Raw genomic sequence first — 72,089 nt, forward strand, 5'->3', positions numbered from 1 at the left:
TAGTCAGTCACCTAGAGCAGAGCCTGGTGCAGAACAAACATTGAGTAAACATGAGCTGTCATCACTCCTCTTTACACGTGTTATAATCTCTGTCACCCATGACACCCCTGCCTTACCCTCTGGCGTGTGTATTATCACAGTGTAGAATGTGTACACTTCGTACAAAATAACAAATTCCCCTGCCTCCACGTGCCCCAGGCCCCTTCCTGGCCTGCCCCCTCGAGAGGCACTGGGTCACCACACACTCTCCTCTGGAAAATTGCACCCTCCTCAGTCTCCCCCTATCTCAGGCTGACAGAGGGGACTGGGCCACCACCTCAGCATCCCAGGGGCACCATCTTTTTTTTTTTTAATTTATTTTGTTGTTGAGAATATACACAGCAACAAAACATATACCAATTCAACCATTTCTAAATGCACAATTCAGTGACTTTGATTACATTCTTTGAGTTGTGCAACCATTCTCACTCTCCTTTTCTGAGTTGTTCCTCCCCCATTAACATAAACTCACTGTTCCTTAAGGTTTCTGTCTAATTTTTCGAGTTGCTATTGTCACTTTGATGTTTGAGGCAGACCTTTTTAACTAGTAAAGCTAAACTATTGTTTGGTTTTAAGAAGACTTCAGGGGATATTTTTGGTTTAAGTTTTAAAGATTATCTGAGGGGAATAAGTTCAGGGGTTCATCCGCCCTCCATGGCTCCAGAAAGTCTGGAGTCCATGAGAATTTGAAATTCTGTTCTGCATTTTTCCCTTCTTGATCAGGATTCTTCTATAGAGTATTTAATCAAACGTTCAGTAATGGTTGCCTGGCATCATCCAGTTCTTCTGGTCTCATGGCAAAGGAGGCAGTTGTTCCTGGAGGCAATTAGCCATACATTCCATATCCTTTTATTCCTGATTCTCCTTCCTCTGTTGCTCCAGGTGAATAGAGACCAATCGTCATGCCTTGGATGGCTGCTTGAAAGCTCTTAAGATCCCCCCAGGCACTACACAATGAACTAGAAGTTAGAACAGAAGCACTAAACATGTTATTAGGTCAATTAGCTGGGATGTCCCAAGAAACCAAGACCCTAAACCTCCAAACTGGGGAACAAAATCCATGAGGTTTTTGGTTGTATATAAGCAGCCTCAGCAGCCAATCTTTTTCTGTCATTGTTGTAAATATATCTATCACACAACTTTCGCCAATTCAACTTTTTATAGGCATACAACTTATTGACAGCAGTTACAATAATCGGTTGCCAGGGGCACCACCTTGTAGGGGCTGCAGGGCCTTTCTGAAAAAATGGGGGCTGGGAAGGGAGGGGAGGAAGGAAGGATGTGTGTTCCCACCTGTAGTAGTTTCCTATTGCTATTACAACAAATTTATGACAAATTTAGTAGCTTAAAACAACACAAAGGTATTATCTTACAGTTCTGGGGGTCAGAAGTCTGACATGGGCTCACTGGGCTAAAACTAAGCTGTTGGACAGGGCTGCATTCCTTCTGGAGGCTCTAGGAGAAAATTTGTTCTCTTGCCTTTCACAGCTTCTAGAGGCCACCTACATTCCTCAACTTGTGACCCCTTCCTCCATCTTCAAAGTCAGCAATGGCCAGTTGAGTCTTTCTTACATCAAATCACTCTGACACTGACTCCCCTGTCTCCTTTTATGAGGACCCTTGTGATTGTACTGGGTCCACCTGGATAATCTTCTCATCTCAAAATGTTTAATCAAATTTGCAAAATCCCTTTTGCCACATAAGGAATGTATTCACAGGTTCTGGGGATTAGAACGTGGACATTGTTGGGGGCCATTATTCTGCCTAGCACACATCCCCTCCTTCCCCAGGCCTTTGAGGTGACTGCCACTGTCCCCACACTGGGACCACAGAGGTGGAAAGATGGGGCCTAAACTCGAAGGGAGTGAGTTCCCCATCCCGTTGGGGAGAACAACAGGTCAACAGCCAATTAACATAGAGTGATTCCTGTAGTAATAACTAACAGTACTCTCAGTATTTACTTCACTGTTTCTCTGGGACAGACACTGGCTGGTGACTTCACATGAATCATGCTTTTCTCACAACAACCCCATAAGTACAAATTTTTATCACCAGCTTACAGATGAGGAAACTGAGGCCCTGAAGGCCTCCTGTGTTCTCATCACTCCTAAATACAATCTTTTGCAGGGGTCCTTCCTGATCTTCTCGACCTCCTCCACTTCCTTGCTACTAGGCTCAGTATCTTAATCTCATGGTGGCCCCTGCTGTCTGTCCTCAGCCTTCAGCCAGGACCTGTCACCTACCTAATACTACAACCCCTCCAACTCCTGGTCCAAACCTGAGCTCTGCTAAGTCAAAACGACCCTTTCCTTTCAGTCAGGGAAGAAGAGCCCTGAGTGACTCATATGACTCTGTGGGTGGCTAGGGTCCTCTGGTGAGAGCTGGGTGTTACCAAGTATAGCTCAGCCATGGACTGTCCATGTTACAGCCATGCCTGCCTTTGCTAATGGGTGGCTTCTCACCTCCCAGACAGGATAGAATATTCACACCTGGTGGGGTCAGAGGTCTCTGGGTGTGTGGGCCCCAGGCCAGGGTGTCCCGCGAAGCCTCTCTCTCTGAATGTGGACAGCTGGGGGCAGCCTAGAGCTGGCTCTGCCCCTTCTTTCTGAAGGGCCTGGTTTTAGGCAGTGCTCTTCAGGGTCTTCTGCAGACAGCCTTCCTCCCCCTCCTCTTTTTTTTCCTCCTACCAGAAGCTCATTTCCATGGTTAAAGGGAAGTTCTCATATTTTTATCTCATATGATTATTTGAGATTTCTATTTTCTTGAAGAGATTGTGTATAATTGGTGTTATTTTTTCTTAATGTTTGGTAGAATTTGCCAGTGAAACCATCTGGGCATGGAGATTTCTTTTTTGAATGGTTTTCAACTATGAATTCAATTTTTAATAGGAATAGATTTTTTCAGATTACCTGTTTATTTGGGTGAGCTTTGGTAGTTTGTGTCTTTCAAGGAATTTCTTCCATTACATCTAAGTTTCTGAACATATATTTGTAGTATTTTCCTATTATTCTTTTAATTTCTGTGAGGTCTGTAACCTACTTCATTCCTGATATTGGTTATTTGCCTTTCTTCCCCTCCCCTTCCTTTCCTCCCTCACTTTTTCCTTCCTTCCTTCCCTCCCTCCCTTCCTTCCTTTCTGTTAGTCTGGCTAGTTTTTCAATTTTATTGATCATTTCAAAGAACTAGCTTTTGGTTTCATTGATTTTCTCTATTCTTTTCCTGTTTTCAACCCCACTGATTTCTGTTCCAATTTTTATTGTTTCCCTCCTTCTGCTTGCTTTGCTATTATTTTGCTCTTCTTTTTTTAGTTTCTTAAAATGGAAGCTTTGATTATTGATTTGAGACCTTTATTTTCTAATGTAAGCATGGAAACCCTGGTGGCATAGTGGTTAAGTGCTACGGCTGCTAACCAAAAAGTCGGCGGTTCAGATCCACCAGGCGCTCCTTGGAAACTCTATGGGGCAGTTCTACTCTGTCCTATAGGGTCGCTATGAGTTGGAATCGACTCGACGGAAGTGGGTTTGATTTCTTGGTTTAATATGAGCATTCAATGCTATACATTTCCCTGTAATCACTGATTTAGCTGTATTTAAATTTTGATTTCTTTTTTTTAATAATTTTTATTGTGCTTTAAGTGAAAGTTTACAAATCAAGTCAGTCTCTCACACAAAAACCCATATATACCTTGCTACACAAATTTTGATTTCTTGTATTTTCATTTTTATTCAGTTGCAAAAATTTTCAAATTTTCCTTGAAACTTGCTCTTTGACCCATGATAATTTAGAAATATATTTTTTAATTTCCAAATGTTTATTGATTTCTGGTTTATTTCTATTATGGTCAGAGAACATTCTTTGTATGATTTCAGTTATTTTCCATTTGTTAAGATTTGTTTCATGATCCTGGATATAGTCTATTGTCATAGCTATCCAGTGCTACTATAATAGAAATACCACAAGTGGATGGCTTTAACAAAGGGAAATTTATTCTCTCACAGTCCAAGAGGCTAGAAGTCTGAATTCAGGGTGTCAGCTCCAGGGCAAGTCTTTCTCTCTCTGTTGGCTCTGGGGGAAAGTCCTTGTCACCAAGGACTAGGAGTTTGTCACCTGGACTAGGAGCTTCTCAGCACAGAGACCCCAGGTCCAAAGGACACGCTATTCTCCTGGCTCTTGTTTCTGGTGGTACGAGTTCCCTGTCTCTCTGCTTGCTTCTCTCTCTTATATCTCAAAAGAGATTGACTTAAGACACAACCTAATTTTGTAGATTGAGTCCTGCCTCATCAACATAACTGCCTCTAATCCTGCCTCATTAACATCATAGAGGTAGGATTTACAACCCAAAGGAAAATCACATCAGATGACAAAATGGTGGACAATCACACAATACTGAGAATCATGGCCTAGCCAAGTTGACACACATTTTTTGGGGACACAATTCAATCCATGACATTCTAGCCTTTGGCCCCCAAAAAGTCATGTCATTGCCACATGTAAAACACATTCACCCCATCATATAGCAAAAATCCAAGTCCCAAATCCAAAAATTCCGCTTCATTGGTGAAATCTAGACTACAAGTTATCTGCTTCCAAAGTACAATGGTGGAACAGGTACAAGGTAGACATTTCCATTACAAATGGGAGAAATTGGAGGGAAAGAAGGGATAACAGGCACCAAGCAAGTCAGCAGAACACATTACATTAGCCCTCAAGCCTTGAAAATAATCCTCTGTTCTCTGAGACCATTTACATAATGGCCCTGCCCTCCAGACTCTAGGTATCGGCCACACTCTCCAGATTCTGAGTGGAGGCCCCTCGGCCCTGGGCTTCAGTTCCACCTTCCAGGCCCACTGGAATGGCAACTGGGCTCCCTCATGTTTGAGCGGCCTCATTTCTCCTTGTCTATCTGAGTTGCAACTCCACCCTTTGAGACCCCAGAGGTCTTGGCCCTACCCCTGGAGACCGAGGCAGCTCTGCAGTCTCTGTCAGACCAGTAAGTCTGGTCTTGTCTTTTTTTTTTTGTGAATTTGAATTTTGTTCTATGTTTTTCTCCTGCTCTGTCCAGAATCCTTTATTGTGATCCCTGTCAGAGTGGTTGGTGGTGATAGCTGGGCATCATCTAGTTCTTCTGGGCTCAGGCTGGTGGAGGCTGTGGTTAATGTGGTCCATTAGTCCTTTAGGCTAATATTTTCCTTGTATCTTGGGTTTTCTTCATTTTCCTTTGCTCTGGACTAGATGGGACCAATAGATGTATCTTAGATGGCTGGTCTCAAGCTTTTAAGACCCCATAATCTTTGACTTTTAATTGACATGTTTAGACCACTTACATTTAAGTTACATAGGAATCCCTGGGTGGTGCACACCGTCAAGCTCTTGACTACTAACCAAAAGTTAGTAGACCAATTACACTAAAAATGTAATTGCTGATGTGTTTGGATTTATGTGTACCATTTTATCATTTGTTTTCTGTTTCTTCCCTCTGTTTTTTTTTTCTCTTTCCTCTTTCTTCCCTTCCTTTGGGTTATTTGAACATTTTTTAGTATTTCTTTTTATTTTATCTGTTGTATTTTTGACTTATCTCTTTGTATACTTTCAAAAATGATTCATTTAGGAATGAAAATATGCTTACTTAACTCTTCATAGACTACTTAGAATTAATATTTTACCACTTCACATGAAATGTAGAAACCTTACAACTATAGAGGTCCCTTTAGTCAACCCCTGTTTATATTATAGTTATCTTATATATTATATCCAAATACACTGAAACCCCATCAGATAGTGTTCTAGTTTTTGCTTTCAGTTCTCAGATATGTTTTAATTAATTCAAAAGGAGAACAGTTTATTATAGTGGCCAAATATTTACAATTTCTACTGCTCTTCTTTCATTCCTGGTGTTCCAAGTTTCCTTCTAGTATTATTTCCCTTCTGCCTGAAGAACTTCTGTTGCAATTATTTTAGGTTGCTAACAGCATATTTTCTTAGTTTTCCTTCATCTGTGAATGTCTTTTTTGTACCTTCATTCCTAAAAGATATTTTTTCTGGATGTAGAATCCTGGGTTGACAGTTCCCAATCCCAAAATGTTACATATGGTATGATTCCATTTATATGACATTCTCAAAATGACGAAATTAGAGAAATGGAGAACAGATTAGTGGTTGCAGGGGTTAGAGAGTGTGGGACAGGAGGGAAGTGCATGTGACTATAAAAAGACAACTGAAGGATCTTTGTGATGGTGAAGCAAATGTTCTGTATCTTGACTTTATCAAAGCCAATATTCTGGTTGTGATATTGTACTATAGATTTTTAGGAAGTTACCATTGGGGGAAACTAGGTAACGTGTATATGGGATCTTTCTGTATTATTTCTATAAGGGCATATGAATCTATAATTACCTCAAAATAAGAAGTTTAATTAAAAAAATGTTGAAATACTTCCTTCTGGCCACTATAGTTTCTGATGAAAATTAACAGTCATTTCAATCATTGTTCCCCTATGAGTAAAGCATCCTTTTTCTCTAGCTGCTTTCAAGATTTTTTCTTTGTCTTTAGTTTTCAGCAGTTTGATTATAGTCAGTTTTGTCTTAACAGATTGTTTGGCTGACATTTGGGGAATACAGTATACAGTGAGGATAGTCACCACTGCTGTACACCAGTTGACAGTACAATGACTCTAGATCCTAGGACCACTAAATATTTCTGAACCATACACTGAGTGAATGACCACTGGCATATTCAGGAAAATCAATTACCAGTCCAGAGACTTAAATGTATAATAATGCATGTATGGGCATGGATTTTTTAGGTCTGTTTGGGGTTTGTTGAGCTTCTTAATCCTGTAGTTTTGTGTCTTTTGCTGAGTTTGGAAGTTCTCAGCAATTATTTATTTATTTATTTATTTTCATAACTATACTCTTTTTCCTATCCTTCTGGGATTCCAGTGACATGAATGGTAAATGTTTTGGTATTTGAGGTCCTTTGGTATTTGAAGTCTTTGAGTTTTCCTCAAGCTCTTTTTCTGTTTGTCAGATTGGCCTACTTTCTGTTCATCTACATTCATGTTCATTGATTGTTTTCTCATCTCCATTCTGCTACTGAACCCATCCAGTGGGATTTTTATTTTGTTATTGTATTTTTTTACTTCTAAAATTTTCATTTTGTTCTTGAAATCTCTCTTTTTTGTGCTTAAATGGTTACATTTTTAAAGAAATGTTCATAATTGTTTGTTGGAGGATTTTACAATAGTGGCTTTAAAGACTTTGTCAGATAACCCCAACATCTCTGTCTTCTACCTACTGGTGTCCAAATATGGTCATGTGAACTCATCTAGCTGGCCAGGTGTTAAATCACAAAGGAGTGGAAGAAAGCAGATAACGATTGGCATCAAGTTGAGGCCTGCTCTTTGAAGCTGGAGTGGAGCCATTCAGGAATTATCAAAGCCCAGGTCTTTACGACCCATAGCTGTCCAGCCATCTCAGAGCATGTGTTTGGCCATCTGCTGCTTAAGTGATCACAGAAGGACTAATCCAGAAATTGCTATTTCCCATTCTTTGAGCATTTCTTGAGTGTACTGCACCAGGAACTGATATTAAGAGACAAAAACAAAGCAAGTAAAATTTGGTAAAAATGAAGATGGGAAGAATTGAGGCCTTTGAATCATGGTGTTGGTGAAGAATATTAAATACACCATGGACTGCCAGAAGAACGAACAAATCTGTCTTGAAAGAAGTACAGCCAGAATGCTCCTTAGAAACAAGGATGATGAGACTTCATCTCACATACTTTGGACATGTTATCAGGAGGGACCAATCTCTGGAGAAGGATATCAATGAGATGGACTGACACAGTGGCTGCAACAATGGGCTCAAGCGTAACAACAATTGTGAGGATGGTGTAGGACCGGGCAGTGTTTCGTTCTGTTGTACATAGGGTTGCTATGAGTCGGAACCGACTCAACAGCACCTAACGACAACCACAAAATTTGGTAGTGGTAGTGTCTTTGGTGAGAAGGAACAAAAAAGATAAAAGAAACAGAAGATCAGGGTTTATGACTGTTCTCACTCTTAAAAAAAATTGAAAAAAACCACAACTCCCTTTCAAGCTGCGTTTTAGAAAGACACAGAGAGAGAGAGATTGAGAAACCGCCTTTCCCTCCACTCACTTTCCTTAAAAGAAGCTCAGCTGGATGGAATATAGAAAATATATTCTAATTATTTATCAAAAGCTACTTTCTAAACAGGGCCCCCTTTCTCTCTTTCCCTTCTATACACTACCTCCCAAACTAAACTGAGGTTGTCCCTGAGTGGCCCAAACAATTAAGCATTGGACTACTAGCCCAAAGGTGGGCGGTTTGAACCCACCCAGGGGAGCCTTGAAAGACAGGCCTGGAGATCTGCTTCTGAAAGGAAGCTGACTCTATGGAACAGTTCTACTCTACATACATAGGGTTGCCATGAGTTGGAATGAACTTAATGGCAACTAACAGCAACAAACAAGAAACTGAACTGATGAGAAATGTAAAATTAAGTAGGGAGAACAGAAACCATCCATACAGTTTACTGTCTACATTAGCAAGAGTTTACCATTCCACCATCTTCATCAACATAACTTTCCTATTTCAGATAACCCTTGCCCAGGAAGATAAATGTTACAAATAACTTTTTCACTCTAGGAACTTCCTGAAAGTTTGATAAAAAGCATCAACCAATGCCCTTTGAACCCCTTGTCTCAACATCCTTGCCTTGCTGTGTTCACTAATCCTAACCCATTATATCATGATCCTTAGTCAATCCTAATCACATTCTCCCCACCCCCCCCATTGAAAGACCTGCTTTACACCAGACTTCACAATCTGAATAAATATTCCTCCTGTCCTTCCATCTCCAGACTCTACTAAAGCTCTGCTGTGTTATGTAATACTTAAGTTTTGCCTTATCAACAGGTTGCTTGGCTGATATTTCAGGAATACAGTATACAATGAGCAAAGTCACCACTGATGTACAATACTTGGCAGTAGGGCCATATCCTAGGACCGATATGTATGGATATTTCTGAACCGTACACTGACTGAATGACTGCAGGCATATTCAGTGAAATCAGTTACCAGCCCACAGATTTAAATATACAATAATGTAACCAAGAGAGTACCAGAGAAAACAGTTGTGTGTTTATTCTCTGGGAGTAGACAAGGTAATGGCAAAAATGACAGAAAACTCAGAAGCAGGGAAGAAAATGATTGATTAAAGCATGTATAAAAATAGATATTAAAATCCTTTATGTCTATTCCTGCTACAGCAGTTCTGGGTCTCTGCGGCTGCAGGGAAACTACACATGCCCTACTCAGTATGCACATCCACTGCGTGCACGTGCCTTGCCGTCAGCATTCTGAGCGCAGAGCTGGGTAGGGGGAAGTCGCGTTCCTACCATCTTTATTCTTTCTGGCTAAGACTTCTCCGATAGGTGTGCACATCAGTCCTCCCAGGAGCTTCATTGTGAAGAAATATGAGGGGAGAGCGGGCGCGCTTCGGACCGGTCTAGCTGCACGGTCAGTAGCATCTGGTCGTCTTTCTCACAGCTGGCGGCGGCTGCAGAGGAGATTGGGGACAGTTAAAGAAAAGGAGAATATTGGGGGCTCTAAAGAGCTTTCTGAGTCCCAGGGGCTCGTGTCCCAGAGTTTCTGGAATCCTTGAAATAGGGGGAGGCGGCCTGGCAGCGCATAGCCTACTCTGTGTGCATGCCCACTGCCATGCACGCGCCTTGTTGTCCACATGCTGTGCAGCTCTGTGCAGGCGGCAGAGGTTGGTTCCGACCACCTTCCTTCTCTCACTGGCTGAGACTTAACTGGTAGGCCTGCAGACCAGTCCTTCCACGAGTTTCTGTGTGAGCAAGTGTGAGGGAGAGCCCACGGGCTTTGGGCAGGTTCGTGAGGTGCATCCCTTGGCCTCCAAGGAGGAAGGCCTCGAGGTCGTTGTCCTTCTGCTGCCATAGTCTTTTCCTCACGATGGGGCTAAGGCAGGAGAGGAAGGTGGGCCACAGAGGGGATGGGGTTAGTTGAAGATACAGCGAGTCTTGGGTGCGCTATTTGAATTTTCTGAGTCCTGGAGGCACCTGGAACTGCCCACAGATCACATTTTCTGGATTCTTCAGTGGGTACTTGGGGAGGAGGATGGGGTGGAGCAACCTAATCCCGCAGGGCACATGCCCTACCAGTGCAGGCCCACTGCTGCTCTGCATGTGCATAACCTGTGTTCTGAGCACAGACCTGGGCAGGCAGAGGTTGAGTTCCTACCACATTCTTTCTGGCAATAACTCATAAGGTAGGCGTGCAGATGAGTCCTCCCAAGAGTTTCAGTGTGAAGGAGTGTGAGGGGGAGCCTCAGGCTTCAGGTGGTCCATAGCCACTGAGGGGGAATGTCCTCGAGTTGTCCTTCTTCCAGGCAGCACCACCTCCATGGCCCTTGTGATGGGGCCATGCCCAGGAAGAAGGCATGCCACGAGGGAAGAGGGTTAGTGGAAATGGGCAAATCTTGGAGACACATTTTGAGACATCTGAGTCCAGGAGGCACCTGGAAATGCAGACAGAGCACAGATTTCAGAGTCCTCATGGGCATCTGGGGAGGGTCTGTAAAGAAGGGGCCTAGTAATGCTGAATGCTGTCAAGCTGTAAATACTTCATTGAGATTTGTAGTGCACCAAGCAGCAGTGTGAAGTGATGAGAGCACTACAAATGGTCTTTATTGCAACTACTTAACTCTGCCATTGTATTGCAAAAATAACCATAGATAATATGTAAATGAGCAAGGGTGGCTATGTGTGTTAGTCATCTAGTGCTGCCCTAACAGAAATACCACAAGCGGACAGCTTAAAAAAAGAGAGATTTATTTTCTCACAGTCTAGTACAAGTCCAAATTCAGGATGTCAGTTCCAGGGAAAGGCTTTCTCTCTGTCAGCTCTGGAGGAAGATTCCTTGTCATCAATTTTCCCCTGGTCGAGAAGCTCCTCAGGCACAGGGACCCTGTGTCCAAAGGACACACTCTGCTCCTGGTGCTGCTTTCTTGGTGGTGTGAAGTCCCCCACTCTCTGCTTGCTTCCCTTTCCTTTTACCTCTTGAGAGATAAAAGGTGGTGCACGCCACACCCCAGGGAAACTCCCTTTACCTTGGATGTGGGAGGTGACCTCAGTAAGGATGGTTGTTACAATCCCACCCTAATCCTCTCGACATACAATTACAGTCACAAAATGGAGGACAACCACTCAATACTGGGAATCATGGCCTAGCCAACTGATACACACATTTTTGGGGGGACACAATTCAATCCATGACATTGCACCCTTTGCCCCCCCAAAATACATCCTTGCAACATGCAAAACATATTCATCCCATCATATCATAGCAAAAGTCTTAAGTCCAAGTCCAAAATCCAAAAATTTCTCTTCATCTGTGAAATCTAGAATACAAGTTACCTGCTTCCAAAGTACAAGGGCAGAACAGGCACAAGCTAGACATTTCCATTACAAATGGGAGACACTGGGAGGAAAAGAAGGCATAACAGGCACCAAGCAAGTCAACAGAACACATTACATTAGCCCTCAAAGCTGTGAAAATAATCCTCTGTTCTATGAGACAGTTTACACAATAACCCTGCCCTCCAGACTCTAAGTATTGGCCACACTCTGGATTCTGAGTGGAGGCCTCTTGGCCCTGGGCTTCAGCTCCGCCTTCCAGGCCCACTGGGACAGCAGCTCTGCTCTCTCAGCTTTAGGTGCACAATTCTCCTAGTCCATCTGAGTGGCAGCTCCACCCTTAGAAACACCAGAGGCCATGGCTCCACCCTTTGAAACCCCTGAGGTCATGGCCATACCTTTTGAGACTGAGGCAGCTCAGCTTCTTGTGTTCCTTGTCTCTTCAGCTTCTGTTTCCTGGTTTCTTGGCCTCTTGGCTCTTTGGACCTCATGCCTGCACCTGCCCTGCTGTGGCAAGTGTTCCAAAGCTCAGTAGCTCCGCCGATAATACCTGGAGGCACCCCACTCCACCAGGAAGCCTCCTTCACGCAGGCACTCAGCTCTCTGGCTCCATGTGTCAGCAAGCCTAGCTCCACTGATAAGTGCCTGGAGGCACCCCACTCTGCCAGGAAGCCTCCTGCGCACAGGCACTCAGCTCTGTCGCTCTGTGGGTCAACTCCGGTGCTGTTTTGCACTGGGCCCCTGGTTCTGCTGCCACTGGTTCTCTACTGTTGCTGCTTCTCTCCTGCTGCAGGTTCTCTGCCGTGCTGGTCCTCTGCCACTGTTGCAAATCTATCCATTCACTGTTTCAAAACCACTTCCAGAGGCAGGGCCAAGATGGTGGAGTAGTCAGATGCTTCTGGTGATCCCTCTTACAACAAAGACCCGAAAAAACAAGTGAATTGGTTTTATATATGACAAGCTAGGAACCATGATCATCAAAGGCAAAGTTAAGAAATTGGCCTGAGTGATGCGGGAGGAAGAGTAGGTGTAGAAGCAGCAAGGATTTGCCAAGCCTGCAGCAGCACCTCAGACCTGATTCCTTGGCATGACTGTGGCGGGGCTGATGGTAGTTTTCGGGGACACGGCTGCTTCAGTGAAAGAAGGCAAGCAAAGTGGCACACCCCTGACCCTGTGGTGTGTCTGCAGCAGAGCAGGCTGCAAAAGAAGGCTAGCTAGCAGCGCTAACCCCCTGGGTGATCTCAGCGGGGACCCAGTCAGCACATACAGGCTACACATGCCTATGGCGCGCTGGGTGCAAGATAAGTGATTTGGTCTAATTTACCATGCGGATCTAAGAGCTTCTCCTTTTGAAAGAACTCTCTCCTATTTATCTGATCCCTTCTCCCTCTGCCCCAGCCTGCTTCATTAACAGTTGATTTCCCTGGGCCTGAGATAGGTCCTGCTGCACTCCTTGAGCCATTCTCCTGGCCTTGGAGAAGGAACAAATTAGCAAAAGGGGGAAAAATACTCTGCTGACTCCCCTAATCTGGAAACTCAGAGCAGAAGCGGCTCCAGTCCAGGCACAAGTGATCCACAGACTTTGTCTTTCACCCCTGTGTAGATCCAGGTGGCTCCACTATACCAAATAGGATCTGGCTATTATATTGCAAGGGCAAATCTATTTGAGGCCTGACTGTATCTGTTTCAGCTGTGCAGTGGAGAGGCAGGTTTTGGATGTTTGATACCACTGTGCCTATTAAACAAGGCCTTCACCTACCCACAGCAGGGGCCTGGGGACTGGAGGCTCCATCCACACCACCTAGCCACCCACGAAAGGGCCCCAAGGATAAGTGGTGCCTACCAGTCCTTACAGGTAAAAGCATTGGGTGCCTAGGGTATGGCTGCAGAGCCCACCCACCAGAGCACTCTAGAGAATTGGCACATGCCTTCCTCACAGATACTCGGGGGAAGGTTGTCAGCCCTCTGCCACCCTCAGAGTATGATGCCATGCTGCTACCAGAAACCTGTTTATACACCAATCACCACTGCTCCTCTAAGATAGTAGATGAGAGCCTATACCACACACTAGGTGACGGACAATCAGGGCACCTGAGCTGAATCTATACAAGAATAGTGAATGGACTCCTGGGCTCATATACCTGGTAACAGCTCTAGTCATCTGGTAACAGGACATTAGTGCTTCAAAGGCTCCAGTAATCAGGTTAGCTCACTCTAGTAGCCTATTTGGGCATATCAAAACAAAACAAAGCAAGAAACTAGGACATAGTGAGCAAACATAAAGTAAATTAATACAATAACTTATAGATGGCTCAGAGACAACAGTTGAAATCAAATCACATAAAGAAGCAGACCATGATTTCTTCAAAAAACTCCCAAATCAAAGAATCAAGGGCTCTCCCAGATGAAGATGTATTCCTGGAATTACCAGATATATAATACAAAAGATTAATTTACAGAACTCTTCAAGACATCAGGAACAAGACCAGGCAAAATGCAGAACAAGCCAAGGAACACACAGTTAAAGCAGTTGAAGAAATTAAAAAGATTATTCAAGAACATAATGAAAAATTTAATAAGCTGAAAGAATCCATAGAGACAGCAATCAGAAATTCAGAAGGTTAACAATAAAATTACAGAATTAGACAACTCAATAGAAAGTCAGGAGAACTGAGCAAGTGGAAGGCAGAATTAGTGAGACTGAAGATAAAACACTTGGTAACAATATATTTGAGGAAAAATCAGATAAAAGAATTAAAAAAAATGAAGAAACCCTAAGAATCATGTGGGACTCTATCAAAAAGAATAATTTGTGAGTCATTGGAATACCAGAACAGGGAGGAATAACAGAAAATACAGAGAGAATTGTTGAAGATTTGTTGGCAGAAAACTTCCCTGACATCGTGAAAGATGAAAGGATATCTATCCAAGATGCCCATCGAACCCCACACAAGGTAGATCCTAAAAGAAAGTCACCAAGACATATTATAATCAAACATGCCAAAACCAAAGATAAAGAGAAAATTTTAAGAGCCGCCAGGGATAAGCAAAAAGCCACCTAAAAAGGAGAATCAATAAGAATAAGTTCAGACTCCTAGGCAGAAACTGTGCAGACAAGAAGGCAATGTGATAACATATTGAAGGAGAAAAATTGCCAACCAAGAATCATATATCCAGCAAAACTGTCTCTCAAATATGAAGGCAAAATTAAGACATTTACAGAGAAACAGAAGCTTAGGGAATTTGCAAAAACCAAACCAAAACAACAAGAAATACTAAAGGGAATTCTCTGGCTAGAAAATCAATAATATCAGATATCAACCAAACACTAGAACACAGGACAGAACAACCAGATATCAACCCAGATAGGAAAATCATAAAAACAGACCAAGATAAAAAAATGCTCAAAACAGGGAATCAGTGCTGTTATTATGTAAAAGATGACAACATTAAATCAATAAAGAGGGACTAAATAAAGTTTTTATATTTGGGTTTAAATAAAGTAGGCATAGATCTTCCACATAGAGAGGAAATCAATGCGATATAGAGAGATACAAGTTAGGTTTAAACTTAGAAAAATGGGGTTATTATTAAGGTAACCACAAAGAAGACTAACAATCCTACACATCAAAATAAAAAAGGAAAAACATAAAGACTCAGCACAAACAAAATCAACTACAAAGAAAAAAAGGAACACACAATTTACAAAGAACTACTCAGCACAAAAAAGTAAGTGGAAAGATGAAACTGTCAACAACACACAAAAAAAGGCATCAAAATGACAGCACTAAACTCATACCTATCTATAATCACACTGAATGTAAACAGACTAAATGCACCAATAAAGAGACAGAGAGTTGCAGAATGGATAAAAAATACACGATCCATCTATATGCTGCCTACAAGAGACACACCTTATACTTAAAGACACAAACAAAGTGAAACTCAAAGGACAGAAAAAATATATCAAGCAAACAACAATCCAAAAAGAGGAAGAGTGGCTATACTAATTTATGATGAAACAGACTTGAAACTTAAATCTACCTCAAGGGATAAGGAAGGACACTATATAATGATTAAAGGGACAATATACCAGGAGGATATTACCATATGAAATATTTATGCACCCAACGGCAGGGCTTCAAGATACATAAAACAAACTGTAACAGCATTGAAAAGTGAGATAGATAGCTCCACAATAATAGTAGGAGACTTCAACACTCCACTTTCAGCGCAGGACAGAACATTAAGAAGCTCAATAAAGACACGGAAGAGCTAAATGCCACAATCAACCAACTTGACCTCATAGACATATACAGAACAGTCCACTCAACAGCAGCCAAGTATACTTTCTTTTCCAATGCACATGCAATATTCTCTAGAATAGACCACATATTAGGCCATAAAGCAAGCCTTAACAGAATCCAAAACACTGAGATATTACAAAGCATTTTCTCTGACCATAAAGCCATAAAACTAGAATTCAATAACAGAAAAACCAGGGGAAAAAAAAATCAAACACATGGAAATGGAATAACACTTTGCTCAAAAACAATTGGATTATAGAACAAATTAAGGATGGAATAAAGAAATTCATAGACTCCAAGGAGAATGAAGACACTTCCTATCAGAACCTTTGGGACACAGTGAAAGTGGTGCTCAGAGGTAACTTTATAACAATAAATGCACACATACAAAAAGAAGAAAGGGCCAAAATAAAAGAATTATCCCTATAACTTGAACAAATGGAGAGCAACAAAAGAAACCCTCAGGTACCAGAAGAAAGCAAACAATAAAAATTAGAGCAGAATTAAATGAAATAGAGTACAGAAAAACAATTGAGTTAACAAGACCAAAACCTGGTTCTTTGAAAAAATTAACAAAATTGATAAACCATTGGCCAAACTGACAAAAGAAAAACAGGAGAGGAAGCAAATAACCCAAATAAGAAATGAGATGGGCGATATTACAACAGACCCAACTGAAATTAAAAGAATCACATCAGATTACTATGAAAAATTGTACTCTAACAAATTTGAAAACCTAGAAGAAATGGATGAATTCCTAGAAACACACTACCTACCGAAACTAACACAGAGGTAGAACAACTAAATAAACTGATAACAAAAGAAGAGTTTGAAAAGGTAATCAAAAAACTCCCAACAACAACAACAACAAAAAGGCCTGGCCCGGCTGGCTTCACTGGAGAATTCTACCAAACTTGTAGAGAAGAGTTATCACCACGACTACTAAAGGTATTTCAGAGCATAGAAGAGGACGGAATACTCCCAAACTCATTCTATGAAGCTAGCATATCCCTGACACCAAAACCAGGTAAAGACACCACAAAAAAAGAAAATTACAGACCTATATCCCTCATGAACTTAGATGCAAAAATCCTCAACAAAATTCTAGCCAATAGAATTCAACACCAAATCAAAAAAATACTTCACCGTGACCAAGTGGGATTCATACCAGGTATGCAGGGATAATTCAACATTAGAAAAACAATTAATGTAATCCATCATATAAATAAAAGACAAGAACCACATGATCTTTTCAACTGATGCAGAAGAGGCATTTGACAAAGTTCAACACCCATTTATGATAAAAACTCTAAGCAAAATAGGAATAGAAGGGAAATTCCTCAAAAAAATAAAGGGCGTTTATACAAAGCCAGCAGCCAACATCAACCTGAATGGAGAGAGTCTGAAAGCATTCCCCTTGAGATCAGGAACCAGACAAGGATGTCCTTTATTGCCACTCTTACTCAGCATTGCGCTGGAGGTCCTAGCCAAAGCAGTTAGGCTAGATAAAGAAATAAAGGGCATCCAGACAAATGACATGATCTTATATACAGAAAATCCTAAAGAATCCTCAAGAAAATTGAAACTAATAGAAGAGTTCAGCAGAGTATGAGGATACAAGATAAACATACAAAAATCAGTTGGATTCCTATACACCAACAAAAAGAACAGGAAGAGGAAATCACCAAATCAATACCATTTACAGTAGCCCTGAAGAAGATAAAATAGTTAGGAATAAATCTTACCAGAGACATAAAAGACCTATACAAATAAAACTGCAAGACACTACAGCAAGAAACCAAAAGAGACCTACATAAGTGGAAAAACATACCTTGCTCATGAATAGGAAGACTTAACATTGTAAAAATGTCTATTCTACCAAAAGCCTTCTATAGATACAATGCAATTCCGATCCAAGTTCCAACAACATTTTTTTAATGAGATGGAGAAACAAATTACCAACTTCATATGGAAGGGAAAGAGGCCCTGGATAAGTAAAGAATTACTGAAAAGAAGAACAAAGTGTGAGGCCTCATACTACCTGATTTTAGAACCTATTATACTGCCACGGTAGTCAAAACAGCCTGGTACTGGTACAACGCATACATAGACCAATGGAACAGAAATGAGAATTCAGATATAAATCTATGCACATATGAGCAGCTGATATTTTACAAAGGCCCAAAGTCAGTTAAATGGGGAAAAGACAGTCTCTTTAACAAATGGTGCTGGCATAACTGGATATCCATCTGCAAAAAGATGAAACAAGACCCTTACCTCACAGCATGTGGAAAAACTAACTCAAAATGGATCAAAGACCAAAATATAAAATCTAAAACGATAAAGATCATGGGAAAAAAAATAGGGACAGCACTAGGAGCCCTAATACATGGCATAAACAGTATTCGAAACATTACTAACAATGCAGAAGAGAAACTAGATAACTGGGAAAAAAATTAAAAATCAAACACGTATGCTCATCCAAAGACTTCACCAAAAGAGTAAAAAGATTACCTACTGACTGGGAAAAAGTTTTTAGCTATGACATTTCTGATCAGTGGCTGATCTCTAAAATCTACATGATACTGCAAAAACTCAACTACAAAGAGACAAATAATGCAATTAAAAAATAGGCAAAGGGTATGAACAGGTACTTCACTACACAGGACATTCAGGTAGCTAACAAATACATGAGGAAATGCTCATGATCAGTAGCCATTAGAGAAATGCAAATCAAAACTACAATGAGATTACATATCGCTCCAACCAGGCTGGCATTAACCCGAAAAACAAAAAATAATAAATGCTGGAGAGGTTGTGGAGAGACTGGAACACTTATACACTGCTGGTGAGAATATAAAATGGTGTAACCACTTTGGAAATCGATTTGACACTTCCTTAAAAACCTAGAAATAGAACTACCATACGATCCAGCAATCCCACTCCTTGGAATATATCCTAGAGAAATAAGAGCCTTTACACGAACAGATATATGCACACACAGGTTTACTGCGGCATTGTTCACAATAGCAAAAAGATGGAAGCAACCAAGGTGCCCATCAATGGATGAATGAATAAATAAATTATGTAATATTCACACAATTGAATACCATGCATCGGTAAAGAACAGTGGTGAATCCATGAAACATTTCAGAACGTGGAGGAATCTGGAAGGCATTATGTTGAGTGAAATTAGTCAGTTGCAAAAGGACAAATATTGTATGAGACCAGTATGATAAGAACTTGAGAAATTGTTTAAACAGAGAAGAAATATTCTTTGATGATTACGAGAGCAGGGAGAGAGGGAGGTAGGGGGCTTTCACTAATTAGATACTAGATAAGAAGTACTTTAGGTGAAGGGAAAGACAACTCACAACACAGGAGAGGTCAGCACACCTGAACTAAACTAAAACCAAAGAAGTTTCCTGAATAAACTGAATGCTTCAACGTCCAGCGTAGCAGGACAGACATTTGGGGACCATGGTTTCAGGGAACATTTAAGTCAATTGGCATAATAAAATCTGTTAAGAAAACATTCTGCATCCCACTTTGAAGAATGGCATCTGGAGTCTTAAAAGCTAGCAAGCAGCCATCTAAGATGCATCAATTGGTCTCAACCCACCTGGATCAAAGGACAATGAAGAACACCAAAGACATAAGGTAATTATGAGCCCCAGAGAAAGAAAGGACCACATAAACCAGACACTTCATCAGCCTGAGACCAGAAGAAATGTATGGTGCCTGGCTACAGCCCATGACTGCCCTGACAGGGAACACAACAGAGAATCCCTGAGACAGCAGGAAAGCAGTGGGATGCAGACCCCAAAATCTTGTAAAAAGGCCAGACTTAATGATCTGACTGAGACTAGAAGGATTCCAGATGTCATGATCCCCAGACCTTCTGTTAGCCCAAGAGAGAAATCATTCCCAAAGCCAACTCTTCAGACAGGGATTGGACTGGACTATGGGACAGAAAATGATACTGGTGAAGAGTGAGTTTCTTGGATCAAGTAGACACATGAGACTATGTGGGCAGCTCCTGTTTGGGGAAGAGATGGGAGGGCAGAGGGGGTCAGAAGCTGGCAGAATGGACACGATAATAGAGAGTGGAGGGAAGGAGTGTGCTGTCTCATTAGAGGGAGAGCAACTAGGAGTATATAGAAAGATATATATAAGTTTTTGTATGAGAGCCTGACTTGGTTTGTAAACTTTCACTTAAAGCACAATAAAAGAAAAAAAAAAAAAAACAACTACCAAATATTTTTTGAAAGAAAAAAAAACTTAAAAAAAATACTTAGGAGTAAATCTAACCAAAGATGTAAAATACCTATACAGGGAGCCACGATGGTGGACTAGACAGATGCTTCCAGCAAGCCCTCTTTACAACAAAGACCCGAAAAAACAAGTGAAACGAATATATTTATGACAAGCTAGGAGCCCCGAGGATCAAGGCAAGCTTAGAAAACGAACTGAGGGGCAGGCAGAGGAAGAGACGGTTTCAGAAGTGGAGAGGGGTTACTGGACCTGAATTGCAGGGAGCCCTTAGGCACCATTCCCAGAGTGGTGGCGGTGGGCTAGTACTAATGTTTGGCCCCAGTTTCCTCAGAGAGAAGCAGCCAGTCACACAGCCTTCTCACACCTTCGGAACAGGAGAAGAACAGCTGTCTCGGCAAAAACTAAGTACTTGTGTATATTTTACCGTGCCCCCCCCGGCCCCCAAGCCGGCTTCTGCAGCTGAATTCCTGGGCCTGAGATAGGCCCTGTTGAGCGCCTAGAGCCATCCTCCCGTCCTTGAAAAAGGAAAAAAATTGCAATTGAGGGAAAAGATAAGTTGCCAGCTCCACTAACTGGGGGAGCTCAGGACAGAAGCGACTCCTTTCCAGGCATAAAAGGTCCATGGATTTTGAGTACCTTTCCCCTCTGCATGGACCTGTGTGGGCCTATTTGAGGAGAATAGGCCCTTTTTGGCAGACTCCAACTGTTTCAGCTGTGTGGCGGAGAGTTTGGTGTCTGATGTTTGTCATTGCTTTGCCTATTAAACAGGGTCCTCACCTACCCACATCAGGGGGCTAAGGACTGGTAGCTTCACTCAGGTCACCCAGCGACCTGAGAAAGTGGTCCAGGGATAACTGGTACCTCCCAGTCCTTACAACCAAAAACATTGGGTGCCCATGGTCTGTGTGCAGAACCCACCCACGTGTACACTCTAGGGATCAGGGACATGCTTTCCTCAGAGACACATGGGGAAAGATTTTCAGCCCCCTGCCTTGTTCAGAATGTGACCCCCTGCTGCAACCAGATACAGGTACCTATACGAATCACCCCTGCCCCTCTAAGACTGTAGGACAGAGCTGGTACCACACACTTGATGACCAGCTACCTGGACACCTGAGCTGAATTCATACAAAAAATGTGAATGGACTCCTAGACTGATATACCTGAAAACAGCTCTAGCCATCTGGGGACAGGACGTCAGAGCTCCAAAGGTGAAAATAATCAAGCTAGCTCACTCAAGCAACCCATGTGGGCATATCAAAACAAAACAAAGCAAGAAGCTATGACACAGTAAGCAAACATAAAATAAACTAATACAATAACTTACAGATGGCTCAGAGACAACAGTCAATATCAAGTCACGTAAAGAAACAGACCCTGATCACCTCAACAAGCTCTCAAAACAAAGAATCAAGGGATCTTCTAGATGAAATTGCCTTCCTGGAATTACCAGAGGCAGAATACAGAAGATTAACATACAGAAATCTTCAAGACATCAGGAAGGAAATCAGGCAATATGCAGAACAAGCCAAGGAACACACAGATAAAGCAATTGAAGAAATTAGATTATTCAGGAATATAATGAAAAATTTAATAAGCTGGAAAAATCCATAGACTGCAATCATAAATACAGAAGATCAACAATAAAATCACAGAAGTAGACAACTCAATAGAAAGTCAGAGAAGCAGAATTGAGCAAGTGGAAGGCAGAATTTGTGAACTTGAAGATAAATCACTTGGCACTAATACATTTGAAGAAAAATCAGATAAAAGAATTAAAAAAAAATGAAAAACCTTAAGAATCATGTGGGGATCTATCAAGAGACATAATCTGTGAGTGACTGGAGTACCAGAACAGGGAGGGAGAACAGAAAATACAGAGAGAATTGTTGAAGATTTGTTAGCAGAAAACTTCCTTGATATTGTGAAAGATCTCTATCCAAGATGCTCGTCAAACTCCACATAAGGTAGATATTAAAAGAAATTCACCAAGACATATTATAATCAAACTTGGCAAAACCAAGGGTAAAGAGAGAATTTTAAGGGCAGCTAGAGATAAACAAAAAGTCACCTACAAAGGAGAGCCAATAAGAATAAGCTTGGACTACTCGGCAGAAACCATGCAGACAAGAAGTCAATGGGATGACTTATTTAAAAAATTGAAGGTAAAAAATTGCCAGCGAAGAATCATATATCCAGCACTGTCTCTTAAATATGAAAGTGAAATTCGGACATTTCCAGATAAAGACAAGTTTACGGAATTTGTAAAAACCAAACCAAAACTACAGGAAATACTAAAGGGAGTTCTTTGGTTAGAAAATCAATAATATCTGGTATCGACCCAATATTAGAACACTGGGCAGAGCAATCAGAAGTCAACACAGACAGGGAAAAAAAAAAGCTCAAAACAGGGTAACAGTGATGTTATTATGTAAAAGAAGACAACATTAAAACAATAAAGAGGGACTAAGAAATGTAGTCATAGATCTTCCATATGGAGAGGAAGATAAGGCGATACAAAGAAATAAAAGTTAGATTTAAATTTAGAAAAATGGGGCTAAATAATAAGGTAACCACAAAGGAGACAAACAATCCTACACATCTAAATAAAATACAAGAAAAAAATAGAGATTCAGCAGAAATAAAATCAACAACAAAGAATATGAGGAAAGGACAATATATAAAGAAAATCTACTCAGCACATAAAATCAAGTGGGAAAAAGGAACTGTCAACAACACACAAAAAAAGACATCAAAATGATAACACTAAACTCATACCTATCCATAATTGTGCTGAATGTAAATGCACTAAATGCACCAATAGACAGAGTGTGGCAGAATGGATTAACAAACATGATCCATCTATATGCTACCTACAAGAGACACACCTTAGACTTAGAGACACAAACTAAAACTGAAAGGTGGAAAAAATATATCAAACAAACAACAATCAAAAAAGAACAGGATTGGAATTATTAATTTCTGACAAAATAGACTTTAAAGTGAAATCCATCATAAAGGATAAGGAAGGACACTATATAATGATTAAAGGGACAATACACCAAGAAGATACGGCCATATTAAATATTTATGCACCCAATGACAGGGCTAGAAGATACATAAAACAAATTCTATCAGCATTGAAAAGTGAGATAGACAGCTCCACAATTATAGAAGGAGACTTCAACACACCACTTTCGCTGAAAGACAGAACATCCAGAAAGAAGCTCAGTAAAGACATGGAAGATCTAAACGCCACAATCAACCAACTTGACCTCATAGATGTATACAGACCACTCCACCCAACAGCAGCCAAGTATACTTTCTTTTCTCGTGCACATGGAACATTCTCTAGAGTAGACCACATATTAGGCCATAAAACAAGCCTTAGCAGAATCCAAAACATTGAAATATTACAAAGCATCTTCTGTGACCATAAGGCCATAAAAGTGGAAATCAATGACAGGAAAAGGAGGAAAAGAAATCAAACACTTGGAAACTGAACAATACTCTGCTCAAAAAAGACTGGATTATAGAAGACATTAAGGATGGAATAAAGAAATTCATAGAATCCAAGGAAAATGAAGACACCTCCTATCAGAACCTTTGGGACACAGCAAAAGCAGTGCTCAGAGGCCAATTTATATCAATAAATGCACACATCCAAAAAGAAGAAAGGGCCAAAATCAAAGAATTATCCCTACAACTTGAACAAATAGAAAGAGTAACAAAAGAAACCCTCAGGGACCAGAAGAAAACAAATAATAAAAATTAGAGCTGAACTAAATGAAATGGAAAATGGAAAGACAATTGAAAGAATTAACAAGACCAAAAGCTGGTTCTTTGGAAAAATCAGCAAAATTGATAAACCACTGGCCAAACTGACAAAAGGAAACCCGGAGAGGAAGCAAATAACCTGAATAAGAAATGAGATGGGTGATATTACAACAGACCCAACTGAAATTGAAGGAATCATATCAGATTACTATGAAAAATTGTACTCTAACAAATTTGAAGAACCTATAAGAAATGGATGAATTCCTAGGAACACACTACCTACCGAAACTAACACAAACAGAGGTAGAACAAATAAATAGACCCATAACAAAAGAAGAGATTGAAAGATGATTAAACCCCCCCCCCCAAAAAAAAAGCCTTGGCCCGGTCAGCTTCAGTTCAGAGTTTTACCAAACTTTCAGAGAAGAGTTAACACCACGACTACTAAAGGTATTTCAGAGAGTAGAAAAGGACGGAATACTCCCAAACTCATTCTATGAAGCCACCATATCTGTGTTACCAAAACCAGGTAAGGACACCACTAAAAAAGAAAATTACAGACCTGTATCCCACATGAACGTAGATGCAAAAATCCTCAACAAAATTCTAGACAATAGAATTCAACAACATATCAAAAAAATAATTCGAAGAGGAGCCAAGATGGCGGAATAGACAGACGCTTCCGGCGAGCCCTCTTTACAACAAAGACCCAAGAAAACTAGTGAAACGAGTATATTTGTGACAAGCTGGAGCCCTGAGCATCAAAGGCAAGCTTACACAGTGAACTGAGGGGCAGGGGGAGGAAGAGACGGTTTCAGAAGTGGAGAGGAGTTACTGGACCTGAATCGTGGGGAGCCCTTAGGCACCATTCCCAGAGCAGCAGCGGCGGCGGCGGCGGCGGCAGCGGCAGCCAGTCCTAGCGTTCTGCTGCGGTTTCCTCAGGGAGAAGCAGCCAGCCACACAGCCCACTCACACCTCCGGAACCTGAGCAGAAGGGCGCTCTCGGCAAAAGCTAAGTACTTGTGTATATTTTACTGCACCCCCCCGCCCAAGCTGGCTTCAGCGGCTGAATCCCTGGGCCTGAGATAGACCCTGGTGAGCACCTAGAGCCATCCTCTTGGCCTTGGGGAAGGAAAAAATTTGCAACTGGGGGAAGAGATAATTTGCTAGCTCCATTAACCGGGGGGAGCTCAGGACAGAAGCGGCTCCTGTCTAGGCATAAACCGTCCATGGACCTTGAGCACGTTTCCCTTCTGCATGGACCTGTGTGAGCCTATTTCAGGAGAATAGGCCCTTGGTGGCAAACTCCAACCATTTCAGTGGTGCAGTGGAGAGGTGGGTGTTTGATGTTTGACATTGTTTTGCCTGTTAAACAAGGTCCTCAAGTACCCACATCAGGGACCTAAGGACTGGTAGCTCCACTCAGGTCATCCAGCCACCCGTGACAGTGGTCCAAAGATAACTGGTACCTCCCAGTCCTTAAAACCAAAAACTTTGGGTGTCCATGGTCCCTCTGCAGAACCCACCCACCGGCACGCTCTAGGGAACAGAGATGCGTTTTCCTCAGGGACACTTGGGGGTTGGTTCTCAGCCCCCTGCCTTGTTCAGAGCGTGACCCCCCCTGCTGCAATCAGATACCGGTATATATGCCAATCACCCCTGCCCCTCTATGACTGTAGGACAGAGCCTGTACCACATACTTGATGATCAGCTACCTGGAAACCTGAGCTGAATTCATACAAGAAAACTGAATTGTCTCCTAGACTGATATACTGGATAACAGCTCTAGCCATCTGAGGACAGAACGTCAGAGCTCCAAAGGCGAAAATAATCAAGCTAGCTCACTGTAGTAACCCACAGGGGTATACCAAAACAAAGCAAAGCAAGCAGCTGCGACACAGTAAGCAAGCATAAACTAATACAATAACTTATAGATGGCTTGGAGACAACAGTCAATATCAAGTCACATAAAGAAACAGAACATGATCACCTCAACAGGCTCTCAAAAGAAAGAATCCAGGGATCTTTTAGATGAAAGTGCATTCCTGGAATTACCAGATGCAGAATACAAAAGTTTAATATACAGAACCCTTCAAGATATCAGGAAGGAAATGAGGCAATATGCAGAACATCCCAGGGAACACACAGATAAAGCAACTGAAGAAATTAGAAAGATTATTCAGGAACATAATGAAAAATTTAATAAGCTGGAAAAATCCAGAGACAGCAATCAGAAATTCAGAAGATTAGCAGTAAAATTACAGAATTAGATAACTCAGTAGAAAGTCAGAGGAGCAGAATTGAACAAGTAGAAGCTAGAATTTCTGAATCCAAAGATAAATCACTTGGCACTAATATATTTGAAGAAAAATCAGATAAAAGAATTAAAAAAAAATGAAGAAACCTTAGGAGTCATGTGGGAAGAGAGAGTCTGTCAAGAGAAATAACCTATGAGGGTACCAGAACAGGGAGGGATAACAGAAAATACAGAGAAAATTGTTGAAGATTTGTTGGCAGAAAACATCCCTGATATAGTGAAAGATGAGAAGATATCTATCCAAGATGCTCATCAAACTCCACATAAGGTAGATGTTAAAAGAAAGTCACCAAGACATAATCAAAATTGCCAAAACTGAAGATAAAGAGAGAATTATAAGAGCAGTGAGGGATAAATGAAAAGCCACCTAAAAAGGAGAGCCAATAACAATAAGCTCGGACTACTCGGCAGAAACCATGCAGGCAAGAAGGCAATGGGATGACATATTTAAAAAATTGAAGGAAAAAAATTGCCTGCCAAGAATCATATATCTGGCAAAACTGTCTCTTAAATATGAAGGTCAAATTAAGACATTTCCAGGTAAACACAAGTTTATGGAATTTGTAAAAACCAAACCAAAACTACAAGAAATACTAAAGAGAGTTCTTTGGTTAGAAAATCAATAATATCAGGTATCAACCCAAGACTAGAACACTGGGCAGAGCAACCAAAAGTCGACCCGGACAGAGAAATGCAAAAAAAAAACAAAGCAAGATTATATATATATATATATATAGCTCAAAACAGGGTAACAGTGATGTTATTATATAAAAGAAGACAACATTAAAATAATAAAGAGAGACTAAGAAATATAATCATACACCTTCCATATGGAGAGGAAGATACGGTGATACAATGGAATAAAAGTTAGTTTAAAGTTTAGAAAAATAGGGTTAAATAATAAGGTAACCACAAAGGAGACAAACTACCCAACTCATCAAAATAAAATAAAATACAAGGGAAAAATACAGACTGAACAGAAACAAAATCAACAACAAAGAATATGAGGAAAGGGCAATATATAAAGAAAATCTACTCAGCACATAAAATCAAGTGGGAAAAAGGAACTGTCAACAACACACAAAAAAAGACATCAAAATGATAGCACTAAATTCACGCCTATCTATTACTACCATGAATGTAAAATGAACTAAATGCACCAATAAAGAGACAGAGAGTGGCAGGATGGATTAAAAAACAAGATCTGTCTATATGCTGCCTACAAGAGACACACTTTAGACTTAGAGACACAAACTAAAACTGAAAGGGTGGAAAAAAATATATCAAACAAACAACAATCAAAAAAGAACAGGATTGGCAATATTAATTTCTGACAAAATAGACTTTAAAGTGAAATCCATCATAAAGGATAAGGAAGGACACTATGTAATGATTAAAGGAACAATACACCAAGAAGATGCAACCATATTAAATATTTATGCACCCAATGACAGGGCTAGAAGATACATAAAACAAACTCTATCAGCATTGAAAAGTGAGATAGACAGCTCCACAATAATAGTAGGAGACTTCAACACACCACTTTCGCTGAAAGACAGGACATCCAGAAAGAAGCTCAATAAAGACATGGAAGATCTAAATGTCACAATCAACCAATCTGGCGTCATAGACGTATACAGAACACTCCACCCAACGGCAGCCAAGTATACTTTCTTTTCTAGTGTACATGGAACATTCTCTAGAATAGACTACATATTAGGTCATAAAGCAATCCTTAGCAGAATCCAAAACATTGAAATATTACAAAGCATCTTCACTGACCATAAGGCCATAAAAGTGGAAATCAATGACAGAAAAAGCAGGGAAAAGAAATCAAACACTTGGAAACTGAACAATACTCTGCTCAAAAAAGACTGGATTATAGAAGACATTAAGGATGGAATAAAGAATTCAGAGAATCCAATGAGAATGAAAACACTTCCTTTCAGAACCTTTGGGACACAGCAAAAGCAGTGCTCAGAGGCCAATTTATATCAATAAATGCACACATCCAAAAAGAAGAAAGGGCCAAAATCAAAGAATTATCCCTACAACTTGAACAAATAGAAAGAGAGCAACAAAAGAAACCCACAGGCACCAGAAGAAAACAAATAATAAAAATTAGAGCAGAATTAAATGAAATAGAAAACAGAAAAACAATTGAAAGCATTAAGAAGACCAAAAAGTGGTTTATTTTATTTTATTGAGCTTCAAGTGAACGTTTACAAATCAAGTCAGACTGTCACATATAAGTTTATACACACCTTACTCCGTACTCCCACTTGCTCTCCCCCTAATGAGTCAGCCCTTCCAGTCTCTCCTTTTGTGACAATTTTGCCAGCTTCCAACTCTCTCTATCCTCCCATCCCCCCTCCAGACAGGAGATGCCAACACAGTCTCAAGTGTCCACCTGATATAATTAGCTCACTCTTCATCAGCATCTCTCTCCTACCCACTGTCCAGTCCCAAAAGGTGGTTTTTTGAAAAAATCAACAAAATTGATAAGCCATTGGCCAAACTGACAAAAGAAAAACAGGAGAGGAAGCAAATAACCTGAATAAGAAATAAGAGCGGCGATATTACAACAGACCCAACTGAAATTAAAAGAATCATATCAGATTACTATGAAAAACTATACTCAAACAAATTTGAAAACCCAGAGGAAATGCATGAATTCCTAGAAACACATTACCTACCTAAACTAACACAAAACAGAGGTAGAACAACTAAATAGACCCATAGCAAAAGAAGAGATTGAAAAGGTAATCGAAAAATTCCCAACAAAAAAAAGCCCTGGTCCGAATGGCTTCACTGCAGAGTTCTACCAAACTTTCAAAGAAGAGTTAACACCACTACTACTAAAGGTGTTTCAGAACATAGAATAGGACGGAATACTACCAAACTCATTCTATGAAGCCACCATATCCCTGATACCAAAACCAGGTAAAGACACCAAAAGAAAAGAAAATTATAGACATATATCCCTCATGAATGTAGATGCAAAAATCCTCAACAAAATTCTAGACAATAGAATTCAACAACATATCAAAGAAATAATTCACCATGACCATGTGGGATTCATACCAGCTATGCAGGGATGGTTCAACATTAGAAAAACAATTAATGTAGTCCACCACATAAATAAAACAAAAGACAAGAATCACATGATTTTTTCAATTGATGCAGAAAAGGCATTTGACAAAGTTCAACACTCATTCATGATAAAAACTCTCAGCAAAATAGGAATAGAAGGAAAATTCCTGAACTAATAAAGGGCATTTATACAAAAACAAAAAACAAAAAACAGCCAACATCACCCTAAATGGAGAGATCCTGAAAACATTCCCATTGAGATCGGGAACCAGACAAGGATGCCCTTTATCACTACTCTTATTCAATATTGTGCTGGAAGTCCTAGCCAGAGCAATTAGACTGGATAAAGAAACAAAGGGCATCCAGATTGGCAAGGAAGAAGTAAAAGCATCTCTATTTGCAGATGACATGATCTTATACACAAAAAACTCTAAGGAATCCTCCAGGAAACTATTGAAAATAATAGGAGAGTTCAGCAGGGTATCGGGATACAAGATAAACATACAAAATCAGTTGGCTTCCTCTACACCAACAAAAAGAATATGGAAGAGGAAATCACCAAATCAATGCCATTTACTGTAGCCCCCAAGAAGATAAAATACTTAGGACTAAACCTTACCAGAGATGTAAAAGACTTATACAAAGAAAACTACAGTACACTTTTGCAAGAAACCAAAAGAGCCTTACATAAGTGGAAGAACATACCTTGCTCGTGGATAGGAAGACTTACCATTATAAAAATGTCTATTCTACCAAAAGTGATCTATACATTTAATGCAATTCTGATCCAAATCCCAATGACATTCTTAGATGGAGAAACAAATCACCAACTTCATATGGAAGGGAAAGAGGCCCTGGATAAATAAGGCATTAATAAAAAAGAAGAACAAAGTGGGAGGCCTTACTTTACCTGGTTGTAGAACCTATTATCCCACTACAGTAGTCAAAACAGCCTGGTACTGGTACAACAACAGATACAGGGACCAATGGAACAGAATTGAGAATCCAGACATAAATCCATCCACATATGAGCAGTTGATATTTGACAAAGGCCCCAAAACAGTTGAATGAGGAAAAGACAGCCTTTTTAACAAATGGTGCAGGCATAACTGGATATCCATCTGCAAAAAAATGAAATAAGACCCATACCTCACTCCATGCTCAAAAACGAGCTCAAGATGGATCAAAGACCTAAATATACAATCTAAAACGATAAAGATCATGGAAGAAAAAATAGGGACAATGTTAGGAGCCCTAATACATGGCATAAACAGCATACAAAAGATTATAAAGAATGAAGAAGAAAAACTAGATAACTGGGAGCTCCTAAAAATCAAACACCTATGCTCATCCAAAGACTTCACCAAAAGAATAAAAAGACTACCTACAGAGTGGGAAAAAGTTTTTAACTATGACATTTCTGATCCGAGCCTGATCTCTAATATCTACATGACACTGCAAAAACTCACCTGCAAAGAGACAAATAACCCAATTAAAAAATGGGCAAAAGATATGAATAGACACTTCACTAAAGAAGACCTTCAGGTAGCTAACAGATACATGAGGAAATGTTCACGATCATTAGCCATTAGAGAAATGCAGGTCAAAACTACAATGGGATTTCATCTCACTCCAACAAGGCTGGCATTAATCCAAAAAACACAAAATAATAAATGTTTGAGAGGCTGTGGAGAGATTGGAACACTTAGACATTGCTGGTGGGAATGTAAAATGGTACAACTACTTTGGAAATCGATTTGGCGCTTCCTTAAAAAGCTAGAAATAGAACTACCATACAATCCAGCAATCCCACTCCTTGGAATATATCCTAGAGAAATAAGAGCCTTTACACGAACAGATATATGCACAGCCATGTTTATTGCAGCACTGTTTACAATAGCAAAAAGATGGAAGCAACCAAGGTGCCTGTCAATGGATGAATGGATAAATAAATTATGGTATATTCACAGAATGGAATACTATGCATCGATAAAGAACAGTGGGGAATCTGTGAAACATTTCATAACATGGACGAATCTGGAAGGCATTATACTGAGTGAAATTAGTCAGTTGCAAAAGGACAAATATTGTGTAAGACCACTATTATAAGAACTTGAGAAATAGTTTAAAGTGAGAAGAAAACATTCTTTTGTGGTTATGGGGGGGGAGGAAGGGTGGGAGAGGGGCATTCACTAATTAGACAGTAGATGAGAACTACTTTAGGTGAAGGGAAAGACAGCACAATACAGGGAGGTCAGCACAATTGGACTAAACCAAAAGCAAAGAAGTTTCCTGAATAAACTGAATGCTTTGAAGGCCAGCGTAGCAGGGGCAGGGTTCTGGGGACTATGGTTTCAGGGGAGAGCTAAGTCAATTGGCATAATAAAATCTATTAAGAAAATGGTCTGCATCCCACTTTGAAGAGTGGCATCTGGGGTCTTAAATGCTAGCAAGCAGCCATCTAAGATACATCAATTGCTCTCAACCCACCTGGATCAAAGGAGAATGAAGAACACCAAGGTCACAAGGCAATTACGAGCAGAAGAGACAGAAGGGGCCACATGAACCAGAGACTACATCATCCTGAGACCAGAAGAGCTAGATGGTGCCCGGCTACAACCGATGACTGCCCTGACAGGGAGCACAACAGAGAACCCCTGAGGGAGCAGGAGAGCAGTGGGATGCAGATCCCAAATTCTCGTAAAGAGACCAGACTTAATGGTCTGACTGAGACTGGAAGGACCCCGGTGGTCATGGCCCCCGGACCTTATGTTGGCCCCGGACAGGAACCATTCCTGATGCAAACTCTTCTGACATGGATTGCACTAGACAATGTGTTGGAGAGGGATGCTGGTGAGGAGTGAGCTTTTTGGATTAGGAAGACACTTCAGACTAAGTTGTCATCTCCTGCCTGAAGGGGAGATGAGAGGGTAGAGTTGGTTAGAAGCTGGCAAAATGGACAGGGAAAGAGAGAGTGGAGGGAGAGAGTGGGCTGTCTCATTAGGGGGAGAGTAATTGGGAGTGTGTAGCAAGGTGTATATGGGTTTTTGTGTGAGAGACTGACTTGATTTGTAAACTTTTACTTATAGCGCAATAAAAATTATGCAAAAAAAAAGGACAGGAAAGACAGAAGAGACCAAAATGAATGTGAGAAAAGACTCTGAAACTTGCTCTTGGATATAGAGTAGTTCAAGTGAACAGAAGAAATGATGAAGTAAAAGAGCTGAACAGAAGATTTCAAAGGGTGGCTGGAGAAGACAAAGTAAAGTATTACAAAGACATGTGCAAAGATCTGGAGATGGAGAACCAAAAGGGGAGAACATACTCTGCATTTCTTAAGCTGAAAGAACTGAAGAAAAAATTCAAGCCTCGAGTTGCAATACTGAAGGATTCTATGGGCAAAATACTGAACGATGCAGAAAGCGTCAAAAGCAAATAGAAGGAATACACAGAGTCACTGTGCCAATAATAATTGGTCGACGTTCAGTCATTTCAAGAGGTAACATGTGATCAAGAACTGATGGTACTGAATGAAGTAGTCCAAGCTGCACTGAAGACACTGGTGAAAAACAAGGCTCCAGGAATTGACGGAATACCAATTGAGATGTTTCAGTGAACAGATGCAGTGCTGAAGTGCTCACTCATCTGTCTATGCCAAAAAAATTGGAAGGCAGCTACCTGGCCAACCGACTGGAAGAGATCTATATTTTTGTCTATTCCAAAGAAAGGGGATCCAACCAAATGTGGAAATTATCAGACAGTATCATTAAAAAAAAAAAGAAAGAAAAAAATTTTTTTTTCTTTATCATTAATATCACGCACAAGTAAAATTTTGCTGAAGATCATTCAAATGCAGTTGCAGCAGTACATCAACAGGGAACTTCCAGAAATTCAAACTGGATTTAGAAGAGGATGTGGAACCAGGGATATCATTGCTGATGTCAGATGGATCCTGGCTGAAAGCAGAGAATACCAGAAGGATGTTTACCTGTGTTTTATTGACTATGCAAAGGCATTTGACCGTGTTGATCGTAACAAATTATGGATAACATTGCACAGAATGGGAATTCCAGAACACATAATTGTGCTCATGAGTAACCTTTACGTAGATAAATGGAGAAAATATTGACATTGTCAGAGTTTCATTTTACTTGGATCCACAATCAATGCCCAAGGAAGCAGCAGTCAAGAAATCAAATGATGTATTGGGAAAATCTGCCAAAAAAAAAACTTCTTTACAGTGTTGAAAAGGAAAGATGTCACTTTAAGGACTAAAGTTCACCTGATCCAAGCCATGGTATTTTCAGTTACCTTTTTTTTTTTTTTCATATGCATGCAAAATGTGGACAGGGAATAAGGAAGACTGAAGAAGAATTGATGTATTTGAATTATGGTGGTGAAGAATATTCAATATACCATGGACTGCCAGAAGAACGAACAAATCTGTCTTGGAAGAAGTACAGCCAGAATGCTCCTTGGAAGCAAGGACTTGGTCTCGCATACTTTGGAGGTGTTATCAGGAGGGACCAGTCCCTGGAGGGACATCATGTTTTGTACAGTAGAGGGTCAGTGAAAAAAAGGAAGACCTTCAAGGAGGTGGATTGACACAGTAGCTGCAGTAATGGGCTCAAGCATAGCAGTGATTGTGAGGATGGCACAGGATCAGGGAACATTTCATTCTGTTGTACATAGGGTTGCTATGAGTCAGAACCAACTCGACGGACCTAACAACAACATCAACATACATAACTATACACATATAGGAACCCTGGTGGCACAGTGATGAAGAGCTTAGCTACTAACCAAAAGACTGACAGTTGGAATCCACCAGCTGTTCTTTGGAAACCCTAGAGGGGCAGTTCTACTGTGTCCTATAGGATCGTTATGAGTTAGAATTGAGTTGATGGCAACGGGTTTTTTTTTTATATATGCCTAAATAATTACACATATACCCACGCATACATCTTTTGGTTCTTTTTGCTGTTGTTTCAAAATCACATTTTTTTTTTACATCTTTTGGTTCTTTTTGCTGTTGTTTCAAAATCACATATGCCATAGCAATTACTAACAGGTCCTTTTTTCTTGTGTACTTTTTAGTGACATAGTTTACTTTCATCAAGTTGTGTACACTTCACCCTCATTCAGTGTTACTTTACCCATCACCAAAAATAACAAGTGTCTACTATGTAGAGAATGAATCCTCCACTCTCCCCCATCCCCGGTAAGCACTAATGAGCATTAGTTTCTGTATATTTACTTGTTCATATCATTTCATAAAAGTGAGAACATACAATATTTGTTTTTTTGTGATTGACTTGTTTTACTCAATGTAATGTCCTGGTTTATCTAAGTTCAACATGTTTTGGGAACTCATTATTCTTTGTCGCTGAGTTGTATTTCATTATATGCATGTACCACATTCTAGTTATCCATTCGTCCATTGATGGACACTTAACTTGTTTCCATCATTTTGCTATTGTGAATATGCTGGGATGAACATAGGTGTACGTATGTCCATGTCACTTCTATTAGACCCCTAACTTTCATCTTCTTTTTTTTTTGAAGGATTTGACCAAGGTAATTTAATGTATTAAAATATTATGTGTGAGCGTACACACACATACACACACACAAATACTTTCTAGTCCGCTGCATTCTTCCTTTTTTTTTTAATTTTTATTGTGCTTTAAGTGAAAGTTTACAAATCAAGTCAGTCTCTCATACAAAAATTTATATACACCTTGCTATATAGTCCTGGTTGCTCTCCCCCTAATGAGACAGCCTGCTTCTTCCCTCCACTCTCTCTTTTCATGTCCATTTGGCCAACTTCTGACCCCCTCTGCCCTCTCATCTCCCCTCCTGACAGGAGATACCCACATAGTCTCATGTGTCTACTTGATTCAAGAAGCTCACTCTTCACCTGTATCATTCTCTGTCCCATAGCCCAGTCCAATCCTTGTCTGAAGAGTTGGCTTTGGGAATGGTTCCTGCCTTGGGCTAATAGAAGGCCTGGGGACCAGGACTTCCGGGGTCCTTCTAGTCTCAGTCAGACCATTAAGTCTGGTCTTTTTTTATGAGAATTTGGGGTCTGCATCCCATTGCTCTCCTGCTCCCTCAGGGCTTCTCTGTTGTGTTCCCTGTCAGGGCAGTCATCTGTTGTAGCTGGGCACCATCAAGTTCTTCTGGTCTCAGCCTGATGTAGACTCTGGTTTATGTGGCCCTTTCTTTCTCTGGGGCTCATAATTACCTTGTGTCTTTGGTGTTCTTCATTCTCCTTTGCTCCAGGTGGGTTGAGACGAATTGATGCATTTTAGATGGCCGCGTGCTAGCTTTTAAGACCCCAGACGCCACTCTCCAAAGTGGGATGCAGAATGTTTTCTTAACAGATTTTATTATGCCAATTGACTTAGATGTCCCCTGAAACCATGGTCCTCAAACCCCTGCCCCTGCTATACTGGCCTTCGAAGCATTCAGTTTATTCAGGAAACTTCTTTGCTTTTGGTTTAGTCCAATTGTGCTGACCTCCCTGTATTGTGTTGTCTTTCCCTTCACCTAAAATAGTTCTTAACTCCTATCTAATTAGTGAAAACCCCTCTCCCTCCCTCCCCACTCTTGTAACCATCAAAGAATATTTTCTTCTCTGTTTGAACTATTTCTCGAGTTCTTATAATAGTGGTCTCATACAATATTTGTCCTTTTGCAACTGATTAATTTCACTCAACATAATGCCTTCCAGATTCCTCCATGTTATGAAATGTTTCACGGATTCATCATTGTTCTTTATTGATGCATAGTATTCCATTCTGTGAATATACCGTAATTTATTTATCCATTCATCCATTGATGGGCACCTTGGTTGCTTCCATCTTTTTGCTATTATAAGCAGTGCTGCAATAAACATGGGTGTGCATACATCTGTTCATGTAAAGGCTCTTATTTCCCTAGGATATATTCCAAGGAGTGGGATTGCTGGATTGTATGGTAGTTCTATTTCTAGTTTTTTTAAGGAAGTGTCAAATCAATTTCCAAAGTGGTTGTACCATTTTACATTACCACCAGCAGTGTCTAAGTGTTCCAGTCTCTCCACAGCCTCTCCAACATTTATTATTTTGTGTTTTTTGGATTAATGCCAGCCTTGTTGGAGTGAGATGAAATCTCATTGTAGTTTTTTTTTATTAACTTTTATTAAGCTTCAAGTGAACGTTTACAAATCCAATCAGTCTGTCACATATAAGTTTACATACATCTTACTCTGTACTCCCACCTGCTCTTCCCCTATTGAGTCAACCCTTTCAGTCTCTCCTTTCGTGACAATTTTGCCAGCTTCCCTCTCTCTCTATCCTCCCATCCCCCCTCCAGACAAGAGCTGCCAACACACACTCTCAAGTGTCCACCTGATATAATTAGCTCACTCTTCATCAGCATCTCTCTCCCACCCGCTGACCAGTCCCTTTCATGTCTGATGAGTTGTCTTCGGGGATGGTTCCTGTCCTGTGCCGACAGAAGGTCTGGGGAGCATGGCCGCCGGGATTCCTCTAGTCTCAGTCAGACCATTAAGTATGGTCTTTTTATGAGAATTTGGGGTCTGCATCCCACTGATCTCCTGTTCCCTCAGGAGTTCTCTGTTGTGTTCCCTGTCAGGGCAGTCATCGATTGTGGCCGGGCACCAACTAGTTCTTCTGGTCTCAGGATGATGTAGGTCTCTGGTTCATGTGGCCCTTTCTGTCTCTTCGGCTCCTAGTTGTCGTGTGACCTTGGTGTTCTTCATTTTCCTTTGCTCCGGTGGGTTGAGACCAATTGATGCATCTTAGAAGGCCGCTTGTTAGCCTTTAAGACACCAGACGCCACATTTCAAAGTGGGATGCAGAATGTTTTCATAATAGAATTATTTTGCCAATTGACATAGAAGTCCCCTCAAACCATTTTCCCCAGACCCCCGCCCCTGCTCCGCTGACCTTTGAAGCATTCATTTTGTCCCGGAAACTTCTTTGCTTTTGGTCCAGTCCAATTGAGCTGACCTTCCATGTATTGAGTGTTGTCTTTCCCTTCACCCAAAGCAGTTCTTATCTACTGATTAATCAATAAAAAACCCTCTCCCTCCCTCCCTCCCTCCCCCCTTCGTAACCACAAAAGTATGTGTTCTTCTCAGTTTTTACTATTTCTCAAGATCTTATAATAGTGGTCTTATACAGTATTTGTCCTTTCGCCTCTGACTAATTTCGCTCAGCATAATGCCTTCCAGGTTCCTCCACGTTATGAAATGTTTCACAGATTCGTCACTGTTCTTTATCGATGCGTAGTATTCCATTGTGTGAATATACCACAATTTATTTACCCATTCATCCGTTGATGGACACCTTGGTTGCTTCCAGCTTTTTGCTATTGTAAACAGAGCTGCAATAAACATGGGTGTGCATATATCTGTTTGTGTGAAGGCTCTTGTTTCTCTAGGGTATATTCCGAGGAGTGGGATTTCTGGGTTGTATGGTAGTTCTATTTCTAACTGTTTAAGATAACGCCAGATAGATTTCCAAAGTGGTTGTACCATTTGACATTCCCACCAGCAGTGTATGAGAGTTCCAATCTCTCCGCAGCCTCTCCAACATTTATTATTTTGTGTTTTTTGGATTAATGCCAGCCTTGTTGGTGTGAGATGGAATCTCATCGTAGTTTTAATTTGCATTTCTCTAATGGCTAATGATCGAGAGCATTTTCTCATGTATCTTTTGGCTGCCTGAATATCTTCTTTAGTGAAATGTGTGTTCATATCCTTTGCCCACTTCTTGATTGGGTTGTTTGTCTTTTTGTGGTTGAGTTTTGACAGAATCATGTAGATTTTATAGATCAGGCGCTGGTTGGAGATGTCATAGCTGAAAATTCTTTCCCAGTCTGTAGGTGGTCTTTTTACTCTTTTGGTGAAGTCTTTAGATGAGCATAGATGTTTGATTTTTAGGAGCTCCCAGTTATCGGGTTTCTCTTCATCATTTTTGGTAATGTTTTGTATTCTGTTTATGCCTTGTATTAGGGCTCCTTGGGTTGTCCCATTTTTTCTTCCATGATCTTTATCGTTTTAGTCTTTATGTTTAGGTCTTTGATCCACTTGGAGTTAGTTTTTGTGCATGGTGTGAGGTATGGGTCCTGTTTCATTCTTTTGCAAATGGATATCCAGTTATGCCAGCACCATTTGTTAAAAAGACTATCTTTTCCCCAATTTACTGACACTGGGCCTTTGTCAAATATCAGCTGCTCATACGTGGATGGATTTATATCTGGGTTCTCAATTCTGTTCCATTGGTCTATGTGCCTGTTGTTGTACCAATACCAGGCTGTTTTGACTACTGTGGCTGTATAATAGGTTCTGAAATCAGGTAGAGTGAGGCCTCCCACTTTCTTCTTCTTTTTCAGTAATGCTTTCCTTATCCGAGGCTTCTTTCCCTTCCATACGAAATTGGTGATTTGTTTCTCTATCACCTTAAAATATGACATTGGAATTTGGATTGGAAGTACGTTATATGTATAGATGGCTTTTGGTAGAATAGACATTTTTACTATGTTAAGTCTTCCTATCCATGAGCAAGGTATGTTTTTCCACTTAAGTATGTCCTTTTGAATTTCTTGTAGTAGAGCTTTGTAGTTTTCTTTGTATAGGTCTTTTACATCTTTGGTAAGATTTATTCCTAAGTATTTTATCTTCTTGGGGGCTACTGTGAATGGTATTGATTTGGTGATTTCCTCTTCGGTGTTCTTTTTGTTGATGTAGAGGAATCCAAGTGATTTTTGTATGTTTATTTTATAACCTGAGACTCTGCCAAACTCTTCTATTAGTTTCAGTAGTTTTCTGGAGGATTCCTTAGGGTTTTCTGTGTATAAGATCATGTCATCTGCAAATAGTGATAACTTTACTTCCTCCTTGCCAATCCGGATACCCTTTATTTCTTTGTCTAGCCTAATTGCCCTGGCTAGGACTTCAAGTACGATGTTGAATAAGAGCGGTGATAAAGGGCATCCTTGTCTGGTTCCCGTTCTCAAGGGAAATGCTTTCAGGTTCTCTCCATTTAGACTGATATTGGCTGTTGGCTTTGCATAAAAAAAAAAAAATTGCATAGATGCCCTTTATTATGTTGAGGAATTTTCCTTCAATTCCTATTTTGGTAAGAGTTTTTATCATAAATGGGTGTTGGACTTTGTCAAATGCCTTTTCTGCATCAATTGATAAGATCATGTGGTTTTTATCTTTTGTTTTATTTATGTGATGGATTACATTAATGGTTTTTCTGATATTAAACCAACCTTGCATACCTGGTATAAATCCCACTTGATCATGGTGAATTATTTTTTTGATGTGTTGTTGGATTCTATTGGCTAGAATTTTGTTGAGGATTTTTGCATCTATATTCATGAGGGATATAGGTCTGCAATTTTCTTTTTTTGTAATGTCTTTACCTGGTTTTGGTATCAGGGAGATGGTGGCTTCATAGAATGAGTTGGGTAGTATTCCGTCATTTTCTATGCTTTGAAATACCTTCAGTAGTAGTGGTGTTAACTCTTCTCTGAAAGTTTGGTAGAACTCTGCAGTGAAGCCGTCCGGGCCAGGGCTTTTTTTTTGTTGGAAGTTTTTTGATTACCGTTTCAATCCCTTTTTTTGTTATGGGTCTATTTAGTTGTTCTACTTCTGAATGTGTTAGTTTAGGTAGGTAGTGTTTTTCGAATAATTCATCCATTTCTTCTAGGTTTTCAAATTTGTTAGAGTACAATTTTTCGTAGTAATCTGAAATGATTCTTTTAATTTCATTTGGTTCTGTTGTGATGTGGTCCTTCTCATTTCTTATTCGGGGTATTTGTTTCCTTTCCTGTATTTCTTTAGTCAGTCTAGCCAATGGTTTATCAATTTTGTTAATTTTTTCGAAGAACCAGCTTTTGGCTTTGTTAATCCTTTCAATTGTTTTTCTGTTCTGTAATTCATTTAGTTCAGCTCTAATTTTTATTATTTGTTTTCTTCTGGTGCCTGATGGGTTCTTTCGTTGCTCACTTTCTATTTGTTCAAGTTGTAGGGACAGTTCTCTGCTCTTGGCTCTTTCTTCTTTTTGTATGTGTGCATTTATCGACATAAATTGGCCTCTGAGCACGGCTTTTGCTGTGTCCCAGAGGTTTTGATAGGAAGCATTTTCATTCTCGTTGCATTCTATGAATTTCCTTATTCCCTCCTTGATGTCTTCTATAACCCAGTCTTTTTTCAGGAGGGTATTGTTCATTTTCCAAGTATTTGATTTCTTTTCCCTAGTTTTTCTGTTATTGGTTTCTAGTTTTATTGCCTTGTGGTCTGAGAAGATGCTTTGTAATATTTCGATGTTTTGGACTCTGCAAAGGTTTGTTTTATGACCTAATATGTGGTCTATTCTAGAGAATGTTCCATGTGCGCTAGAAAAAAAGTATACTTTGCAGCAGTTGGGTGGAGAGTTCTGTATAAGTCAATGAGTTCAAGTTGGTTGATTGTTGTAAGTAGGTCTTCCGTGTCTCTATTGAGCTTCTTACTGGATGTCCTGTCCTCCGAAAGTGGTGTGTTGAAGTCTCCTACTATAATTGTGGAGGTGTCTATCTCACTTTTCAATTCTGTTAAAATTTGATTTATGTATCTTGCAGCCCTGTCATTGGGTGCATAAATATTTAATATGGTTATGTCTTTCTGATCAATTGTCCCTTTTATCATTATATAGTGTCCTTCTTTGTCCTTTGTGGTGGATTTAAGTCTAAAGTCTATTTTGTCAGAAATTAATATTGCTACTCCTCTTCTTTTTTGCTTATTGTTTGCTTGATATATTTTTTTCCATCCTTTGAGTTTTAGTTTGTTTGTGTCTCTAAGTCTAAGGTGTGTCTCTTGTAGGCAGCATATAGATGGCTCGTGTTTCTTTATCCAGTCCGTGATTCTCTGTCTCTTTATTGGTGCATTTAGTCCATTTACATTCAGCGTAATTATAGATAAATAAGTTTTTAGTGTTGTCATTTTGATGCCTTTTCATGTGTGTTGTTGGCAATTTCATTTTTCCACATACTTTTTTGTGCTGAGACGTTTTTCTTAGTAAATTGTGAGATCCTCATTTTCATAGTGTTTGCTTTATATTAGTCGAGTCGTTATGTTTTTCTTGAGTAATGGAGTTGTTATACCTTTTTGTGGTTACCTTATTATTTACCCCTATTTTTCGAAGTAAAAACCTAACTTGTATTGTTCTATATCGCCTTGTATCACTCTCCATCTGGCAGTTCAATGCCTCCTGTATTTAGTCCCTCCTTTTGATTATTGTGATCTTTTACCTATTGACTTCCATGATTCCCTGTTATGTGTATTGTTATTTTTTTTTAATTAATCTTAATTTGTTTGTTTTTGTGATTTCCCTATTTGAGTTGATATCAGGACATTCTGTTTTGTGACCTTGTATTGTGCTGGTATCTGATATTATTGGTTTTCTGACCAAACAATATCCTTTAGTATTTCTTGTAGCTTTGGTTTGGTTTTTGCAAATTCTCTAAACTTGTGTTTATCTGTAAATATCTTAATTTCGCCTTCATATTTCAGAGAGAGTTTTGCTGGATATATGATCCTTGGCTGGCAGTTTTTCTCCTTCAGTGCTCTCTATATGTCATCCCATTCCCTTCTTGTCTGCATGGTTTCTGCTGAGTAGTCTGAACTTATTCTTATTGATTCTCCCTTGAAGGAGACCTTTCTTTTCTCCCTGGCTGCTTTTAAAATTTTCTGTTTATCTTTGGTTTTGGCGAGTTTGATGATAATATGTCTTGGTGTTTTTCTTTTTGGATCAGTCTTAAATGGGGTTCGATGAGCATCTTGGATAGATATCCTTTCATCTTTCATGATGTCAGGGAAGTTTTGTGTCAGGAGTTCTTCAACTATTTTCTCTGTGTTTTCTGTCCTCCCTCCCTGTTCTGGGACTCCAATCACACGCAAGTTATCCTTCTTGATAGAGTCCCACATGATTCTTAGGGTTTCTTCATTTTTTAAAATTCTTTTATCTGATTTTTTTTCAGCTATGTTGGTGTTGATTCCCTGGTCCTCCAGATGTCCCAGTCTGCATTCTAATTGCTCGAGTCTGCTCCTCTGACTTCCTATTGCGGTGTCTAATTCTGTAATTTTATTGTTAATCTTTTGGATTTCTACATGCCGTCTCTCTATGGATTCTTGCAACTTATTAATTTTTCCACTATGTTCTTGAATAATCTTTTTGAGTTCTTCAACAGTTTTATCAGTGTGTTCCTTGGCTTTTTCTGCAGTTTGCCTTATTTCGTTTGTGATGTCTTGAAGCATTCTGTAAATTAGTTTTTTATATTCTGTATCTGATAATTCCGGGATTGTATCTTCATTTGGGAAAGATTTTGATTCTTTTGTTTGGGTGGTTGTAGAAGCTGTCATGGTCTGCTTCTTTATGTGGTTTGATATGGACTGCTGTCTCCGAGCCATCACTGGGAAACTAGCTTTTCCAGAAAATCCGCTGACTGGTACGCTGGCTCCAGGCTCTGAAAACAATCGCTGCCTCTCCGTATTTGTTCGTTCTCCGCCTCTAAATCTGTGTTTGTTGTTTAGGGTTCGTAGATTGTTATGTATGTGATCGATTCACTTGTTTTTCCGAGTCTTTGTTGCAAGAGGGATCTGCGGTAGCGTCCACCTAGTCTGCCATCTTTCACAACCTCCCTCATTGTAGTTTTGATCTGCATTTCTCTAATGGCTAATGATCATGAGCATTTCCTCATGTATCTGTTAGCTACCTGAATGTCTTCTTAAGTGAAGTGCCTGTTTATATCCTTTGCCCATTTTTAATTGGGTTATTTGTCTCTATGTATTTGAGTTTTTGCAGTACCATGTAAATTTTAGAGATCAGCTGCTGATCAGAAATGTCATAGCTAAGATCTTTTTCCCAGTCTGTAGGTAATGTTTTTACCCCTTTGGTGGAGCCTTTGGATGAGCATAGGTGTTTGGTTTTTAGGAGCTCACAGTTATCTAGTTTCTCTTCTGAATTGTTAGTAATGTTCTGAATACTGTTTATGCCATGTATTAGGGCTCCTAGCTTTGGCCCTAGTTTTTCTTCCATGATCTTTATTGTTCCAGATTTTATGTTTAGGAGTTTAATCCATTTTGAGTTAGTTTTTGTGCATAGTGTGAGGTATGGGTCTTGTTTCATTTTTTTGCAGGTGGATATCCAGTTATGCCAGCACCATTTACCAAAGAGACTGTCTTTTCCCCATTTAACTGACTTTGGGCCTTTGTCAAATATCAACTGTTCATATGTGGCTAGATTTATGTCTGAATTCTCATTTCTGTTCCTTTGGTCCCTGTATCTGTTGTTGTACCAGTACCACGCTGTTTTGACTACTGTGGTGGTATAATAGGTTCTGAAATCAGGTAGAGTGAGGCCTCCCACTTTGTTCTTCTTTTTCAGTAATGCCTTGCTTATCCCAGGCCTCTTTCCCTTCCATATGAAGTTGGTGATTCATTTCTCCATCTCATTAAAAATGTCATTGGAATTTGGATTGGAATTGTGTTTTATCTATAGATGGCTTTTGGTAGAATAGACATTTTCATAATGTTAAGTCTTCCTATCCATGAGCAAGGTATGTTTTTCCACTTATGTAGGTCTCTTTTGGTTTCTTGCGGTAGTGTCTTGTAGTTTTATTTGTATAGGTCTTTTACATCTCTGGTAAGACTTATTCCTAAGTATTTCATCTTCTTTGGAGCTACTGTAAATGGTATTGATTTGGTGATTTCCTCTTCAATGTTCTGTGTGTTGGTGTAGAGGAATCCAACTGATTTTTGTATGTTTATCTTGTATCCTGATGCTCTGCTGAACTCTTCTATTAGTTTCAGTAGTTTTCTTGAGGATTCTTTAGGGTGTTCTGTGTACAAGATCATATCATCTGCAAATACAGATAGTTTTACTTCTTCCTTGCCAATCTGCATGCCCTTTATTTCTTTATCTAGCCTAAGTGCTCTGGCTAGGACCTCCAACACAATGTTGAATATGAGTGGTGAGAAAGGGCATCCTTGTCTGGTTCCTGATCTCAAAGGGAATGCTTTCAGACTCTCTCCCTTTAGGATGATGTTGCCCGTTGGCTTTGTATAGATGCCCTTTATTATGTTGAGGAATTTTCCTTCTATTCCTATTTTGCTGAGAGTTTTTATAATGAATGGGTATTGAACTTTGTCAAATGTCTTTTCTGCATCAATTGATAAGATCATGTGGTTCTTGTCTTTTGTTTTACTTATATGAAGGATTGCGTTAATTGTTTTTATAATGTTGAAGCATCCCTGAATACCTGGTATGAATTCCACTTCGTTATTGTGAAGTATTTTTTTGATATGTTGTTGAATTCTATTGGCTAAAATTTTGTTGAGGATTTTTGCATCTTCATTCATGAGGGCTACAGGTCTATAATTTTCTTTTTTGTGGTGTCTTTACCTGGTTTTGGTATCAGGGATATGCTGGCTTCATAGAATGAGTTTGGGAGTATTCTGTCCTTTTCTATGCTCTGAAATACCTTTAGTAGTAGTGGTGTTAACTCTAATCTCAAAACTTGGTAGAACTCTGCAGTGAAGCCACCTGGACCAGGGCTTTTTTTTGTTGGGTATTTTTTTTTTATTACCTTTTCAGTCTCCTCTTTTGTTATGGGCTTATTTAGTTATTCTACCTCTGTTTGTGTTAGTTTAGGTAGGTACTGTGTTTATAGGAATTCCTCCATTTCTTCTAGGTTTTCAACTTTGTTAGAGTACAATTTTTTGTAGTAATCTGATATGATTCTTTTAATTCAGTTGGGTCTGTTGTAGTATCGCCCATGTCATTTCTTATTTGGGTTATTTGCTTCCTTTCCCGTTTTTCTTTTGTCAGTTTGGCCAATGGTTTATCAATTTTGTTAATTTTTTCAAAGAACCAGCTTTTGGTCTTGTTAACTCTTTCAATTGTTTTTCTGTTTTCTATTTCATTTAATTCTTCTCTAATTTTTATTATTTGCTTCCTTCTGGTGCCTGAGGGTTTCTTTTGTTGCTGTCTTTCTCTTTGTCCAAGTTGTAGGGATAATTCTTTGATTTTGGCCCTTCTTTGTTTTTGTATGTGTGCAGCTATTGATTCGAATTGACCTCTAAACACTTAGTTCGCTGTGTCCCAAAGTTTCTGATAGAAAGTGGTTTCATTCTCATTGGATTCTCTGAATTTCTTTATTCCATCCTTAAAGTCTTCTATAACCCAGTCATTTTTGAGCAGGGTATTTTTCAGTTTCCATGCGTTTGATTTGTTTTCCCTGCTTTTCTGTTATTGATTTCTAATTTTATGGCCTTATGATCAGAGAAGATGCTTTGTAATATTTCCATGTTTTGGATTCTGCTAAGGCTTGCTTTATGACCTAATATATGGTCTATTCTAGAGAATAGTCCATGTGCTTTGGAAAATAAAGTACACTTGGCTGCTGTTGGGTGGAGTGTTCTGTATATGCCTACGAGGTCAAGTTGGTTTATTGTGGCATTTAGATCGTCCGTGTTTTTATTGTGCTTCGTTCTGGATGTTCTGTCCTTCACCAAAAGTGGTGTGGTAGAGTCCCCTGCTGTAATTGTAGAGCTGTCTCTCTCACTTTTCAATGCTGTTAGAATTTGTTTTATGTATTTTGCAGCCCTGTCATTGGGTGCATAAATATTTAGTATGATTATATCCTCATGGTATATTGTCCCTTTAGTCAGTATATAGTGTCCTTCCTTATCCTTTGCAGTAGATTTAACTTTAAAATCTATTTTGTCAGAAATTAATATTGCCACTCCTGCTCTTTTTTTTCTCATTTAATTTTTTTAATTAACTTTTATTAAGCTTCAAGTGAACGTTTACAAATCCAATCAGTCTGTCACATATAAGTTTACATACATCTCACTCCCTACTCCCACTTGCTCTCCCCTTCTTGAGTCAGCCCTTTCAGTCTCTCCTTTCGTGACAATTTTGCCGGCTTCTCTCTCTCTCTATCCTCCCATCCCCCCTCCAGACAAGAGTTGCCAACACAATCTCAAGTGTCCACCTGATATAATTAGCTCACTCTTCATCAGCGTCTCTCTCCCACCCGCTGACCAGTCCCTTTCATGTCTGATGAGTTGTCTTCGGGGATGGTTCCTGTCCTGTGCCAACAGAAGGTCTGGGGACCATGGCCGCCGGGATTCCTCTAGTCACAGTCAGATCATTAAGTATGATATTTTTATGAGAATTTGGGGTCTGTATCCCACTGATCTCCTGCTCCCTCAGGGGTCCTCTGCTGTGCTCCCTGTCAGGGCAGTCATCGATTGTGGCCGGGCACCAACTAGTTCTTCTGGTCTGCTCTTTTTTGATTGTTGTGTTTTTGATATATTTTTTCCATCCTTTGAGTTTTAGTTTGTTTGTGTCTCTAAGTCTAAGGTGTGTCTCTTGTAGGCATCATATAGACGGATATTGTTTTTTAATCCATTCTGCCACTCTCTGTCTATTTATTGGTGCAATTAGTCCATTTACATTCAGCATAATTATGGATAGATACGAGTTTAGTGCTGTCATTTTGATGTCTTTTTTTGTGCGTTGTTGACAGTTTCTTTTTCTCACTTAATTTTTTGTGCTGAGTAGTTTATCTTTAGATATTGTATTTTTCCTCTTATTCGTTATTGTTGAATTTTTTTCTGCTGAGTCTCTTTTTTTTTTCTTGTATTTTATTTTTATGGGTAGGATTATTAGTCTCCTTTGCGGTTACCTTAATATTTACCTGTATTTTTCTAAGTTTAAAGCTAACTTTTATTTCTTTATATCACCTTGTCTTTCTCTCCATATGAAAGATCTATGACTTCATTTCTTTGTCCCTCTTTATTGTTGTCTCTTTTTCATAACACCATCACTCTTTTCCTTTTTTCAGCGTTTTTTAAATCTTGATTTATTTTTGTGATTTCCCCATCTGGGTTGACCTCTGGTTGCTCTGTACTGTTTTCTAGTCTTGGATTGATATTTGATTCTATTGATTTTCTAACCAGAGAACTCTCTTTAGTATTTCTTGTGGTTTTCGTTTGGTTTTTACAAATTCCTGAAACTTCTGTTTATTTGGAAATGTCCTAATTTCACCTTCATATCTGACAGACAGTTTTGCTGGGTATATGATTTTTGGCTAGCAGTTTTTTCCTTTGATGCTTTATATAAGTCATCCCATTGCCTTCTTGCCTGCATGGTTTCTGCTGAGTAGTCCGAGCTTATTTATTGACTCTCCTTTTTAGGCTACCTTTTGTTTATCCTTAGCTGCTGTTAAAAGTCTGTTTATCTTTAGTTTTGGCAAGTTTCATTATAAAATGTCTTAGTTACTTTCTTTTAAGATCTACCTTATGTGGAGTTCGATGAGCATCTTGAATAGATATTGTCTCATCTTTCACACTATCAGGGAAGTTTTCTGCCAACAAATCTTCAACAATTCTCTCTGTATTTTCTGTTATCCCTTCCTGTTGTGGTACTCCAGTCACTCGTAGGTTATTTCTCTTAATAGAGTCCCACATGATTCTTAAGGTTTCTTCATTTTTTAAAATTCTTTTATCTGACTTTTCTTCAAATATATTGTTGCCACATGCTTTATCTTCAATCTCACCAATTCTGCCTTCCACTTGCTCAATTCTGCTCCTTTGACTTTCTATTGAGTTTTCTAATTCTGTAATTTTATTGTTAATCTTATGAATTTATGATTGCCATCTCTCTGTGCGTTCTTGCAGCTTATTAAATGTTTCAGTATGTTCTTGAATAACCTTTTAAATTTCTTCAAGTGGTTTATCTGTGTTCTATGTATTGCCTGATCTCCTTCCTAATCTCGTTCCTGATGTCTTGAAGAGTTCCGTATATTAGTCTTTCATATTCTGCTTCTGGTAATTCCAGGAATGCACCTTCATCCAGAAGATCTCTTGGTTCTTTGTTTTGAGAGCTAGTTGAAGCAATCATGGTCTGCTTCTTTATGTGATTTTCCACTGAATGTTGTCTTGGATCTCTGTATAAGTTATTGTATTAGTTTATTTTATGTTTGGTTACTGTATCGTAGCTTCTTGCTTTGTTTTGTTTTGATATGCCCAAATGGGTTGCTTGAGTGTGCTGGCTTGATTATTTTTGCCTTTGGAGCTGACGTCCTGTCTCCAGATGGCTAGAGCTGTTATCAGGTATATGAGCCTGGGAGTCCATTCACTTGTATGGACTCAGCTCAGGTATCCAGGTAGCTGGTTATCAAGTGTGTAGTACAGGCTCCGTCCTATAGTCTTAGAGGGGCAGGGGTGATTGGTGTAGGTACCCATATCTGGTTCCTGCAAGGTGTCATGGTCCGAACAATCGTGGGGCTGACAGCCATCTCCTGAGTGTCTGTGAGGAAAGTGCATCCCTTTCCCCTAGAGGGCACAGGTGGGTGGGTTCTGCAGATGGACCATGGGCACCCAATGCTTTTGGCTGTTAGGACTGGAAGGTACCAGTTATCCTTGGACCCCTGTCGTGGGTGGCTGGGTGACCTGAGTGGAGCTTCCAGTCCTTAGGCTGTTGTGGGTAGGTGAGGACCCTGTTTAATAGTGAAAGCAGTGTCAAACATCAAACACCCACCTCTCCACTGCACAGCTGAAATGGTTGGAGTCTGCCAACGAGGGTCTATTCTCCTGAAATAGGCCCACAGAGGTCCATGCAGTGGGGCAAGGTATTCAAAGTCCATGGACTGTTTATGCCTGGACAGGATCTGCTTCTGTCCCGAGCTCCCCAGGTTAGTGGAGGTGGCAAATTATCTTTTCCCCCTATTGTGAATTTCTTCCTTCTCTAAGGCTGAGCAAATGGCTCAGGGTGCTCAGTAGAGACTATCTCAGACCCAGGGAAATCAACAACCCCTGAAGCTGGCTTGGGGTCGTGGGCATAGGTGTGGTAAAAAATGCAAGTAATTAGCTTTTGGTGAGGGCACTGTTTTTCTCTGGTCCCGGAGGTGTAAGTAGGCTGTGCGGCTGGTTGTTTCTCCCACTGCCATCACTCCTGAGAATGGTGCCCAAGGGATTCTGGCGATTCAGGTCCGGTAACTCCTCTCTGCTTCTGAGCCTTCTCCCCCTGCCTCCCACCACCACTCAGTTCATTTTCTAACTTTGCCTTTGATGTTCAGGGCTCCTAGCTTGCCATTAATATAATCGTTTCACTTGTTTTTTTGGGTCTTTGTTTTTAGAGGAATCACCGGAAGTATCTGGTTATTCCGCCATCTTGGCACCCCTTCCATCTTCTTTTGATGCTTCCTGCATCGTTTAATTTTTTGCCCATAGAATCCTTCAATATTTTAATTCGAGGCTTGAATTTTCTCTTCAGTTCTTTCAGTTTGGGAAATGCTGACCATGCTCCTCCCTTTTGCTTTTCTAACTCCAGGTCTTTGCACATTCCATAATAGTTTACCTTGTCTTCTCAGGTTGCCCTTTGAAATCTTTCTGTTCAACTCTTTTACTTCATAGTTTTTCCCGCTTGTTTTAACTACTTTGTGCTTAAGAGCAAGTTTCAGAGTCTTCTCTGACATCCATTATGGTCTTTTCCTTTTTTTCTGTCTTTTTAATGACTTTTTAGTTTCATCATGTACAATGTCCTCAATGTCATCCCACATCTCTTCTTGTCTTCAGTACATCAAATCTATTCTTGAGATAGTCTCTAAATTCAGGCAGGATGTATTCAAGGTTGTACTTTGGCTCTCATGGGCTTGCTTTGATTTTCTTCGACTTGAACTTGAACTTGCATATGAGCAATTGATAGTCTGTTCTGCAGTTGGCCCCTGGCTTTGTCTTGACTGATGATACTGAGCTTCTCCGTCATCTCGTTCCACAGATGTAGTCAATTTGATTCCTGTGCAATCCATCTGGTGAGGTCCACATGTATAGTCATTGATTGTAGTGTTGAAAAAAGTATTTCTGATGAATAAGTCATTGGTTCTGTGGAATTTTATCATGCGACCTCTGGCACCAACACTGTGTTTTTCCAAGTACTGATCTTTCTTCTTTGTTCAACTTTTACATTTCAGTCACCAGTAATCATCAATGCATCTTGATTGCATGTTCAGTCAATTTCAGATTGCAGAGATTGGTAAAAATCTTCAGTTTCTTCATCTTTGGCGTTAGTGGTTGGTTCGTAAATCTGAATAATAGTCATATTAACCGGTCTTTCTTGTAGGTGCATGGATATTGTCCTATCACTGAGTGTTGTACTTCAGGATAGATCTTGAAATGTTCTTTTTGTTGATGAATGCAATGCTATTCCTCTTCATTTTGTCATTCCTGACATAGTAGACCATGATTGTCAAATTCAGAATGGCCAATACCAGTCCATTTCTAGGAGGAATCCCTGGTGGTATAGTGGTTAAGTGCTATGGCTGCTAACCAAAGGGTTGGTAGTTTGAATCTGCCAGGTGCTCCTTGGAAACTCTATGGGGGTAGTTCTACTCTGTCCTATAGGGTCGCTGTGAGTTGGAATTGACTCGATGGCAACAGGTTTGTTTGTTAATGCCTAGAATATCTATCTTCAAGTGTCCCATTTCATTTTTGACAACTTCCAATTTTCCTAGATTCATACATCAAACATTCCCTGTTCTGATTATTAATGGATGTTTGCAGCTGTTTATTATTTTGAGTCATGCCACATCATCATATGAAGGTCCTGAAAGCTTTACTCCACCTGTGTCATTAAGACTGACTCTACTTTGAGAATGCAGCTCTTCCTCAGGTGTATTTTGAGTGCCTCCCAACCTCAGGGGCTCATCTTCCAGTGCTGTATCAGGCAATTGTCTGTTATCCATAGGTTTTCACTGCCTAATATTCGAATGTAGATTGCCAGGCTCTTCTCCCTAGTCTGTCTTAGTCTGGAAGCTCTGCTGAAACCTGTCCACCATGGGTGACCTACAGAAATATTGGTGGCAAAGTTTCTAGCATCATAGCAACATGCAAGCCACCACAGTACAAGAAACTGACAACGGGGTTTCTTTTTTTTAAATTTTATTTTACTTTATTTTTGGTGAAAATATGCAAATCAAAACATGCTCCTAATTAACAATTTCTACATATATTGTTCAGTGACATTGGTTACGTTCTTTACCTTGTGTTAACCTTACCTTTACCTTTTGGCTGCTCTAGTTGTTTCACTCCAATTAATTTAGACTCGTTGCTCCCTAAACATCTCATCTTTGCTTTAAAGTTACTGTTGTCCATTTGTTCTCATATACAATTAACCAGTTAAGCTCTCTTTCTCTAGTTCTCATACCGATGTTATGGCAACTTCTTAAAAATATTAGAAAATTCATTCTTTTTCTCCTCAATGGGAGCGTTTTCTTGATTTCTTCTCTTTATTATTTAGCTTGCTTTGAGTTTAATTTGTCTTTTAATTTCGTAAGGCGGAAGCTTAGATCACTGATGTGAGGCTGTAATGGATTGAATTATGTCCCCCCCAAAAATGTGTGTTTCAACTTGGTTGGGCCATGTGTGGTTTTCCTCCATTTTGTGATTGTAATTTTATGTTGAGAAGATTAGGGTGGGATTGTAACAACCATCCTTACTGATGTCACCTCCCACATCCAAGGGAAAGGGAGTTTCCCTGGGGTGTGGCCTGTACCACCTTTTATCTCTCAAGAGATAAAAAGAAAGCAAAGCAAGCAGAGTTGGGGGCCTCATATCACCAAGAAAGCAGCATCAGGAGCAGAGCGTGTCCTTTGGACATGGGGTCCCTGTGCCTGAGAAGCTCCTCGACCAAGGGAAGATTGAGAACAAGGACCTTCCTTCAGAGCTGACAGAGAGAGAAAGCCTTCCCCTGGACCCGATGCCCTGAATTTGGACTTGTAACCTACTAGACTGTGAGAAAATAAATTTCTCTTTGTTAAAGCCATCCACTTGTGGTATTTCCGTTATGGCAGCACTAGATGACTAAGACATAAGCATTTAATTCTGTAATTTTTCTTCTAAGCACTGCTTTAGCCGTGTCCCAAGAATTTTGATGTGTTTTATTTTTAGCGTCATTCAATTCAAAATATTTTCTAATTTATTTTGTGACTTACTCTTTAGCCCATTGATTATTTATAAGTATGTCGGTGATTTGCCAGATATTTTTCTGTCATTGATTTCTAGTTTGTTGTTGTTAGGTACCATTGTGTTGACTCCAATTTATAGCAACCCCATGTATAACAGAACAAAATGTTGCCCAATCCTGTACCACCCGCACAATCATTGCTACGTTTGAGCCCGTTGCAGCCATTGTGCCAATCCATCTCATTGAGAGTCTTCCTCTTTTTCGCTGACCCTTATATTTTACAAAGCATGATGCCCTTCTCCAGGGACTGGTCCCTCCTGATAACTTGTCCAAAGCACACGAAACAAAGTCTCACCATCCTCACTTCTAAGGAGCATTCTGGCTGTACTTCTTCCAAGACAGATTTCTTTGTTCTTCTGGCAGTCCATGGTATATTCAATATTCTTCCCCAACACCATAATTCAAAGGCATCAATTCTTCTTCGGTCTTCCTTCGCTGTCCAGTTTTCACATGCATATGAGGCAATTGAAAATGTCATGGCTTGGGTCAGGTACACCTTAGTCATCAAAGTGATATCTTTGCTTTTCAGCACTTTAAAGAGGTCTTTTGCAGCAGATTTCCCAAATGTAATACATTATTTGATTTCTTGGCTGCCGCTTCCATGGGCATTGATTGTTGGTCCAAGTAAAATGAAATCCGTGACAACTTAAAATATTTTTTTTCCATTTATCATGATGTTGCTTATTGGTCCAGTTGTGAGATTTTTGTTTTCTTTATGTTAAGGTGTAATCCATACTGAAGGCTGTGGTCTTTGATCTTCATCAGTATGTGCTTCCAGTTGTCTTCTCTTTTGACAAGCAAGGTTGTGTCATCTACATAACACAGGTTGTAAATGAGTCTTCCTCCAGTCCTGATGCCCCGTTCTTCATATAGTCCAGCTTCTCAGATTATTTGCTCAGCATAGAAATTGAGTAAGTATGGTGAAAGGACACAACCCTGATGCACACCTTTTCGGATTTTAAACTACCCAGTATCCCCTTGTTGTGTTAGAACTACTGCCTCTTGATTTATGTACAGGTTCCACATGAACACAATTAAGTGTTCTGGAGTTCCTATTCTTCACACTGTTATACATAATTTATTATGATCCACATAGTCAAATGCCTTTGTGGGGTGCAAATTGTTAAGCACTTGGCTGCTAATCCAAAGGTTGATGGTTTGAACCCACCCAGAGTTAGGTGCCGTTGAGTCACTTCCAACTCATAGCGACCCTATGTACAATAGAATGAAACAATGCCTGGTCCTACACCATCCTCACAATCATTGTTATGTTTGAGCCCATTATTGCAGCCACTGTGTCAGTCCATCTCATTGACGGTCTTCCTCTTTTTCACTGACGCTGTACTTTACCAAGCATGATGTCCTTCTTCAGGGATTGGTCCCTCCTGATAACATGTCCAAAGCATGTGACACAGTCTCACCATCCTTGCTTCTAAGGAGCATTCTGGCTGTACTTCTTCCAAGACAGATTTGTTCATTCTTCTGGCAGTCCATGGTATATTCAGTATTCTTCAGCGACATCATAATTCAAAGGCGTCAGTTCTTTTTAGGTGTTCCTTATTCATTGTCCAGCTTTCACGTGCATACGAGTTGATTGAAAACACCATGGCTTAGGTCAGGTGCATTTAGTCTTCAAGGTGACATCTTTGCTTTTTAACACTTTAAAGAGATCTTTTGCAGCAGATCTGCCCAATGCAATGCATTGTTTGATTTCTCTTTTTGGATGTAATCTTTTTTTTAATTGTGCTTTAATCGAAAGCTTACAAATCAAGTCAGTCTCTCATACAAAAATTTATATACACCTTGCTATATATTCCTAGTTGCTCTCCCCCTAATGAGACAGCACACTCCTCTCCAGCCTGTATTCCCTGTGTCCATTCAGCCAGCTTTTGTCCCCCTCTGCCTTCTCATCTCCCCTGCAGACAGGAACAGCCCAAATAGCCTCACGGTCTACTTGAGCCAAGAAGCTTACTCCTCACCAGTATCATTTTCTGTCTTATAGTCTAGTCCAATCCCTGTCTGAAGAGTTGGCTTCAGGAATGGTTCCCGTCTTGGGCTAACAGAAGGTTCAGGGACCATGACCTCTGTGTCTCTCTAGTCTCAGTCAAACCATTAAATCTGGTCTTTTTATGAGAATTTGGGGTCTGCATCCCACTCTTCTGCTCCATCAGGGATTCTTGGTTGTGTTCCCTGTCAGGGCAGTCATCGGTTGTAGCCAGGAACCATCTAGTTCTTCTGGTCTCAGGCTGATGTAGTCTCTGATTTATGTGGCCCTTTCTGTCTCTTGGGCTGGCTGTAATCTTTATGACAGAAACCCTGGTGGCATAGTGGTTAAGAGTTTGGCTGCTAACCAAAATGTCGGCAGCTCGAATTCACCAGATGCTCCCTGGAAACCCCATGAGGCAGTTCCACTGTGTCCTATAGGGTCGCCATGAGTCAGAATCGACCCAATGGCCATGAGTTTTAATCTTTTTGGATTGCCAGGTCTCGCTCCCATGGGGCTGCTGGCTGGGCTCAAACCACCAGTACTTTTGGTTAGCAGCTGAGAACACTTAACTGTTGTGCCACCAGGGCTCCTTTAGGATTAGCAAAATTTGTCATCCATTCTGTAGCTTGTTTTTTTACTTTCTTTTTTTGTTTGTTTGTTTGATTTCTTGATTGCTACTTCCATGGGTGTTGTTTGTGGATCCAAGGAAAATGAAATCCTTGACAACTTCAATCTTTTCTCCATTTATCATGATGTTGATTATTGGTCAAGTTGTGAGGATTTTTGTTTTCTTTACGTTGATGTGTAATCTATACTGAAGGCTGTAGCCTTTGATCTTCATCAGTAAGTGCTTCAAGTCTTCTTCACTTTCAGCATGCAAGGTTGTGTCATCTTCATATTGCAGGTTGTTAAAGAGTCTTCCTCCAATCCTGACGCCCCGTTCTTCTTCATGTAGTCCAGTTTCTTGGATTATTGCTTGGCGTATGGAATGAACAAGTATAGCGAAAGGACACAAACCTGGTGCACATCTTTTTTTTCTTTTTTTTTACTTTAAACAATGCAGTATTCCCTTGTTCTGTTCAAATGGCTGCCTCTTGATCTACATACAGGTTCCTCATGAGCACAATTAAGTGTTCTGAAATTTGCATTCTTCACAATATTACCCATAATTTGTTATGTTCCACACAGTCGAATGCCTTTGCATAGTCAATAAAACACAGGTAAACATCCTTCTGGTATTCTCTGCTTTCAGCCAGGATCCATTTGACATCAGCAATGATACCCTTGTTCCATGTCCTGTTCTGGGTCCGGCTTGAATTTCTGGCAGTTCCCTGTCGATATACTGCTGCAACTACTTTTGAATGATCTTCAGCAAAATTTTACTTGTGTGTGGTATTAATGATATTATTCTGTAATTTCCACATTCTGTTGGATAACCTTTCTTTGGAATGGGCACAAATATGAATCTTTTCCAGTTTGGTTGATTTCTAGTTTAGTTCTATTCTAATCAGAGAACATACTGTGCATTATTTCAGTTCTTTTAAATTTGTTAAGAGTTTTGTTATGACCTAGAATATGGTAATGTAAACACTGACTCTCCTGCATCCTTCTTTCCCTCATAAGGACCCTTGTGATTACATTGGACTCACCCAGTTAATCCAAGATTATCTTGTTACCTCAATATGGTTAATCACATCTGCGAAGTCCCTTTTGCTACGTAAGACAGCATTCACAGGTTCTGGGAATTTAGACATGGGTATCCTTGAGGGACATTATTCTGCCTACCACATCCTACTTACCTCCCCAAGCATTTATGGTAGCTGTCATTCTCCGCACATTGGATCACAGATGTGGACAAATGGGGCCTTCCCCCCAAGAGGAAGTGAGAGTCCTATCGCTTGGGGGGAAAATACGCAATAGTCAAGTGTCACTGGGAAAGATGCCAACAATGTGGATGATAAAATTAACACTTACCCCAGGCTTGGTATGTGTCAGCGTTTTACATGGGTTATAGGTGCCACCATCCCCATTTTATAGGTGAGGAGTCTGTGGCCTGGAGAGATTATATGATTTGCCCATTGTCATGCAGATGGTAACTAGTAGACGAGCCAGGGTTAAAACTCAGACTTTCTTCATAGTCGGTGCCCCTAACCACTGCCTAAAGTCATACCCATTACCTCCAGAGGGGTCGGGGAGGACTCCTCAAAGTAGATCGTTTATGAAGCTAGAACTGTAGGGTGGATTTTAGGAGTCTGCTAGTGGCCAAATCCCTTTCGTTTCTGGACCTATGGAGAAGCTATTTGGCTACGTCTCTCTCTGTGTCTCTGACTTTTTGACTGTCTCTCTCTGTCTCACACACACACACACATACACACACACAGCATGGTGTCTTATATTTGTGGTTTAATCTATATAATTCAGGGGTTAGTTGCGAGTGAGGTGGGGATTGTGATCCTCAACACATGTGGGGACATGATGTCTTACACAAAGCTCTATGGCTAGTGTGGAAATGCCCACAACCCTGTCTCCCATTAAAGTGGACTCAGTTGTTGAAGATCAGCAGGAGGCAGCCAGGGAGAGTGAAAGTTTCCTATGGGTATTTCGGGGTGGTGGTGGTGGTATGGGCAGCAGAGTGTGGATGGTGCAGGTGTCTGGACTGGGACTTCTGGACATCTCATCATATCTCTTCTCAATCCCACAGGGCCTTCCCTTCCACCCCAGTGGCCTCTTCAGCCCCTCTCCTAGTCTTATCATGGCCTCTGTTGCACGCACTCACCCCCATTTGCATCCTTTCGCCCAGCACCCAGCACTGCCTCAGAGGGCTCTCTCAGAACCCTCTCTGGTCCCTGGAAGGGCAGAACATTGTACAAGATAAACCTCTCCCCTTCCCACACACAGGGTCTGTCACAATGTCCCTGTTAGGGCAGAACTGAAAATATCTTCAGGGTCCAGATGAAACTCCAGACCCAGGGCTGGGAATCCAAGACAACCCCCCAGGGTGGAGGGTTCTGAGATGAGGAGCTGCAGTTAGTGTTACAAGATGGGATGACACTGTGCAGAGCTGGGTCTGTGAGGACAAGGAAGGGACCCGTAGAGGGATCGGGGCAGCATGAACTCAAGGAGTGCCCTGACTGCCTTCTGACCTGGGCTCTGCCATGCCTTAGCTGGAGGACCTGAGCCAGTCACCTGCCTGCTGTGAGCCTCAGAGTCCTTATCAGTAAAATAGGGTTACAGGAATTTCTTCCATAGGTTCTAGGGAGGATTAAAAGAGATGGCACAGAAGAAGTGCTTAGGACACTGCAAATGAGATAGACCTATGATTACCTAAAACAACGTTGTTTTTTAAATTTAAAATTTCAAGCTTCATAACACTTTTACCACATATCAAATCTGAGATGCTGTAGATTGTGTGCCACACCATTTTTCAGGTAACCCTAAGAAAGAATGCTGAATACCTCCTCATCTCAGTGACTGTAAGCTGCATCCTGATTTCAGATATGTTGAAATGTAAAACATGTATTTTAGAATTGAAAAAATATAATGTTTTCATTGTTTATTTTTATAATTACCTTTTTTTTTTTGGACAGTATCCCCCACGTGTCTGTCAGTTTGTCGTACTGTGGGGGCTTGCGTGTTGCTGTGATGCTGGAAGCTGAGCCACCGGTATTCAGATACCAGCAGGGTCATCCATGGAGGACAGGTTTCATCTGAGCTTCCAGACTAGGACAGACTAGGAAGAACGACCCAGCAGTCTACTTCTGAAAAGCATTAGCCAGTGGAAACCTTATGAATAGCAGCAGAACATTGTCTGATATAGTGCTGGAGGATGAGCCCCCCAGGTTGGAAGGCACTCAAAAGATGACTGGGGAACAGCTGCCTCCTCAAAGTAGAGTCGACCTTAATGACGTGGATGGAGTAAAGCTTTCAGGACCTTCATTTGCTGATGTGGCATGACTCAAAATGAGAAGAAACAGCTGTAAATATCCATTAATATTTGGAACCTGGAATGTACGAAGTATGAATCTAGGAGAATTGGAAATCGTCAAAAATGGAATGCATAAACATCGATATCCTAGGCATTAGTGAGCTGAGACTGTCCATTTGAATCAGACAATCATATAGTCTACTATGCTGGGAATGACAACTTGAAGAGGAATGGTGTTGCACTCATCGTCAAAAAGAACATTTCAAGATCTATCCTGAAGTACCATGCTGTCAGTGATAGGATAATATCCATACACCTACAAGAAAGACCAGTTAATACGACTCTTATTCAAATTTACTCACCAACCACTAAGGGCAAAGATGAAGAAATAAAAGATTTTTATCAGCTGTTGCAGTCTGAAATTGATCGGACATGCAATCAGGATGCATTGATAATTACTGGTGATTGGAATGTGAAAGTTGGAAATGAATAAGGATCGGTAGTTGGAAAATATGGCCTTGGTGATAGAAACAATGCCGGAGATCGACTGATAAAATTTTGCAAGACCAACGACTTCTTCATTGCAAGTACCTTTTTCACCAACATAAATGACGACTATACGCATGGACCTCGCCAGATGGAACATGCACGAATCAAATTGACTACATCTGTGGAAAGAGACGATGGAAAAGCTTAGTATCATCAGTCAGAACAAGGCCAGGCACCGACTGTGGAACAGACCATCAATTGCTCATATGCAAGTTCAAGCTGAAACTGAAGAAAATCAGAGCAAGTTCATGAGAGACAAAATATGACCTTGAGTATATCCCACCTGAATTTAGAGACCATCTCAAGAATAGATTTGACGCTTTGAACACTAGTGACCGAAGACCAGATGAGTTGTAGAATGACATCAAGGACATCATCCATGAAGAAAGCAAGAGGTCATTGAAAAGACGGGAAAGAAAGAAATGACCAAGATGGATGTCAGAGGAGACTCTGAAACTTGCTCATGAACGTCGAGCAGCTAAAACAAAAGGAATAAATGATGAAGTAAAAGAACTGAACAGAAGATTTCAAAGGGTGGCTCGAGAAGACAAAGGAATGTATTATACTGACATGTGCAAAGAGCTGTAGATGGAAAACCAAAAGGGAAGAACACGCTTGGCGTTTCTCAAACTGAAAGAACTGAAGAAAAAACTCAAGCCGTGAGTTGCAACAGTGAAGGATTCTATGGGGAAAATATTAAACCACCCAGGAAGTATCAAAAGAAGATGGAAGGAATATATAGAGTCAGTATACCAAAAATAGTCGATGTTCAACCATTTCTAGAGGTAGCATATGATCAGGAACGGATGGTACTGAAGGAAGAAGTCCAAGCTGCTCTGAAGGCATTGGCGAAAAACAATGCTCCAGGAATTGAGGGACTGTCAATTGAGATGTTTCAACAAACAGATGCAGTGCTGGAGGTGCTTACTCGTCTATGCCAAGAAATATGGAAGACAGCTTCCTGTCCAACTGACTGGAAGAGATCCATATTTATGCCTATTCCCAAGAAAGGTGATCCAACCAAATGTGGAAATTATAGAACAATATCATTAATATCACATGCAAGCAAAATTTTGCTGAAGATCATTCAAAAGTGGCTGCAGCAGTATATCGACAGGGAACTGCCAGAAATTCAGGCTGGTTTCAGGAGAGTACATGGAACCAGGGATATCATTGCTGATGTCAGATGGATCCTGGCTGAAAGCAGAGAATACCAGAAGGATGTTTACCTGTGTTTTATTGACTATGAAAAGGCATTTGACTGTGTGGATCATAACAAATTGTGGATAACATTGCAAAGAATGGGAATTCCAGAAGACTTTACTGTACTCATGAGGAACCTTTACATAGATCAAGTGGCAGTCGTTCGGACAGAACAAGGGAATACTGATTGGTTTAAAGTCAGCAAAGGTGTGCGGCAGGGTTGTATTCTTTCACCATACCTGTTCAATCTGTATGCTGAGCAAATAATCAGAGAAGCTGGACTGTATGAAGAAGAACGGGGCATCAGGATTGGAGGAAGACTCATTAACAACCTGCATTATGCAGATGACACGGTCTTGCTTGCTGAAAATGAAAAGGACTTGAAGCACTTACTAATGAAGATCAAAGACCATAGCCTTCAGTATGTATTGCACCTCAACATAAAGAAAACAAAAATCCTCACAACAAGGCCAATGAGCAACATCATGATAAATGGAGAAAAGATTGAAGTTGTCAAGGATTTGATTTTACTTGGATCCACAATCAACAGCCATGGAAGCAGCAGTCGAGAAATCAAAGGACGCGTTGCATTGGGTAAATCTACTGAAAGGACTTCTTTGAAGTGTTGAAAAGCAAAGATGTCATCTTGAAGGCTAAGGTGCGCCTGACCCAAGGCATGGTATTTTCAATTGCATCATATGCATGTGAAAGCTGGACAGGGAATAAGGAAGACCAAAGAATTGATGCCTTTGAATTGTGGTGTTGGTGAAGAATGTTGAATATACCATGGACTGCCAGAAGAATGAACAAATCTGTCTTGGAAGTACAACCAGAATGCTCCTTAGAAGCAAGAATGGCGAGACTGTGTCTTACATACTTTGGACGTGTTGTCGGGAGGGATCAGTCCCTGGAGAAGGACATCATGCTTGGCAAAGTACAGGGTCAGTGGAAAAGAGGAAGACCCTCAACGGGGTGGATTGACACAGTGGCTACAATAATAAGCTCAAGCATAACGATTGTGAGGATGGCGCAGGACAGGGCAGTGTTGCGTTCTGCTGTGCATAGGATTGCTATGAGTCGGAAGCAACTGGATGGCACCTAACAACAATATGACAATATTTTGCTTCTAATTTTGTGTAGTGATAGAATCTTTTCTCAAAACATTTCATTTAAGAACAAAAGTGATTCAGTTTTAGGGAACATGTGAGTCTGGATGTGGTTGGGATAGGGCAAACCCTTTAGGTGGGGTGTGAGTGACTGGGGTCCAGGAACCAATGCATAAGTCACGCTGTGGGCAGGGTCTGCCACAGTGAACATCACAGGAGAAAGAGTTGGGCACCTAGCCCCCCAGCTTTTCCCATCTGCCGAAAAGGTTCTTTATGGGATCAGGTACACAGACCCTCACACACCATGGTACTCACTCCAAGGGTACCCTGAATGCCCACTCCAGGATGGAAGGGGGAGGGGTCAGTCCACAAATTCAGCATCTGTTCAGGGATGCCCACAGAATTTCAGGTGCATCCTGACTGCTGGAAACCTGGCCTTGCCCTCAGGTGTCACACAGACTGCTGAGGGAGATACACACCCCCCAAAAGAAAAGGCATTGCAGTGTGTGATTACAAGGATGGAACTCTGGATCCAGAGGGCCTTAGTTCAAATCCTGGCTCCATGATTTCCCAGCTGTGTGACCTTTGGCAGGTTACTAAACCTCTCTGTTTCTTATGTGCCTCATTTGTAAGATGGGGAAAACAACACTACCTCATTAGGTTGTTGTGAGGGCTATTAACGTGGTTAATATTTGTAAAGAACTTATAACAGGACCTGACATATAATAAGTATTCAGTAAGTGCTTGCTAATAAACATTTTTAAACATATCGAATTAGAAGTGCAGAGCAAGGAAGAAGATGAAACAGTCTCCTTATGCGTGGAGTGGGGATAAGTTCAGCAGTAACCTCCAAGGTTTGTTGTGAAGTGATGCTTGTTTCATTACATCTTTCTTGAAGTGTGGTCCTAGGGATGAGTCCGCACCCCTTAGCAGGTGACCTGTTGCCTCTCCTGTTCTGGATATGGCACTCTTATTAATGTGTTCCCAGGCTCCAGGATTTTTCTGTGGCTCCCAGGGTTTCCTCACTGCACTGACATGGAACCCTCTTTCTCTGCTATGCACAGGCCCAGCTAATGTCAGGGTCTCATGCTGAGCCCCATGAAGGTCACACCAGGAGACCTGTCTCCCCCCAGATTGTCAGGATCTGGGGATTCTCATCTCTTTATTGTCTGTCAGTCTGGTTGAGCTTCCCATCCCTGTCTTTATCCAGGTCTTAAAGATAAATGTCAGTCCATTGCAATTGTGAATGAGTGACTGAATGAGGCAGAAAGGGATGGCTCATTCTTTCCCAAGCTCCTGAGCTAGCTCTCCCTAAGCCCACTCTTTTGGGATGGCCCTGGGGGTGGTGCGGGGCCAGCCCTGAGGTGAACGATGCCCCCGCCCCCTCCCTCCTCCCACGGGGATGGGGTACCAGCCTCTCTTGGGGTGAGACCCTTTTCTTTGCACACATATACACACCTGTCCCACCTGCTTTCCCCTGTTAATATTTTGTCCTGCAGCAGCCCCCCTCCCAACTTCCCACAGGTACACACAGGTCCCACTCATTCTGTATCCCATCCAGCGAGTGTTCTTTTATCCTCCAACCAGTTTGTTCTGGTTCAAACCCCTGAGAATTTGCATTTCTAACAAGTTTCCAGGCAATGCTAATGCTGCTGGTTAGGGACCATTTCTGAGAACCACTAGTAAAGCAGTGGTTCTCAAAACTTATTATACATAAGAATCACCTGGGGATCTCGTTAAACTGGAGATTCTGATTCAGTACATCTGGGGGTGGAAGTGCAAATTCTCAGCAGGGGTTCCAACCACTTCAAAGCCCTACCTCCAACAGTCATCAGCTATAAATGGGCATTTAGAGTTTTTCCCTGGTAGTTGGGGCCTACCATCCCTCTACACACAGTTCTGTGCACGTGTGAGCGTTCCTTTAGGACACATTCCTAGAAGTGGAATTGCCGTATCAAAGGAGTCATTTGTTAAACACCTAACGAGCACCTGCTATGTGCTGGGCACTGAGGAGACATCATGGAACTAGAAAACCACATGTCCCAGCCCTGGTGGAGGTGACGTTCTAGTGGAAGATGTTTCCAGTTTTTATTTTGATAGATGCTGCACTTTGCAGTCCAATTACCGGCATCCTCAGCCCACTCCGATGGCGGGGGCTTTGAGGCAGGTGCTGGGCGCCTTGGCCTCTGCTCTCTGCAAGACCTTAGGGTCAGGGTGTGGGACGGTCCATTTGAGGACGTAGGTGAGGAGAGTGGCAGGCAGGGGTGGAAGGGTCCACTGGGGAGGGTGGGAGCAGGTGAAGAAGATATGGTTCACAGGGCGTTTGCATTGAAGCTTTCTTGATAGCACCACTAGGAGGCCTACGAAAGGTGGGGATGAAGAGTCAAGGATGGAACTGTCTTCTCACAGGTTATACCACTGCAGGACTCAGAGATGGAACAATCAGCTGTGGGAGGTACCACAGGTTGGAGGCGTCTATTTTGGAACAAATCATTTTTTGAGTTGGAGGGGGACACTAGGGGCGGCTTCCATCCTGTGAAGAGGTTTCAACACAAGCACCTGATGGAGGCAGAAGTGACACTACCTTGTCCGTCCGTAGCCCCCACCCCCCCTCTGGGTTCCCACTGGAGTCCCAGACAGGCATTCACTATCAGACAGAGACCTCCACCTCTCCCTCGGATTCAGTTACAACTTCTCTGGTTCCGCTACTCTAGGTTATTTGAAAGAGCGGCTTGAGTGTGCAGAGGCAAGCGATTGGATCCTAGGAGAAGGGAGCAGGCCTCAAAGACCGTTCTGGGATCTGATTGGCCAACACTAGCGTTCGCCTCTCTCAAGCCTTTCCTTCTGTGCGCCAAGGTCCAAATGGGGGCTGGTTTGGCGCAGGAGCAGCGGCTGCTTGGCTGGAGTTTGGGGCTTTGGTGGCGGGGCTTTTGGGCTAGAGAGCGTGAGGAATTTGAATCCCGTTTACTCAGTCTGTTCACTTGTAGAAGGGGCTTTAGATGGCATGTCTGTAGCTGAATTCATACTGGCTCATACCCATGCGCTGCCTTTTAGTGCAGCGGTAATGGGGTTGACTTCGTGTGAGCTACCGCAGTCGTGTGTTCCCCCATTTACCGCTAAGTTACAAGCACAGCAGGCGCCCCTGTCTGCATTCAGTCATCCCTGAAGTGCATTAATGCATTCATTCACTCCATTGGTAAAATCAGATTTGGGATTTAGGGAAACATCACAGAAGTCACTTTATTGAGCAGAATTCCTGCCCTGGTAGAGAGTCCTTAACCCTAGCACTACAGAGTGGGGTTCCCGGAGATGAGTCCAGCCTCCAGAAGTTGCTTTGTGATTAAACATTTTCCCATGCGGGTTTTCTTTTTGTCGTTAATTCCATAAATACACTAAGGACTGGAGCCAGGTTTAATACCTTGAAATCATAATACGATCTAGTTTTACAACACAACATAAATCTTTATCTCAAAGCAAAAACTATCACTCTTGTGTTCCCAGGAAATGTGTCCATATTTCCTCATCTGATGCCTAGGAACCTGGGAAAAGCTACATAGAACCAAATACAGAATTAAATGTAAAAGTGTGGGGTAGGGTCCAATCGGAGACGGGGGGCCAAGATGGCGGACTAGGGAGACGCTACCCTGGATCCCTCTTGCAACAAAGACTCGGAAAAACAAGTGAATCGATCAAGTACATAACAATCTATGAACCCTGAACAACAAACACAGATTTAGAGACGGAAAACGAACAAATATGGGGAAGCAGCGATTGTTTTCGGAGCCTGGAGCCAGCGTCCCAGTCACGTAACCTTTGGCGCCCGATTTAGGGCAGAGCCCAGGGGAGCTGACGGTGCAAACAAGGGGCCCTGCCCTACCCCCCTGAACTCACCCCGGGAGGGGGCCCAGCCAGTTCACTCAGGTGGCGTGGCGACGCAGCTGGGGGGAGAAGTCTCCAGGAGACAGTGACTGGTCTTGGAGCTGGGAGAGCAGCGTCCTAGCCGGGGAACCGTCCCGCCGGGATTTTGACTGGGCGCTGGCACAGCACAAGCACGGAGAGCTGCTCCACTCCCCTGAACTAACCCCAGGAGGGGGCCCAGCCGGTCTGCGGCGGCGGCGCGGCGACGGCTGGTGGGACGAGAAGTCCCCGGGAGGCAGTGACTGATTTTGGAGTCAGGAGTGCACCGTCCCAGCAGCGGAACCTTTACGCTGGGCGTGGGACTGGCAGCGGAGGATCTGACCGCAGCTTCAGTGGGCCAGATCCCCGGGGGGCAATCTCCACACAGCCAGCACACATAGGCGACACGCCCCGCGGGAATCTCAGATATAATAGTCATTCCAAGCAAGACAAGCAACTCTGGCTATATTCTGAGGTACTACTCTCCTATCTCTCTGATCCCTCCCCCACCCTCCCCAGGCGGCTTCAAAACATTCGAATGGCCTGAGCCAGAGGGAGAACCGCTCTGGCTCCGGCTCCGTGGCGGCTTTGCTTCCCCCCCCTTTTTTTTTTCTTCTTTTGGTCTTTTCCTAACCCACTCTTTCAGCCTCAGAGAAGGAACAACAACAAAAAAAACCCAGGGACAAAAAATCCACCCCTAATTGGACTAAAAACACAGAACCAGCTACAGCCAAGCATATATAATCCAAATCTCAGACTTTCATCCTTACAGGGAACGAGGTGGCAGTTATAACCCAAAGGCAATTCTGATAGGGATCTGACTGCACTTTTTTTTTTAGCGGATTTTCTGGAAAAACTAGTTTCCCAGTGATGGCTCGGAGACAGCAGTCCATATCAAACCACATAAAGAAGCAGACCATGACAGCTTCTACAACCCCCCAAACAAAAGAATCAAAATCTTTCCCAAATGAAGATACAATCCCGGAATTATCAGATACAGAATATAAAAAACTAATTTACAGAATGCTTCAAGACATAGAAACGAAATAAGGCAAACTGCAGAAAAAGCCAAGGAACACACTGATAAAACTGTTGAAGAACTCAAAAAGATTATTCAAGAACATAGTGGAAAAATTAATAAGTTGCAAGAATCCATAGAGAGACAGCATGTAGAAATCCAAAAGATTAACAATAAAATTACAGAATTAGACACCGCAATAGGAAGTCAGAGGAGCAGACTCGAGCAATTAGAATGCAGACTGGGATATCTGGAGGACCAGGGAATCAACACCAACATAGCTGAAAAAAAATCAGATAAAAGAATTAAAAAAAATGAAGAAACCCTAAGAATCATGTGGGACTCTATCAAGAAGGATAACTTGCGTGTGATTGGAGTCCCAGAACAGGGAGGGAGGACAGAAAACACAGAGAAAATAGTTGAAGAACTCCTGACACAAAACTTCCCTGACATCATGAAAGACGAAAGGATATCTATCCAAGATGCTCATCGAACCCCATTTAAGATTGATCCAAAAAGAAAAACACCAAGACATATTATCATCAAACTCGCCAAAACCAAAGATAAACAGAAAATTTTAAAAGCAGCCAGGGAGAAAAGAAAGGTCTCCTTCAAGGGAGAATCAATAAGAATAAGTTCAGACTACTCAGCAGAAACCATGCAGGCAAGAAGGGAATGGGACGACATATAGAGAGCACTGAAGGAGAAAAACTGCCAGCCAAGGATCATATATCCAGCAAAACTCTCTCTGAAGTATGAAGGCGAAATTAAGATATTTACAGATAAACACAAGCGTAGAGAATTTGCAAAAACCAAACCAAAGCTACAAGAAATACTAAAGGGTATTGTTTGGTCAGAAAACCAATAATATCAGATACCAGCACAACACGAGGTCACAGAACAGAACATCCTGATATCAACTCAAATAGGGAAATCACAAAAACAAATTAAGATTAATTAAAAAAAAATAACAATACACATAACAGGGAATCATGGAAGTCAATATGTAAAAGATCACAATAATCAAAAGGAGGGACTAAATACAGGAGGCATAGAACTGCCATATGGAGAGTGATACAAGGCGATATAGAACAATACAAGTTAGGTTTTTACTTAGAAAAATAGGGGTAAATAATAAGGTAACCACAAAGAGGTATAACAAGTCCATAACTCAAGATAAAAGCCAAGAAAAACGTAACGACGCAACAAACATAAAGTCAAACACTATGAAAATGAGGACCTCACAATTTAATAAGAAAAACGTCTCAGCACAAAAAAGTATGTGGAAAAATGAAATTGTCAACAACACACATAAAAAGGCATCAAAATGACAACACTAAACACTTATTTATCTATAATTATGCTGAATGTAAACGGGCTAAATGCACCAATAAAGAGACAGAGAGTCTTGGACTGGATAAAGAAACATGATCCGTCTATATGCTGCCTACAAGAGACACACCTTAGACTTAGAGACACAAACAAACTAAAACTCAAAGGATGGAAAAAAATATATCAAGCAAACAATAAGCAAAAAAGAAGAGGAGTAGCAATATTAATTTCTGACAAAATAGACTTTAGACTTAAATCCACCCCAAAGGATAAAGAAGGACACTACATAATGATAAAGGGACAATTGATCAGGAAGACATAACCATATTAAATATTTATGCACCCAATGACAGGGCTGCAAGATACATAAATCAAATTTTAACAGAATTGAAAAGTGAGATAGACACCTCCACAATTATAGTAGGAGACTTCAACACACCACTTTCGGAGAAGGACAGGACATCCAGTAAGAAGCTCAATAGAGACACGGAAGACCTAATTACAACAATCAACCAACTTGACCTCATTGACTTATACAGAACTCTCCACCCAACTGCTGCAAAGTATACTTTTTTTTCTAGCGCACATGGAATATTCTCTAGAATAGACCACATATTAGGTCATAAAACAAACCTTTGCAGAATCCAAAACATCGAAATAATACAAAGCATCTTCTCAGACCACAAGGCCATAAAAGCGGAAATCAATAACAGAAAAATTAGGGAAAAGAAATCAAATACTTGGAAACTGAATAATACCCTCCTGAAAAAAGACTGGATTATAGAAGACATCAAGGAGGGAATAAGGAAATTCATAGAATGCAACGAGAATGAAAATGCTTCCTATCAAAACCTCTGGGACACAGCAAAAGCAGTGCTCAGAGGCCAATTTATATCGATAAATGCACACATACAAAAAGAAGAAAGAGCCAAAATCAGAGAACTGTCCCTACAACTTGAACAAATAGAAAGTGAGCAACAAAAGAGTCCATCAGGCACCAGAAGAAAAAAATAATAAAAATTAGAGCTGAACTAAATGAATTAGAGAACAGAAAAGCAATTGAAAGAATTAACAAAGCCAAAAGCTGGTTCTTTGAAAAAATTAACAAAATTGATAAACCATTGGCTAGACTGACTAAAGAAATACAAGAAAGGAAGCAAATAACCCGAATAAGAAACGAGAAGGGCCACATCACAACAGACCCAACTGAAATTAAAAGAATCATATCAGATTATTACGAAAAATTGTACTCTAACAAATTTGCAAACCTAGAAGAAATGGATGAATTCCTGGAAAAACACTACCTACCTAAACTAACACATTCAGAAGTAGAACAACTAAATAGACCCATAACGAAAAAAGAGATTGAAACGGTAATCAAAAAACTCCCAACAAAAAAAAGCCCTAGCCCGGACAGCTTCACTGCAGAGTTCTACCAAACTTTCAGAGAAGAGTTAACCCCACTACTACTGAAGGTATTTCAAAGCATAGAAAATGACGGAATACTACCCATCTCATTCTATGAAGCCACCATCTCCCTGATACCAAAACCAGGTAAAGACATTACAAAGAAAGAAAATTACAGACCTATATCCCTCATGAACATAGATGCAAAAATTCTCAACAAAATTCTAGCCAATAGAATCCAAAAACATATCAAAAAATAATTCACCATGATCAAGTGGGATTTATACCAGGTATGCAAGGTTGGTTTAATATCAGAAAAACCATTAATGTAATCCATCACATAAATAAAACAAAAGACAAAAACCACATGACCTTATCAATTGATGCAGAAAAGGCATTTGACAAAGTCCAACACCCATTTATGATAAAAACTCTCACCAAAATAGGAATTGAAGGAAAATTCCTCAACATAATAAAGGGCATCTATGCAAAGCCAACAGCCAACATCACTCTAAATGGAGAGAACCTGAAAGCATTTCCCTTGAGAACGGGAACCAGACAAGGATGCCCTTTATCACCGCTCTTATTCAACATCGTGCTAGAAGTCCTAGCCGGGGCAGTTAGGCTAGACAAAGAAATAAAAGGCATCCAGATTGGCCAGGAGGAAGTGAAATTATCTCTATTTTCAGATGACATGATCTTATACACAGAAAACCCTAAGGAATCCTCCAGAAAACTACTGAAACTAATAGAAGAGTTTGGCAGAGTCTCAGGTTATAAAATAAACATACAAAAATCACTTGGATTCCTCTACATCAACAAAAAGAACATCGAAGAGGAAATCACCAAATCAATACCATTCACAGTAGCCCCCAAGAAGATAAAATACTTAGGAATAAATCTTACCAAGGATGTAAAAGACCTATACAAAGAAAACTACAAAGCTCTACTACAAGAAATTCAAAAGGACCTACTTAAGTGGAAAAACATACCTTGCTCATGGATAGGAAGACTTAACATAGTAAAAATGTCTATTCTACCAAAAGCCATCTATACATACAATGCACTTCCGATCCAAATTCCAATGTCATATTTTAAGGTGATAGAGAAACAAATCACCAATTTCATATCGAAGCGAAAGAAGCCTCGGATAAGCAAAGCATTACTGAAAAAGAAGAAGAAAGTGGGAGGCCTCACTCTACCTGATTTCAGAACCTATTATACAGCCACAGTAGTCAAAACAGCCTGGTACTGGTACAACAGGCACATAGACCAATGGAACAGAATTGAGAACCCAGATATAAATCCATCCACGTATGAGCAGCTGATATTTGACAAAGGCCCAGTGTCAGTAAATTGGGGAAAAGATAGTCTTTTTAACAAATGGTGCTGGCATAACTGGATATCCATTTGCAAAAAAATGAAACAGGACCCATACCTCACACCATGCACAAAAACTAACTCCAAGTGGATCAAAGACCTAAACATAAAGACTAAAACGATAAAGATCATGGAAGAAAAAATAGGGACAACCCTAGGAGCCCTAATACAAGGCATAAACAGAATACAAAACATTACCAAAAATGATGAAGAGAAACCAGATAACTGGGAGCTCCTAAAAATCAAACACCTATGCTCATCTAAAGACTTCACCAAAAGAGTAAAAAGACCACCTACAGACTGGGAAAGAATTTTCAGCTATGACATCTCTGACCAGCGCCTGATCTCTAAAATCTACATGATTCTGTCAAAACTCAACCACAAAAAGACAAACAACCCAATCAAGAAGTGGGCAAAGGATATGAACACACACTTCACCAAAGAAGATATTCAGGCAGCCAAAAGATACATGAGAAAATGCTCTCGATCATTAGCCATTAGAGAAATGCAAATTAAAACTACGAAGAGATTCCTTCTCACTCCAACAAGGCTGGCATTAATCCAAAAAACACAAAACAACAAATGTTGGAGAGGCTGCGGAGAGATTGGAACTCTTATACACTGCTGGTGGGAATGTAAAATGGTACAACCACTTTGGAAATCTATCTGGCGTTATCTTAAACAGTTAGAAATAGAACTACCATAAAAAACCCAGAAATCCCACTCCTTGGAATATACCCTAGAGAAACAAGAGCCTTCACACAAACAGATATATGCACACCCATGTTTATTGCAGCTCTGTTTACAATAGCAAAAAGCTGGAAGCAACCAAGGTGTCCATCAACGGATGAATGGGTAAATAAATTGTGGTATATTCACACAATGGAATACTATGCATCGATAAAGAACAGTGACGAATCTGTGAAACATTTCATAACATGGAGGAACCTGGAAGGCATTATGCTGAGCGAAATTAGTCAGAGGCAAAAGGACAAATATTGTATAAGACCACTATTATAAGATCTTGAGAAATAGTAAAAACTGAGAAGAACACATACTTTTGTGGTTACGAAGGGGGGGGAGGGAGGGAGGGAGGGAGAGGGTTTTTTATTGATAAGAACTACTTTAGGTGAAGGGAAAGACAACACTCAATACATGGAAGGTCAGCTCAATTGGACTGGACCAAAAGCAAAGAAGTTTCCGGGATAAAATGAATGCTTCAAAGGTCAGCGGAGCAAGGGTGGGGGTTTGGGGACCATGGTTTAAGGGGACTTCTAAGTCAATTGGCAAAATAATTCTATTATGAAAACATTCTGCATCCTACTTTGAAATGTGGTGTCTGGGGTCTTAAATGCTAACAAGCGGCCATCTAAGATGCATCAATTGCTCTCAACCCACCTGGAGTAAAAGAGAATGAAGAACACCGAGGTCACATGACAACTAAGAGCCCAAGAGACAGAAAGGGCCACATGAACCAGAGACCTACATCATCCTGAGACCAGAAGAACTAGTTGGTGCCTGGCCACAATTGATGACTGCCCTGACAGGGAGCACAACAGAGAACCCCTGAGGGAGCAGGAGATCAGTGGAATGCAGACCCCAAATTCTCATAAAAAGACCATACTTAATGGTCTGACTGAGACTAGAGAAATCCTGTTGGCACAGGACAGGAACCATCCCCGAAGACAAGTCATCAGACATGAAAGGAACTGGACAGTGGGTGGGAGAGAGATGCTGATGAAGAGTGAGCTAATTATATCAGGTGGACACTTGAGATTGTGTTGGCATCTCCTGTCTGGAGGGTAGATGGGAGGATAGAGAGAGTGGGAAGCTGGCAAAACTGTCACGAAAGGAGAGACTGGAAGGGCTGACTCATTAGGGGGAGAGCAAGTGGGAGTATGGAGTAAGATGTATGTAAACTTATATG

This window comes from Loxodonta africana, chromosome X (genome assembly GCF_030014295.1).
Source record: "Loxodonta africana isolate mLoxAfr1 chromosome X, mLoxAfr1.hap2, whole genome shotgun sequence".
Lineage (NCBI taxonomy): Eukaryota > Metazoa > Chordata > Mammalia > Proboscidea > Elephantidae > Loxodonta > Loxodonta africana.